This window comes from Jatropha curcas, chromosome 6 (assembly GCF_041381405.1).
Source record: "Jatropha curcas cultivar XTBG-Jc1 chromosome 6, XTBG_Jcur_1.0, whole genome shotgun sequence".
In the NCBI taxonomy this organism is placed as follows: domain Eukaryota; kingdom Viridiplantae; phylum Streptophyta; class Magnoliopsida; order Malpighiales; family Euphorbiaceae; genus Jatropha; species Jatropha curcas.
Window position 1 is genome coordinate 8,669,180 of NC_143156.1, and position 72,089 is coordinate 8,741,268.

At 31.6% G+C, this 72,089-nt stretch overlaps 7 protein-coding genes and 2 long non-coding RNA genes across 9 annotated transcripts; 2 read left to right on the forward strand and 7 right to left on the reverse strand.

Moving 5' to 3' along the window:
* Nucleotides 1–3,304: 3,304 nt before the first annotated feature.
* On the reverse strand, nucleotides 3,305–5,295 carry LOC105646273 (scopoletin glucosyltransferase). The gene has a single exon (XM_012232096.4). The coding sequence runs from the start codon at nucleotides 4,898–4,900 to the stop codon at nucleotides 3,434–3,436; it is 1,467 nt and encodes a 488-aa protein (XP_012087486.1). The 5' UTR covers nucleotides 4,901–5,295; the 3' UTR covers nucleotides 3,305–3,433.
* Nucleotides 5,296–14,313: 9,018 nt separating this feature from the next.
* Nucleotides 14,314–16,088, reverse strand: LOC105646274 (scopoletin glucosyltransferase). Its single transcript, XM_012232098.4, has one exon. It carries the CDS (start codon nucleotides 15,842–15,844, stop codon nucleotides 14,387–14,389), a length of 1,458 nt encoding a protein of 485 aa, XP_012087488.3. The 5' UTR covers nucleotides 15,845–16,088; the 3' UTR covers nucleotides 14,314–14,386.
* A 6,605-nt stretch (nucleotides 16,089–22,693) lies between these two features.
* LOC105646275 (scopoletin glucosyltransferase) lies at nucleotides 22,694–24,446 on the reverse strand. The gene has a single exon (XM_089722207.1). It carries the CDS (start codon nucleotides 24,439–24,441, stop codon nucleotides 22,978–22,980), a length of 1,464 nt encoding a protein of 487 aa, XP_089578333.1. The 5' UTR covers nucleotides 24,442–24,446; the 3' UTR covers nucleotides 22,694–22,977.
* Nucleotides 24,447–34,219: 9,773 nt separating this feature from the next.
* LOC105646276 (scopoletin glucosyltransferase) lies at nucleotides 34,220–36,257 on the reverse strand. Its single transcript, XM_089723394.1, has one exon. It carries the CDS (start codon nucleotides 35,935–35,937, stop codon nucleotides 34,474–34,476), a length of 1,464 nt encoding a protein of 487 aa, XP_089579520.1. The 5' UTR covers nucleotides 35,938–36,257; the 3' UTR covers nucleotides 34,220–34,473.
* Nucleotides 36,258–42,260: 6,003 nt separating this feature from the next.
* On the forward strand, nucleotides 42,261–42,909 carry LOC110010762 (uncharacterized). Its single transcript, XR_002285782.3, has 2 exons — nucleotides 42,261–42,462; nucleotides 42,587–42,909. It is a non-coding gene; the product is annotated as an uncharacterized LOC110010762 (long non-coding RNA).
* Nucleotides 42,910–55,550: 12,641 nt separating this feature from the next.
* Nucleotides 55,551–57,278, reverse strand: LOC105646277 (abscisate beta-glucosyltransferase). The gene has a single exon (XM_012232102.4). It carries the CDS (start codon nucleotides 57,154–57,156, stop codon nucleotides 55,732–55,734), a length of 1,425 nt encoding a protein of 474 aa, XP_012087492.1. The 5' UTR covers nucleotides 57,157–57,278; the 3' UTR covers nucleotides 55,551–55,731.
* Nucleotides 57,279–57,773: 495 nt separating this feature from the next.
* Nucleotides 57,774–61,982, reverse strand: LOC105646278 (CBS domain-containing protein CBSX1, chloroplastic). Its single transcript, XM_012232103.4, has 8 exons — nucleotides 61,572–61,982; nucleotides 61,407–61,494; nucleotides 61,248–61,312; nucleotides 60,637–60,685; nucleotides 59,735–59,787; nucleotides 58,739–58,854; nucleotides 58,343–58,400; nucleotides 57,774–58,254 (listed from the first exon to the last, which is right to left on the reverse strand). Exons 1-8 carry the CDS (start codon nucleotides 61,773–61,775, stop codon nucleotides 58,180–58,182), a joined length of 708 nt encoding a protein of 235 aa, XP_012087493.1. The 5' UTR covers nucleotides 61,776–61,982; the 3' UTR covers nucleotides 57,774–58,179.
* A 3,795-nt stretch (nucleotides 61,983–65,777) lies between these two features.
* Nucleotides 65,778–68,264, reverse strand: OCT1 (organic cation/carnitine transporter1). Its single transcript, XM_012232124.4, has 2 exons — nucleotides 67,615–68,264; nucleotides 65,778–67,190 (listed from the first exon to the last, which is right to left on the reverse strand). The coding sequence occupies exons 1-2, from the start codon at nucleotides 68,084–68,086 to the stop codon at nucleotides 65,995–65,997; spliced, it is 1,668 nt and encodes a 555-aa protein (XP_012087514.2). The 5' UTR covers nucleotides 68,087–68,264; the 3' UTR covers nucleotides 65,778–65,994.
* Nucleotides 68,265–68,371: 107 nt separating this feature from the next.
* Nucleotides 68,372–69,909, forward strand: LOC110010759 (uncharacterized). The gene is made up of 2 exons (XR_002285780.2): nucleotides 68,372–68,668; nucleotides 69,559–69,909. It is a non-coding gene; the product is annotated as an uncharacterized LOC110010759 (long non-coding RNA).
* The last annotated feature ends 2,180 nt before the right edge of the window (nucleotides 69,910–72,089 follow it).

Sequence of the window (72,089 nt, forward strand, 5' to 3'; positions counted from 1 at the left end):
GTTCCGGTTCCGGAACCGTGGCCAAGTCTAAGCATTTATAAGAATTAAGAAGCAGTGATGTAAACACGAGCGCAACGCACTCTCACACGCACATAAATGTTTTCTTTCGCATAAAAAAACAACACCGACCAACTACTAATATTCAATATTCTAAAAAAAAAAAATTACTTTCTCCCTTCTTTTTATATAGAAACAACTAATTTTTCACCACGATTAAGAAAATAATTTAGCCAAAATTTTGTCCTAATTTACCCTAATATTTCATTTGTTCCTCCTCTGATATCAACGCATATGTCTTAAATTCTATTTCAATCTTCAATGAGGTTTTAAATGTTTAGTTTGCAATGAAAATAATACAGACGGTTGTAAAAATGAAATTTATGTTATGACATATGGAGAGATTATTTTTTTTCATTTATTTAGAAAAGTTGTGGGAAAATTGTGTTCATTTAACCTTTCAACTGCTTTTAATTATTGAAACATACTTTAAATATTGTGAAATTTTTTAAATATTCGATGAAATCTATAAAAATTCCTTTCAATGTGGTCAACTTGAAAATTTTGTGGCTTTTTTCTTTTCAAACTTCATTTTAATGGATGCTCATATACCCTATACGAGCAATTTTTTTTTTAACAAAAATTGATGTAAAAATTGAATCTCAAAAATTTATTCACATTAAATGCTCATCTACATTTTTGTATACAACTATCTTGAGAATTTTTCACACTAAAAATTTCACAAAATGACTAAAAAAGAAAAAATATGATAAACTTTTCACATTCACGTAGTTCCTAAAATTATTAAATTAGATAAAATTTTGTATATAAAAAGAATGTTGAAATAAAAAATTTTCCTCTATATATATATATATTTATAAATGAGGGATACTAATTTTCAAACTAAGACAAAGATTGTCAATACAGTTTGACAGTCTAAAAAACAAAAAGACGTATTAAAGGGGCTTGAAATCAAGAAGATGTAGAAGGCGCCACTGATCACGGCAGCTGAGTTGGAGATCTTTTACTACCTTTCACTCTTTAATCAATTTAATTACGTTACTCTCCCTCTTCCGTTTTAATAACAATAAGTAAATATTTTATTTTTTTTATTTTAAGTGTTGATTTAAGATTTAAAATTATATTAAATTTTATCGACATTTATTAGATATAATTTATTTTTATATTCAATCCGTTCTATTTTAATAGTAATAAATATATATTTTACTTTGTTTTATTTTAAGTGCTTATTTAGAATTTTGAGAGTGTATTAATATTTTTTTCCCATCTTTACACTTATTTATTAAGTGTTTTAAGAGATTTTCATTTTAAAAATAACAACTTACATATTTTACCATATATTTTTAGTGACCAATAAATTTCAATTATTTTTTCAACTATTATAAAAAACAAATATTATTATTAAAGTAGAATAGATAGAGTACTAAATTTTTAAAAAATATTTCATTTCAAATTATAAATCGTTTTACAAATTTTAATGCATAATAAATTATTCTTTTTAAGGTTATTTTTTTTATTAAATATAATAAATCTATTTATAAATAACTCTTAATTTTAAAATAAATAATAATTTAATCAGATTATACTTAATTCTTTAATTTAAAAACATTAATTTTTTTTTGATACCCGTCGAAAAACCTCGAACGATCGTAACACGTAGAATATTTGATTGTCACAACATGTGCTTGTGTTTTTAAACCTTATCCATTACATTGCACAACCCCAATGCAATCTAACGTGTCTCTTACTGCGAACACAAAACGTCCAATCCCAATTTCCAATACATGAACTGCCAAATTCTCAGTTCTCAGCTGACGTAACACATGCTACGCTTGACTTTCTTTGCATTTACACGTGACATGTCCGAGTGTAGAATTGCACCCATAACTCGTAATTACTCACAAATTTTTACTTTTTAGTCAAAAAAATGGGAAAAATTTTTCATCAAATGTATGTACTCAGCAAATTTAATAACGTCAAACGAAATAAATAAAGATATAAAAGTTTTTCACTGAAAAAGATATTAAATAGTACTTTTTTTCATTAAACGTTAACAGCAATAAATAAATATTTTATTTTAAGTTTTTATTTACAATTTAATATTATAGTAATTTTTTTAACTTTATCCATATTTTATATATTTATTTTTTATTTATATTTAAAAAAAAATATTATAGCATATACTTTTAAAAAATAATAAATTTTAATTATTTTTTTATTTTTGTAAAAAAGCAAACATTGCTAGAAGGAGGAAATAATAATTTTGGTAATGTTTTCGATAAATTTTGGTAATAATTATTTTAAACTATAGTCAATAATTGATTGAATATATAAAAAATAAATATGTATCGAAGCGGAGGCAAATATTTTCTCGAGAATCACCACTTATTTGACCACCCTCTCGACATGAGTTCTTTCCCTTCCTTTCTCTTTTGCAGGAAAAGTGAGCATTAGGTTTAGCTAAATCCAATCCGAACACTTCTAATTAAAAATGACTGAATTATAAAAATATAATAATTAAATTGAATTATATAAGTAGTTGAACCAAATTGAATTTTATTATTAATAAAAATTAAATTGGATGCGCCGAAAATAGTTGATTTCGAATTTAAATTTTTAATCAAAATTCATACATTTTTTTTTAATATTTGCATGGATGTTTAGGTCCATGTCTATTTTAACAGTGCACAATACGCTTTATTAATTCCGTTTGCTCTCGAAGGCAAAGGGTTTACCTAATCCATATTGATCAACCCCACAAGTACTGTTTGCGGCTGAATTACCTCCATTCGGGTTATATATTTTCTTTATAGAAATCAATTATTTCATTTTTTTTGGCAAAATACCGGATCAAATGAAAAATTAACCTTATTTCAAAAATGTAATTTTCGAATTTTGCTGGACAGCTCAGTCAAACCAAATCGAGAAGCACCTACCGGGTTGGCTTTTTCATTTAGAATCTACGCACCGCTAACTTCTCAAATCCTTCAGCAACAATTCCTGTTCCTTTCCTTCACTGTTGGTCTTTCCTCACTACCCAAATCTGTCTAGTTAGAAAAAAAATTCATTTGAAAGCTTATAGTCAACATTCTAATAGAATTGTAAATTGATTGAGATTTCTATTAATTATGAGCTGTTGACTATAAATTTCAGCTAAGTCATTTTATGTAATTATTGGTTGCAAACAACTGAACCAGACATTAATTCGTTTTCATTGTTGTAATCGATATGTTGTCATCGTACCATTTTTTGTTGTTATTCTTTTTCTAGAGAAGTAAGAAAGATATGCATTACGAAGATAGGATGGAAGATCCAATGAAAACCAAACAGTTTTTGAGAAGATACAAAACTTAAAAAGAGAGAAACTGAAACTGAAGTAAGAAAATGGAAAACTAAAATATGCCCATCAATTATGTTAGGATAATTGATGATAACAGCTCAACTCTTGAATTAAAGTATTGAAATCAGAGCAAGAAGATCCACCTTCTTCAACAGCTTGTCTTGCCATCTCTCCAAGCTTCCTTGCTCTGCTTCTCATCTCCTCTGCTTCTTCACCTTCCATAACTCTACTAATTGCCTTCTCTATAGCTTCACTTTTAACATAATCCCCATGCAACCTAACCCATTCCTTGGCACCAACACCAATCCCAATTTTCAGAACTTCAGTCACTAATTTCTCATTATAGAATTGCTCAGCTGACACAGGCCATGTTACCATTGGCTTCCCTGCACTCACGCCTTCAAGTGTAGAATTCCATCCACAATGAGTCACAAATCCTCCTGTTGCTTCATGTTCAAGAATCAACATTTGTGGCGCCCAACCTCTTATGATAAGTCCTTTCCCTTCCATTCTCTTCTCATATCCTTCTGGCAACCATTCTTGTTCATTTCTTTCACTATTCTGGTTTCTCCTCACTACCCAAATGAAATTTTGTCCACAAGCTTCTAGAGCTATTGCAATTTCCTTAAGTTGAGAGTCAGTGAAACTAGATACACTTCCAAAACATATGTAAATAACAGAATTCGACTTCTTGGAATTTAACCATTTCAAACACTCATGTTCATCAATGGAAGCTTCTTTTCCTCTTTGTGCTTTGTCTTCCATTCCTCTATTGCATAATGATACTGGGCCTATATGCCATGCTTTTCTCCCCAGAACATTTCTGTAGTGATCAGCATAAGCTTGCTCAAGCTCGTAGAAACTGTTTACAACTACTCCAAAGCTCTTCAACTCTGACTCTTTAGATGCTTTAATCATCTTAGTAAAATTATTTTCAGCTTCTTCTCTAAAAAACACGGGGAGTTGTTTTCTTGTTATCTTTATTTCTCCTGGAAGATTTGGAATGACAAACGGCTCTGAATCTGATAAAACTTTTTTGTGTGGCTCATATAGCCTAATAGATTCCCCGGCGCACAAAGAAAAGAAACTAGTGCCATGAAACACTAATCTTGGAATTCCAGATTTGGCAGCAGCATCAGTAGCCCAAGGAAAGAACATATCAGCCACAAGACAATTAGGTTTGAATTCTTGAAGGAGCTTTTCAAGGGGTTCTTCAAGCTTAGCAGTGGCTAACCAAAATCTGTCCATAATGTCTTGACTATTATCATATGAAATAACAGAATCTAAATTTTCACAACCTTCTGGTAGTCCGGCTTCAACTGAAGGGAATTTGAGGATTTGAATATTGATATCGAAACCCAAATCTTTTGTTCGTTGGATTGTTTTGGAGATGAGAGGTTCATTTGCAGGAGTAGTGATTATTGTTGTTTTATGGCCTCGAAAAGCAAATAGCTTTGCCATGTCTACTGTTGGTATCACGTGGCCATGAGCCATGAAGGGGAAGAAAGAAATGTGCAGTTGTTGATGACCCAAATTACCCATATGGATTATTGAAAAGAACAGAGGATTTGGAGCTTTAGAACCAAAAGAAAGAAAAGAATGATGAAACTAAAGAAAAATGCTTTGTTTTCCAATGCATATATGTGATATTTTTTGCGTGTGGAATATTTGATTGTACCTTCTTGATTGAATAGAATATTCCAGCCTGGAGTCTTCAATACCTACACGTACGTGTTTGCATTCGTCATTCTTGATATATACGGTAATGGAAAGAAGTTTCAAGAGGGTTTTAAGCCATGAAACTTATCCTAATCTAAATCTACTACTTCTGTAGTTTGGTAACATGAAAATTTCTGGAACAGTAATATTTTATTTGGAAAACTGATTTCTTGTTGTTTTCTCGTTTGGGTGTTACAGTTTTACAGATCTGTAGATTTTGGCAGAACCAAAAAATGCTGAATGGAGAAATTCTTGGACCAATCACTTTCAGGGCAAGGAAAGGTTCTCCTCAAAAGTAAATCTAATTTAGGGGAATTGAACCCAGCTGGAGTAACTAGGATGAACCACTCAGGCGAGCTTATCAGTACAGCAACGGTATGTCTAAAAATTCGGTTAATATACCCGATCCTTAGTAAATATTTAATAATTTGTTGAACAAAAATTAATTCAATTGAAATGGGCAAACCTCATCCTTAGTAAATATTTAAGAATTTATTCAAAAAAAGTTAATTCAATTAAAATGGGCAAAGGTTTTTTTTTTTGGGTACGACAAGGAGATTTAATTTTTTCGCATCTTAGAAAGTAAAGATTTTTTACTTTTTCAGCAAAGTGCGCTTTCCGAAGATTGAACTTGTGTCCTTACCCTTATAGACATTGAAGTCGTTAACCACTTCAACGATCCCTAACCAACACTATGTTGGTAATGGACAAAGACATTTTACATTAGAAAATTAAAGTTGAATCATTTTTAAGTTATAAATAAAAAATTAAGACACCATAATATGCAATATGTGTTAAGTTTAGGGACTATATATGAAATTAACTCTATTGTAGGATGATAAAACGATTTGGGGAAGGGCATTTACATTTGATGAAACTATGGAAATTAGTTATACCAGGATGTATTCATATGTTGTTGAGATATTAGTGGGTTAGAATCGCTGATTTAAAATTCTTTCATCCTTAATTCAATTACAAATTTTCTTTTATTTATCGACAAATTTAACTTTCTTTCCTATTCCACCATAAACCTTAACTCAATCCTATCTAAATTTCAAGACTGAAAATTAATGAAATTAGAGGCATGAACCCAATTATTTTCTCCATTATTTACACTAAGGTCCTAATCATGTGTTGAAAATAGTTAAACTTCGAAGAGTTTATAGACTTAGCATTACAACAGAAAATTTAGCTGAGCAAATCAAGACCGTTCGACGATGTCAAGAAAAGTTTAGAAAAGGCTAACACAAAGTACAAAGCAGCAGTTGATCGATATAGATAGAAGATTCAAGTTTTTGAGGTTAGACATGAGGTTATGGTGTTTCTTAGCAAGCAAGAATTTCTTAATTTTGATTTTGTGGAAGCTGATTATGGGGCATCCAATCTATTTAGTTTTCTTGTCTTCCAAGTGCTTTTAAGGTGTAAGTTCTTATCGAGTATTTTTCTATCCAAGTGTTTACCTATTAGTTAGAATTTTTTATTTTACATATTTTGCTATTTAGCTAGTTTTTCTTAATTTTAGTCTTCTTCCTTATTTAACATATTTTCCTTAATTTTAGTATTATTGTTATATTCCCTATAAATTAACATGTAATGCTGTTGATCTTTATGCATGCATTCAAGGATAATATAATTTTCTCCTCAAATTTACCTAAGTTCTTGTGTTTGAAACTTATTGTTTTAATTGGTGTATCGACGCTACTCATTTCTAAACAAGTTATGATTAGGACATGTTATAATTGTCTCAGAAGATAATGCTTATTTGGGAGGGAAGGGGAAGCAGCAGAGCAACAGGTAATTTTTTACTGTAAAAAGTAAAATTATTAGGGTTGGTTTATTTATAAATATCAATAAAATCAAGGGAAAAGAGAAGCTGAATTTTAGAGATGTTTGTTTTTTCTTTTATCATCACTAATTATTTCCTTTTTTGGACAATATTAAACGTCCCTAAAGTGGGAATGAAGGTATTAGAGTAAATATGGCTTCTTAGTCAACCGCCTTGAGTTTGAAGAAGGGTATTGGAGTAAATTAGAATTAGGCCAAATACCTAAATACATCTCTTAACTTTAAAATTTTAATCTTGTGGTACTTTGAACTTTGTAAATGACCTATCATGCACTTTAAACTTGCAAATTTTGATAACATTACACATATTTTCATACTAATAGCAATAGTTTTTAGGTTTTTGATTTTTATATGCAAAATATTAATTTAAAGTGTAGTTAGCATAGTTTCTGAAACAATAATTTTTACATTTTTCAACTATATACTAAGTGTTTAATTGCTCTAATTTTATAAGCTGAAGTGTTTAATATATGTAATTTTATAAGTCAAAATATTTAATAGGCCAAAGTAAAAATTAAAAGCGCTACAAAATTAAAATAATAAAATTCGAAAGTAAAATTTATGTATTCAGCCATTAATATTAGCCTATGTAAATCTGGTAGGTTTTCTAATATAACCTTTTTGTGGTAAGTCAACATATAATAATCCCACTTCAGTAAGCAGTAAGAATTAACTTTGTTGTATTATCTATATAAATAGACTCACTTCTACAATTTTTTTTTTTAAATTTTTAGAACTATGAGCTATAATCCCTTTTCGACCATAGAGCGTAAGGATTTTTTGATTTCTAATAAGTTTGCTTCGTGATGATTGAACTTTTGTTCATCTTTATGAGTTAAGATCGCTTACTACCACAACAAACATCTTGTTGATACTCTCTTTTATATTTTAAACATATTTAAATATACATTTTTTTTTCATTCCAACTAGTCGGAAATTTAAACATTCTGTTAATTTACTAAATTCCTTTGTTCTACATTAAAAAAAAAGCCAATAATTTATGAAATGTAAATAATTTATGAAATTGATACATTTGATTATTGCATTTAGAGTAAGCATGGCCACGGTTCCGGAACCGGCGGTTCCGGTTCCCGAAAAGCTGGAATCGGAACCGAACAGAAATGGTCCGGTTCCAGTTCCGGTTTGGAACCGTCCGACTCCGGTTCCAGTTCCGGTTCTGATCCGATTACAAAACCGACGGTTCCGATTGGTTTTCCGGCGAATCGCATAATTTTAAATTTTAAATTTTAAATACCGGTTTAAAAAAAAAATTATGTGAACATAAAAAATTAAAAAATACAGTTAAAAAATTTTAAAATATGAAGACCGGTTAAAAAAAAAATATTTGAACATAAAAAATTAAAAAATACACCTAAAAAATTTTAAATTTTGAAGACCGGTTTAAAAAAAAATTATTTGAACATAAAAAATTAAAAAATACACCTAAAAAATTAAAAAATACTTCAATTAAATTTATTTTTTTAAAGACTTGAATTGTTGAGTGTTAAACATAATGATTTTTTAAAAAAAAAATTTTTTTTTTAAGTTTGAACATAATTAAAAAAAAAAAATGGGCTTGAACTTAATTTTTTTTTTTGTTTTAAAAAAAAATTAAGTTGTTTACTTATCCTCTTGGGGTTTAGAGGAATCAAAGCCCACGTAGTTCTTACTTACCTTATATCAATTCCACCCTTTTTACCTTAATCACTATTTGCACCACCGGTTGATGTTCCCGTTGAGGACCCATCGTATAAATCAAATAAATCTTCATTTTCTTTTGGATTTTCTTGGGCTCTTAGTTCGGCTTTGGTCCAACACGCACGCTTGTGCTTCTAATGAATCAGGTGTCATACGAGATCGTGTTTCATCAAGTATGTTACCTCCTTGACTAAAAGCTTGTTCAACCGCAACAGTGGAGACTGAAGCTGCTAAAATTTATTTTGCAAGTAAAGAAAGAATTGGAAAAGTATTTGCGTGACGACTCCACCAATCTAAAATTGGAAAATCTGCATCTGCATAATCATCACCAAACTCAAAAGAAGTTGTTAGATAATTATCAAATTCAGAAATAGAATTGGATTCCCTTGTTCTTTTTTGTCTTTGCAATAAAACTTATTGAGCAACACCAACACTAACACCACTTACCCTTTGTGTTGAAAATTGTGGAATATTAGATTGAGAAGAAGTAGAAATAGAAGTAGATGAACTAGAAACTTGAACAAATTCATTATATAATTGCATAATATTTTGTTTAACTTCATGCATTACTACATTTATATTAACATTATCTTCTACATCAAGATTTAATACATCATAATAAATAGTCAAATAATCACATAAAACATCCATTCTACATCTAGGATCAAATACAATAGCAACAAGATAAAGAGGTGGTATATTTTTAAAATAAGATAACCATTTTTTTTTCATTGAAAAAATACAATCTTCTAATAAATCATCATTTTGAAATTCTTGGAGTGCAGTAACAATATTAATACACATAGGTAAAAATAAATTAGATATGGGATAATAAACCCCACTAAATTTATAGGTAGCATCATTAAAAATTTTTAAAATATCTAAAATTTTTGCACAAATCTCCCAATTTTGTGGATATAAATTAATATCCTCAATATTATTAGTAACAAAAAAGCATAATAATTCTTTATAAGAAAAAAACTCGTTTAGTAATTCATATGTTGAATTCCAACGAGTTGGGACATCCCTTGGAAAACATTTTGGTCTTTTATTATTTTCTTTACAAAATTTAGCCCAACTTTTCATCACTTGGAGATGTGTCCATAAATATGAAATAGCTTTTTTAATTGGAGAAATAAAAGAATCAAGAATTTTTAAACCATCTTGTACACATAAATTTAAAACATGGCATGCACATCTTATATGAAAAAATTTACCACCAATATTTAGTTCACAAATTTTTTTAAGTTCAATAATTGATCTAGTATTTGCAGAAGCATTATCAAATGAAATTAAAAAAATTTTTTTTGTCAACTTATATTCATCTAAAATTGAAACAATTACTCTATAAATATTATTTGCAGTATGTTTATCATCAAAAACACGAAAACCAATAATTCTTTTTTGAATTTTCCAATCATCATCAATTCAATGACATGTAATACCCATATAAGAATGCATTTGCCAATAATCACTCCAAACATCATAACAAATTGAAACACGAATTTTCAATTGAGAAAATAAAAGCTTTAATTCTTTTTTTCCTTTATTATATAAAGAAATAATAGTTCGTTTTACAGTATTTCTTGGTACTCTTCTAGCACAAAGATTTAAAGCTTTTTGACAATAATTATTAAAACCTACTTTTTCAGCAAAACTAAAAGATAAATGTTCCATAGAAATCATTTTTGCTAATTCTTCTTTTTGTATTTTTTCAGAACATTTAAATAAAGAAAGGTTAAAAGCGTACCCGAAAATTTGTTGTTGAGACCGATCAACTCCTATTTTTGTTGGATGTTTTGTCTCCAAATGCTTCCAAAATGATCCATAGCCGCCCGCTTGTTTAAATTTATAAGATTTTCCACAATAATTGCAAATTATATCGTACATTTTCTCACCTTTGAATTTTTTTTGTGAAATGAATGGAGAATATGTCGGAACTTTGTCTTGCTCTTGTAACAATTTTTGCTCGTTGCTCGTTGCTCTTGCTCTTCATCTTCTTGAAATTGCTCATTAAATTCGGATTCTTGAGTTGGAATATCCAAATTTTCATTTGAAAAACCCTCAAAATTAAATTGGTCGGGAATCATATCATAGATGTCGTTTGTAGGGATAGATGATTCTCCAATTTTTCCCTTGCCCTTACCCGAATTTGAGTTTCCTCCACTTGCCATTATATGATAATAAAATATAATTTGGAAAATTGAATAAAAAAAATTAGAGAGAATAATTACTTAATAAGAGAGATTGTGGAGTAGAGAAGAATAAATGAATAATATAGAGTAGAGTGTAGTATATTGTAGAGAGAGTAAGTAGAGAGTGTAGTATATTGTAGACAGAGTAAGTAGAGAGAGTTGAGATTTTTTTGTAATGAATTTGTAAATAAAATGAGGTATTTATAATAAATCCAAAAATTCATTTTTCCAAAAATACCCTTAAAATTAGTCGTTATGTAACCGTTTATGGCTGTTGGGAGGGGTAATTAAGACATTTCACAACAAATTAAAAAAAAACTGCAAAAATCTAACAGTTACAACGGCTAGAACCGTCGGTTTGAACCGGTTTGAACCGGCGGTTCTAACCGGACGGAGAACCGGCGGTTCCAGTCCGGTTCCGACCGGTTCTCTGGAACCGCCGGTTTCGGTTCCTTATTTGCTGGAACCGGAACCGAACCGGATTTTTCCGGTTTCGGTTCCGGTTCATCCCGGTTCCGGTTCTCACTGGTTCCGGTTACAGTTTCGGGCAGGTTCGAACCGATGGTTCCGGTTCCCGGAACCGTAATATGGCCAAGTCTAATTTAGAGTGCGTTCAGCAACAACGTTTAGAGTAGCTTTTAATGTTTTGAACTACTACTTCTGTTCCATAATACTTGTCACATTTGAAATTTCACGTCTCTTAAGAAAATCATTAAATTTGTTTAAATTACAATAAATTATTGACTAAATTGATTATATTGCCCTTAATTTAATACTAATTCTATAAGAAATCCATTAAATTAAAGTAATAATTATTGGTATGTATAAAGGGAAACATGGAAAAAATATTTATTATTTATTGAAATCACAAATGTGATAAGTATTTTTGAACAAACTATTTTCTCAAATGTAACAAGTATTACAGAGCGGAGGTAGTAGTCAAAATACTATTTCTCTATATTATTGTGTTTGGCAACCTGATAAATAACGTAACTTTTAGGGATGAAGGAGGGTTTTCTAAAATGTTATCCCACCTAACAATTAGTGTTTTACTCCTATTTACTAAAATTTTTTTATAGCCCTATCCTTAATTAATTAAAATCTTTCAGGTATCACACTAGGTCTTTTTATTATGTTTTATACTTGGCTTGTTTATAATTAATAGTAAAAGAAAAAAAAAATTTATATATTTGCATTTGAACTCAAGTAAATATCAAAAATTAAAATATTGATCCCTAAATTATTAAAAAATTTTCAATTTTATTTATAAAATACTGAACTTTTTAATTTTACTCCCTTAAATTTTGAAAATTTAGGTTTAGTGAAATCATTTTTAATTCTATGGCTATAAGTAAAAATTCTAAGTGAAAATTCTAATATCTTTTTTGTCTGTTGGCTCAAGGTTTACACCCTTCTATTTTGATGAGTAACGAAATAATAAATTGAATTTATTATCATGTGTATGTGTACTAAGTCTATATGTAGGAATTTTAATTAAAATAAATTTGTTCATTGAAGACTCAAATTAATCATATATTGAAGATTGAAGATGAAGACTTTTGAAGATTGAAGACATATTGGTTAGTGTCTTAGTTATTTTTAGGATTAATTATTCAATGTTAAAATAGAAAGAAAGAATATACCTAATTAAGCTTATATTTAATTTATCTTTCTTTTAGTTTTTCAAAAATGGTATTTAAAAGATTTGCTTTAATTAAAATGTTGTTTGAAAAAGGAAAAATATTTCACAAACTCTTCTTTTCAAAATTTAAATATTTGTGTTTGTGATCTAAAAATATTTTAGTGGGAAATAAAAATTTCAAATCTTGCATTGAGCCTCTCAAAGACTAGACCCATTGCCTATTTAAGTTAATCCCACACCCATCTTCCCTCTTTTCTAAATCTGCCACCAAACAACCCTTATTCTTTCTCTCTTCTTCGTAACGTTAACTTGCTTTCATCTCCAACGGGAAGAAAAATGCAATTTGAGTATAAAACATGATTTGGTAGAAATCTTCAAGGTATGAGAGTTAAAATTTGTTCTTAATTTTTATTATTTAAATCCTCTCATCTCTCTTCCTCTTGCTTTCATGATTGTTTGCTAAAGAAAAGAGAAAATTGATTTTTATGAGAGAAATTATTTGCTCTTAATTTTCAAAATACAAATTCTCTCATCTCTGTTCTTTATCTTGCTTCATTGCATTATATCTAAGAGAAGATAATAGAACCAATTCTATGGAGGGAGATTTTCTAAACAAAACTGATTTCATATTTAAAAATCTTTCTCCTAAGCCGAACTTAGCATATCCCTCTATCTATTGTAGTTTTTGTAATCTAGAATGGATATAAGTTTTTTAATCTCAAAATCTGTGAATGACAACTTTATGTAAAGCTTGTTTGTAAGGGTTTTCAAGCATCCATCTTGTATTAGAATAAGTCTTACAAATTTGCTAGTTCTTTGAAAAAACTAGTTAAGTTTTCTAGTTCTTTAGAAAAACTAGAGTTTAAGTTTTCTAGTTTTTTACTAAAACTAGACGTTAAGTTTACTTGTTCTTTGCAAAAATAAGTTAAGTTTCCTAATTCTTTATAAAAACTAGTAGGGTTAAGTTTACAAGTTCTTTGCAAAAACTTGTGGCTTATGGTTAGCTCTAAGTGATAAGATTATTTCCGTTGTAATAGGCTTTACTTTTGCCATTGAAAAGAGTAGGTTAGTGGAGAATCTCAAGATGGATTCTTGAGTAATGAATGTAGGTGAGTTGAGTGCCAAACCACTATAAATTTTTTGTATTAGATTTCTCCTCTTTTCTTTCTCTTTGTGGCTTTGCTTGAAATTACTTACTCACACAAATATATTATGATGATATCCTTGAATATTGGTTGATCAATTGCTCTATGTGCTAAATTGTGTATACTTTGTGATTGAAATCTACTTTGTACCAAAACTGAATTTGAGTTGCAGAAATGCTTTATTTTCGATGAGCTAGAATCAGAAAAATTTCCAGATTTGATATTTTAATGAACATGTTAAATTGTTTACATATTTAAGTAATTTATATACTCTTATAATGTGGATATTCATTGAATATGTTAAATTGTTTACATATTTACGTAATTTATATGCTCTTATAATGTGGCTATTTATTGGACATTCATTTGAAAAAGGTCTTTAAAAGCCTAAATTTTTAAAAATCATAATTCGCCGCCTCTTGTCTATAGCTTATCGGGACTTATATTGTCATTTTAAATTTAAATGCCAATAAAAATACTATTTTTACTCAACATAAACATTTGATAGCTTAATAACCAATAACTATTAAATCAGCTAATAGCTATTATAACAGACCCTTAAATCCATAAATTTTGTTTTTCAATAAAAAAAATAATTTTTAATTTCTAAAAACAAGAAAAATTTTAAATTCCATAGCTTTTGTAATATCCATTGGTTTTTCATTTCATCAATCCCAACAACCACAAACTGAAATTGAAATAAGAAAAATCGAAAAAGAAAATATGCTTTATGATTTTATTAGCATATTATTCTAAATGTGTTCTCTTCTTTTCTCTAATTTCTTCACTCACGATAACAGCTCAGCTCTTGAACTAAAGCATTGAAATCAGAGTAAGAAGATCCACCTTCTTCAATAGCTTGTCTTGCCATCTCTCCGCACTGTCTTGCTCTGCTCCTCATTTCCTCAGCTTCTTCGCCTGCCATAACTCTATTAATTGCCTTCTCTATAGCTTCTCTTTTAATATAATCCCCACGCAATCTAACAATTTCCTTAGCACCGACACCAATCCCAATTTTCAGAACCTCAGTCACTAACTTCTCATTAAAGAATTGCTCAGCAAATACAGGCCATGTGACCATTGGTTTCCCTGAAGTTACACCTTCAAGTGTAGAATTCCATCCACAATGAGTCACAAATGCTCCTATTGCTTCATGTTCAAGAATCAACACTTGTGGCGCCCACCCTCTTATGATAAGTCCTTTCCCTTCCATTTTCTTCTCAAATCCTTCAGCCAGCCATTCTTCTTCATTTCCTTCACTATTCTTGTTTCTTGTCACTACCCAAATGAATTTTTGTCCAGCAGCTTCTAGAGCTATTGCGATTTCCTTAAGTTGAGAGTCACTGAAATTAGATGAACTTCCAAAACATATATAAATAACTGAATTCGGTTTCTTGGAGTTTAGCCATTTCAAACACTCATGTTCATCAATGGAAGCTTCTTTTCCTCTTTGTGCTTTATCTTCCATTCCTCTATTGCATATCGAGACTGGGCCTATATGCCATGCCTTTCTGCCCAAAACATTCCTGTAATGATCAGCGTAAGCTTGCTCGAGCTCGTAGAAACTGTTTACAACCACTCCAAAGCTCTTTAACTCTGACTCCATCGATTCTTTAATCATCTTAGTAAAAGCATTTTCAACTTCTTCTCTAAAAGAACTGGGGAGTTGTTTTCTTGTTATCTTTATTTCTCCTGGAAGACTTGGAATGACAAAGGGCTCTGAATCTGATAAAAATTTTCTGTGTGGCTGATACAGCCTAATAGATTCTCCGGCGCACAAAGAAAAGAAACTAGTGCCATGAAACACTAATCTTGGAATTGCAAATTTGGAAGCAGCATCAGTAGCCCAAGGAAAGAACATATCAGCAACAAGACAATTAGGGCGGCATTCTTGAAGGAGCTTTTCAAGAGGTTCTTGAAGCTTAGCTGTAGCTAACAAAAATTTGTCCATCATATTATCATTGTCATATGAATTAATAGAATCCATGTTTTCACAACCTTCTGGTAGTCCGGCTTCAACTGAAGGGAATTCGAGGATTCGAATATTGGTATCAAAACCCAAATCTTTTGTTCGTTGGATTGTTTTGGAGATGAGAGGTGCATTTGAAGGAGTAGTGACAACTGTTGTTTTATGGCCTCGAAAAGCAAATAGCTTTGCCATATCTACTGCTGGTATCATGTGGCCATGAGACATGAAGGGGAAGAAAAAAAAGTGCAGTTGTTGATGACCCAAACTACTCATATGGATTATTGAAAAGAACAGAAGATTTGGAGCTTTAGGGGGGAAGAAAATAAAAAGAAGAAGAATGATGAAGTAAAGAACTACTTTGTTTTTTCAATGCTTGTACGACCAAATGTTTGTGCTATTTGTATGTGAGATTTTAGATTTATTACCGTTGTTGCAGAAGAAAACTTCAGTCGTATCTTCTTGGCTCTAAATGGAATGGAATCTTCCTGTCTGGATTAATACTTAGACGTCATTGCATTTGCTCATTAATACCATGAATCTAATCCTAACAAACTACCTATTTAATTTGTTAGTGTGACAGTTTCAGGTTAATTGGAAAGAGACGATATTTATTTGGAAACCAAAATCTGAAATTGAAATATTTTTGTACAGACACAGTATCTGCAAATTTTGGAAGAAGTACATGAACCCAGAAGTACATTTTTGAAAAAATGAATGTGGTTGGATATTTAATATAAGACATGATATTTTCTTTTAAAAGAAAAGCAGTGTGAATTTTTTTTTTTTAATAAATACATATGATAATGAGATATTTGAAAATTTTATATTTTATTTTTTAATTTATTTTTTCAATATTTGATTCTATTTTTATTATAATTTAAAATATTTTATTTGGGGGAGAAATAAAAAAAGAAAAAAAAATATATTTTTATAACAAAATTTCAAATAGAATATACATAATTAAATCTTTTAAAATTTTTACTTTTAAAATTTATTTTTAAATAAAATGAACATATATATGTAGGATGACAAATAATTAAAATATTTAATTTTAAAAATATATGTAATATTTTATTCTTATATATATTGAAATATAATTATTAGGTGATATTGTAATTATAATGAATTTTAGATAAATAATAATATAAATTAAGTTGAAATGTGTGTGTATATACACACTGCTTTTATATTAATTAATCGTTATATTCATATTAATCTTATATGAAATTTTATTTTAACATGATAAAAATTTAAATAATATGACATAAAAATTATAATCAATATTTAATATTAAAAAATAAAAACGAGTAAAACTGACATAAAAAATTGAACAAGTATGAATAACGAGTATGGTCAACATGCATCGCACGTTATAAAAAGATTAATATATATAAAAGTACGAATGGTGAACATTCGGTTCCCAAAACGCCCTTACAGACTTTTAATTTTATTGGTTGATTGAAAGACAATTTAGTCTTATTTATTACATTAATATTATAAATTTAATCCCATTTTAATTAGAAATTTGACTTTAATCGTATTCTAATGTGATATCAATTTATTATTTTATTATATTAATATTATAAATTTAATCTTATTCTAATTAGAAATTTATCCTATCATACCTAGGGGTGTCAAAATGGGTTTAACACACAACACGATTCGCCTAATACATGAAATAAACAACTTAGGGTGATTTTAAATGGTTCGTGTCATAAATATGTCATCTATTTATGACACAAATATAAACGTGTCATGTCACGGGTTAGGCGAGTGGCCCATTTATTTAAGAGTAAAAATGTAATTTTTAGTGTCAAATATAAATACTCCAACTAAAACCTATTTAAAATTTATTGTTGCATTAATTTTTTTATTTTAGTCGTGAATGAAGAATCTATGCATTTTATGTATGAAAATTATTTTTAAATATGAGTTGAGTTAAACATGTTAAAATTTAAAATATTATAAGTGGATTAAGTGAGTCATATACAGGTCAACACGACCCACTTAACATGTTTATGATATTAGGCAGGTTACACGGGTTGTACATGGTCAACACAACTCATTTAATCTGTTTATAATATTAAGCGGGTTACATGTGTCGTGTTCGTGTCACCTGTTCAATCTTTGCATCGTGTTCGTGTCGACAAATTTGATACGATAATTAAATGGCTCACGTTTGTATTCATGTCGGTGTTAGGCAAATTTGTGTCGAACTCGATATGACAATTCATTTTGACAGCCTATAAAACTATATATATGTTAGGATTTAATTGCTTTTCAATATCAAAAATTTATTGCCTTTATTTTTTGCTTTTGACTATTAAAAATTATTACATTAAGCTTTTGCTAATTTGAAGTTATTGAGTTTGCAATCATGTCTTCTTCTTGTGGTAAGTATAATATTAACTTTTTCCATTTACAAAATTAATAGAATAGTTTTTATTATTTATATTTATAAATATATATAATTGTAAATTTCAATAATATATATAATGATGTGAATATGAATATGAGTAGGAAAATTTTTCAATCATGTAGCATTGTGATTATATCCTTAGATTTTCATTAATATATAAAAAATAAATATAAAATAACATTATATTAATAATAATAGGAATATATATATATATATATATATATATATATATATATATAATATTTTATATATTATTATTAAATATTATAAAGTATATATTGGATCATCATCATATTATTCCTATTTAGAAATATTCAATTTAAAATTTTAATTTTAATATATATTTATTTTTATATATTGAATTCATAGTATAATTTTTATTTAGTAATTTCCATTGTATTAGAAATTTGTGGATCCCGTTTATGTATGGCACAACCCAAAAGGGGGTGAATTGAGTTTTCTAAAAAATTAAACTTTTGAAAACAAAAATCAGAATTCTGTTACAGCGGAAATAGAAAGCGTTTGTAAGAGTTAGCTATCAAAATTAGAACTTTCTCACAAAACTTAATGCAAGATTAGAAATACTCTGTGAAAGACAATTATTGAATTTAGAACTGCTCCACAAAACTTTAAGCAATATTAGAAAACTGATTAAAATTCAAGTTGTGATTTACATTAAATATAGAAGAATAGATTAGAACTTGTTATAATCACAATGCAGAAATCTAGAGTTTTAAAGTTCAATAAAGATAAAGCTTATCCGAGTTTAGAACCATAAAATTATGAACAACTTTGCATTTCTAAAAAACTAACAGAAGTGTAAGTAAAATGGAATCAAGCTAAACTTCAAAAAATAGAAAAGATAAACACAACGATTTATAGTGATTCGGCACTAACTCGCTACATCCACTCTCCAAGACTCATCTTGAGATCCTCCACTATGTTATCTCTTTTCAATACCTAGATCTAGCCTTTGTCCCACTAGATTTTCCAAAGGTTCTAATCAACCTCAACCCTTTCTGTTTTTGCAAAGAACAGAAACTTAAATCAAGATATTAGATTCTCACTCAAGGAGAAGGTCGCTTGATAACCTATTTCACAATAACTTTTCACCTAAACTATTACATACAAGTTTTTCAAATAAAAACCTGTCTACAACAGATTACAGAATCTATATAGACAGAGAGAAATGCAAATATAGGCACAGGAAAAATAGAAATCAAGATTAGAAAATTGATTTAAAGAATATAACTATTTTTCAAAAGATATTGTTATAAAATTTTTCTTTTTTCTTAAAAATATTTGGTTAAGCAAAGAGATGAAAAGAAATAAGGGGGTTGTTATAGGTTCTTCAGCCTTTTAAGATAACAAGTTGATTAGACTAAAATAGTTACTTCATCTCGAAGTAATTAATAGGTCCTTTGTGTGTTGCATTTATCCTTAATTACTGTAATTAGCTTTCTTAATCCCCATCTCTCTCTTTAGCAAGTTGTATGTTGTGGATGTATTACACGTGTCTTTTTGCACAGGGTTATTTTGATTTCTCAATTAGAGGATCCAACGGTTCATTTTATAGTGGGCACTAGTTTCAATTTGCTTGTCCTATCACAATGTGTTTTCTCTTTTCAATACATTGGTCTCCTCATTAACCATTTGTTGAGCTTAGGTTCAAAGATCATCCCACGGACAGGATCCTCTAGGTAGGATGATTAAATGAATAGAGGCACAGTGAGTCTGTGACTTCTTGTTGTGGGTATCAGACATATCTATGCAAATTTTTGCCTTCAGTCTGACTCTGATTTTATGGTATATGACTGCTTTGCAGCTTTCTTTTATACACAGAAGAGTCTGCGGCTGGTAGGGTAGGGTCCATTTTATTCACTGTTGTTCATGTAATTCTCAGACCAAAGTTTTCACCTTTTGCCCATACTTTTAAAGTTAATTACTCTTAGAAAAAGACTTCGGGTTAATTTGAAAATCTTTTTACTTCTCAAACCAAAAGGATATGCACCTTTGGATTTTGGTCCCGGAAGCTCCAACACGGAATGATCCGAAAATAATTTTAATACTTTCTATATAAGTCTTAGACAAAATATTATTATCTCAAAATTCCGTGCCAAGCAACAGACAGAGAGATATTGGACCAAAATTGTCAAATGTTTCTGAAGTTGCACTGATTTTGTGCATAAATTTATATGGCGTATGCGATTAAGAGAGAGTTTTGAGAGATAAAAATGTTGATCCAATTTACTCTTACTCTTGAGAATCGAACTACCCACATTTTCATACAAAGAAAACGTTTTACATAGAGCGATAAAGATCTCGTTTTAGAAACTGTAATCTTTAGATTTTAAAGAAAAATTTTGACTTTCCAAATTCTAAGAGACGAAGATGCTGTTGCCAAAAATATTTTGGTTCAAAATCTTTTCTTTTAATGTAAGCGAATAAAGCAAGATTTTTGGATTTTCTTTAAAACAATTTTCGAAAATAAAAAGATATAAAAAATATTTTGTTACCAAAAATAATTAAGATAAAATTTTTTTCTTTTAGGAAAATAAACCAAAAAGATCAGGATTTGATTTTTATTATTTAAGGTAATTTTTCAAAAATTATTTTTGAAAGAGAGAAGAAATATTTGTGTGCTTATAAAAGAATATTCTCTCTATCCTACAAATTATCCTAAGATTACTAACTACCAAAAAATTCTTCAATAATCTTCATGGTCTTCAAAATCTTGGATGTGTAGGGACTTGCCTTCTTTAGCAATTTCTATATATATAAAAAAATTCAGCATAAATTAATATTAGCACATACAAGAAAATATTAAATTTATTTGTCTTGCATAATCATCATAATCTCAAGATAAAATTGATCCTTGAGCCAAAATTCAAATATATATTTTAATAATTATTCACTAGGATATTCTTATTATACTAATTAAAGAGTTTCTATTTGTATTGAAATTAGGAATTTTAATTTATAATAATAGTGATATATATAAAAGTAGAAATATGAAAGAGAAATGTTGGGATAACCAAGTTACTCTTATTAAATTTAGAGATCACAAAATATTTTAAAGATTTTAATTTTATTATTTGAAAAATTAAAGAATAAATGTAAAAAAATAAAAAATTTGGTGAAAATAATTAAAGAATGTATAGTTACCTATATAAGAAATAAACCCTAGAGGAAAAAATAAGAGAAAAATTAAAAACCCTCATTGCTACTTCTAGAATGATTCTATTTCTTTGACTAATATACATAGTTAGTTTAATGAACTTAGACTAATTTTTTAAAACTCTTTTGAGCCTAAAGAAAAAAAATTTCTTCTAATGTAAAAATATATTATATTTTTAGGCGACAACGAGGATTATGTGAAATGCATGTAAACATATTATTTTTATTAAATATTGTCAATGAATTCCTTTCTCTCTTTTTCTTGACTATTATATATATATATATATTGATTTACTACAATTTGTTAATAGAGTTAAATTAATAAAAACTCTTTGCTTTATCATATTCCTTTGTTTTTAGAGATATTAATTAATTATTTTACTCTTAATCTCTTAACTAAATTTTTATGTTTTTTTAAAAGAAATTAATTTTTATCTATTAATTTTGACTTAGAAATTCATTATATAATTAAACTTTGTATTCTAATGTATTATTTTATATGTTTTAAAATACTAAATGTAACGATTAAGTACAACAAGTATAAATAATATGCAACACACATTAAAAAATACTAGTAAATATAAATATATAAGTTTGTCATTATTTGTTTTCTATTAAAATATCATCCAAATAAATTAAATGGTGAATAATATTCAAGATAAAAATTGGTTTTCTAACTTCAAATTTCAAATTTCTTATTTTATCTATATTTATTAATCTTAGGACCATATTTACATATCACAAATATAAATGGTAAAATCATAAATTTATAATAATGACATTTTTCTAAACAAATAAAAATAATTCTATTTTCTTTAATCTTTTTTGTTTTGCTTGCAATCCAAATATACAGTAAAAAATAAATAAGGAAGATAAACGATAGAGTATTCCACTGTTATTTTATCATGGAGAAGTTGGACATATTAATTTTATTAGAACAATATTTATATTACATATGCATACATGGTAAAATTGTAACTTTGCAATAATATCATTTTCTTTCCTCCATGATTTGAGTCTTTCCAACAAATGAAAATAATCCTTCCTTCTATTTTTCTTCCATTCAACTTGGAAGCAATGTTCAGTTTGTCCAAAAATTATCTTTTTATACAATTTATCCTTAAACTTGTAGTAGAAGAAAAAAATGCCCTTTTTTCTAAAAAAAATTGCAATATTTTATGTTTGGTTTAAAAGTAATTAAACAAAATATTTGATTTAAAAATTATAGAATTAGAAAAATATTTGATTAGGTTAAAAAAATGCTTATTATTTTTAATTAGATTTGATTTTCATCAAATATTTTATTTTTTGGGTAAAAAATTGAGATTTTGTTCTTTTAGTGGAAATTTCAGGGTAAATTATATAGAAAGTTACTTCAACTGAATAGTTTTAAATATATATATTTTTAATAATTGCACGAGGTATCTGGCCTATGTTCCTTTTAATGATCTACAAACCTAATTAATTCTCGCTCACTTCGGAAGTAAAGGGGTTGATCCGGGAGAATTTACATTGTAGAGGATCGAACTCATTACTTAAGCCATGGTAATCAACCCCGAAAACACTCTTTGCCGCTGAGCTACCCCATTCGGGTTAAGTTGTTATAAATAATTAGATACAGAATAATTAGCAGTTGTACATCAAAGCGCTAAAAACAAACATTTCTTCAATAAAAGCAACTAATCTAGCCATACAGTGAGCTAAAACAAACATTTATTAGCGTTCCTAGGAACACATATAACTGAAAGAGAAAAACTGAATTGAAATAATCGCATACTCTTAATTTTGTTCCCTTGTTCTCTTTAATTCTTCATGGACCATAATACCTCAACTCTTGAACTAAAGCATTGAAATCAGAGTAAGAAGATCCACCATCTTCAACAGCTTGTCTCGCCATCTCTCCAAGCTTCCTTGCTCTGCTTCTCATTTCCTCTGCTTCTTCACCTTCCATAACTCTACTAATTGCCTTCTCTATAGCTTCACTTTTAACATAATCCCCATGCAACCAATCCCATTCCTTGGCACCAACACCAATCCCAATTTTCAGAACCTCAGTCACTAATTTCTCATTATAGAATTGCTCAGCTCCCACAGGCCATGTTACCATTGGCTTCCCTGCACTCACACCCTCAAGAGTTGAATTCCATCCACAGTGAGTCACAAATCCTCCTACTGCATCATGTTCAAGAATCAACACTTGTGGTGCCCACCCTCTTATGATAAGTCCTTTCCCTTCCATTTTCTTCTCAAAACCTTCAGGCAACCATTCTTCTTCATGTCCTTCACTATTTTTGTTTCTCCGAACTACCCAAATGAACTTCTGTCCAGCAGTTTCCAGAGCTATTGCAATTTCTTTGAGTTGAGAGTCGGTGAAATTAGTTATACTTCCAAAACGTATGTAAATAACAGAATTCGGTTTCTTGGAATTTAGCCATTTCAAACACTCCTGTTCATCAATTGAAGCTTCTTTTCCTCTTTGTGCTTTATCTTCCATTCCTCTATTGCATATCGAGACTGGGCCTATATGCCATGCCTTTCTGCCCAAAACATTCGAGTAGTGATCAGCATAAGCTTGCTCGAGCTCGTAGAAACTGTTTACAACTACTCCAAAGCTCTTCAACTCTGACTCATTAGATTCTTTAACAATCTTAGTAAAATCATTTTGAACTTCTTCTCTAAAAATAATGGGGAATTGTTTTCTTGTTATCTTTATTTCTCCTGGAAGATCTGGAATGACAAAGGACGCCGAATCTGTCGAAACTTTCTTGTGTGGCTGATAGAGCCTAATAGATTCCCCGGCGCATAAAGAAAAGAAACTAGTTCCCTGAAACACTAATCTCGGAATTCCAAATTTTGCAGCAGCATCAGTAGCCCAAGGAAAGAACATATCAGCAACAAGACAATTAGGATTGCATTCTTGAAGGAGCTTTTCGAGAGGTTCTTGAAGCTTACCTATGGCTAAACAAAATTTATTCATCATTTCCGTACCATTCTCAACCAATGAAAGCACAAAATCTATGTTCTCACATCCTTCTGGTAATCCAACTTCCACTGAAGGGAATTTGAGGATTTGAATATTGATGACAAAACCCAAATCTTTTGTTCGTTGGATTGTTTTGGAGATGAGAGGTTCATTTGAAGGAGTAGTGATTATTGTTGTTTTGTGGCCTCGAAAAGCAAATAGCTTTGCCATATCTACTGTTGGTATCGTGTGGCCATGAGCCATGAAGGGGAAGAAAAAAATGTGTAGTTGATTCTGATCCATGCTACCCATATGGATATTCTAATAAGAGCACGAGATTTGAATCTTTTACAGGAAAAATAGAATGATGAAAGTTGAAGAACTGCTTTATTTTTCAATGCTTATAAGAAAATATATTGTAGGGAAAATACTTGGATTCAATCTTCTTGAGTTTGATAGTTTAATTCACCGGATGAGGAGAAGTTTGTAATGGATTATATTTCAACGATGAAGACTCTTCCCAGGAAACTACCTTTTTCTTTCCGATCCATAATAATTTTGTTCAGATCTCGGTAGGCACTTGAAGGAAAAGTATTATCAACTGAGATTTTTTTCATCCATAAAGATAAAATGTTCGGACATTTTACTGAAGAAATTTAAATCTTATTCAGATCAACCTATTGATAAAACTATATCTTATATAAAGAGTGTGACTTTAGGTAAAATTGGAGTTATTCCACTTAAAACATTAAAGATTCTAGATCTGAGCCAAAAAATAATATCTTTGCAAAAACAGAGAAAAGCTTTTTATATCAACTCTCTTTAAAGCACCTAGTTTATAGAATGTTTGGTGCACTAGATCGCTCTTTATTTAACTATCTTTGATGCTTAATTTTGAATTTATTCTTTTTTTTTTAAATGAATTCCTTCCTCATTGTTCTAAATTTAACCCATTATATCTATGTGAGATTCAAACAATTAATACGGTAATGGATAGTTTAATTTAATTTTTTTTCTTTAAATTTTTTTTTTTTGGCTCATTGACATTTCTTTTTAAATTTTTCCCCTTTTTTCAGTCATTATGTGTTAGCTAAATGAAAAATATGTTACCTTCGTTTTTGCAATTAATGATGTTGAAGGTAACAACGAGGACCACAAAATATTCATGTGAAAAGCAAGATAACATATTGAATGAAAGCAAAATTGAATTATGTGTTAGCTAAATTTAACCCATTGATTAGGTTCGATTCAAATCAAAATTCTCTAGTGCAAATCAATAAATTTTCAATTAGAAAAAAAAAAAAGAATTATATGTACAATAAAATCGAATTATAACAATTGATCCAATTTTTTGATCTTGATTTATTTTTGAATTAAGTTAATTTAGTTTTTAGAATTTTTTAAAAACTGAATTAAAATGAAAATTCGATTTTTTTTCCTATTACAATAGAAATAAATCGAATTCATCAATGATTTAATCAATTTTACTGATTATTGTCGACCATCAAAATGTGCCTCACTGCCCAGTGCGGAGCACAATCCATCAAACGCTCACTTTTTTAGATAGGGGTGAAAGTGAAAGGGGTGCACTTATTTCGAATTGGAAGAGAGGAAATTATAACTTGGGTACTGTATATGTTAGATTTTAATTAAAAAATATCAGTTAGACTTTCTTCTTCTTGTTTCAATGGCTTTTCTGGTTGTTGTTTCAACAGTACGCATGAACTTTTCGTTCTTCTTTTTCTCTCTGTATTTGATTTTGTTTTCTGATATTCACTTTAACTCGATATGGATTAAATCGGTGAAAACTCTTATCAAGAAGATTCGAACGGATAACTTCTCACACTTCATATTAATTAGAAAACAAATTAGACTTGGCTTAACCAACTCAAACTTGGAGTTAAGATTAAATAAACAATAATAGAGTTCAATCCAAATTTATGTACAATATTCTTAAAAATTAGCTTTTTATATAATTTTTCAACCGCATTACATGAATAAACATGCTGATTTTTTTTTAAAAAATCAAATAATAATTTCTTTATTTTTAATTGATGAAAATTATTTAAAAAGTTTAAAAATTAGTAAAGAAAAAGAATTATTTAAAAGGACAAAATAATATAAAACAAAATTGAATTATACCATCTCTTTGATTTAAAAATAGAATAAAGGTGAATTTCACTCTTGAATTCATTGAGTGGGATCAAAGAAGTCAGATTTAACCTTTTAGACTAATTTAACCCCCTGAATTTATTCAAAGTGATTAAAAAGATCACAATTTAATATAATATTAGAATCCTTGTATACACATATATTAGAACTATAATTGGAATATTGCTATATAATTTATTAAAATAATTAAGTAAATGTGAAATAGAGGAAAATGATACGTAACGTATACCTTGATTGATGATTTTAATTTAATGTATTAATTTGAACATTTTAAATTTACCTTTATTACTGGATTATTACATATGAAATCTATGGATTTTTCATGTTGAATAGATTAAAGTTATACTACATATTTTATAAATTTATTGTATCAAAAGATATGGTGCTTTTATAAATTTTAAATTTCTATCTAGAAGTGTTGGAAAAGTTTGATCTGGTTTTTTTTTGTAAAATTGAATCCAAAAATTTGTGAATATCAAAATAAAATCATGAGTTTAATTGGCCTAAAAGATCAAACTTAACATTTTTAATCATGTTAAATAAGTTCACGGGGTAAATTAGTCTAAGAAGTCAAATTTGATATTTTTGATCCGCTATACAAATTTGTGGCCAAATTAACCTTTATTCTGTTTAAAAATAATTAAATAAAATATTTAATTTAAAAATTCTAGAATTAAAAAATATTAGATTATATTAAATATTCGACGTATTTTTTGTTTAGCTATTTTCAATTATATTTAATTTAAACCAAATATTCATTATTTTTTTCCCAAAAATTCAGTCTGTAATTCCTTTGGTGTACACTGGAACGTCCATTGTATGAAAAATTGATTGTGAGTCAGATTACGTACCACTTCCAAATTTATGACAACTTGGGCCTTCTTCCAAATTTTTTATATTATTAAACTACCCCTCACTTTGTAATTTATCATTCAAGAAGCAATTGACTTTCTATTAATAAATTTTATTTACAATTTCCTCCCTCTCATTGTTTCCTCCCAACCAAACAACTGAGTGAAAAATATATAAACACCCACACCCAACTTACACCTCTTTTGACCCCCTATTATTTCCAATTTCCAAACAAGTTGGAAATAACTATTTTATGAAATAAGAACTTCAAAAGACTAGTTCAAACCTCCACTCATTTAAAACCGATTCCCAAACCACTTTTTATTAAATCGAAATCATTCGTTCAATGGACCCGCCATTCCTAATCACACACAGACATGTCAATTGCAAAGAGACAACTCTGTTTTATAGTCAACAGAAGACCACTAATTCCAAAATTGATTTGGACTTCGACCCCTTTTGCTTTGCCTATATGGAATTGGAGACTCCATTTGCACAATTTATACTTTTGATTGCTAGTTTCTGTCATTTGATAGATGACCAATTGTTTTAAATAAATTGATGTAGAATACATTATATTTATAAATAAATTTTATTGAAAAATTATTTGCCAATAAATTTTTATATTTGGATCCACTGTATAATTTATTTCTAATTATTTTGTTTTGTTAGTCTAGTTTGAATTCATTAATTTTAGTAGTTTTTACACTCTTTTTATATTTATAATTTATTTAAAAATTCTATTAGTTTTAATAGAATTTTATTTAAGTATAACTAATTACATATAGAGGTTCATTTTGGTGCTTTTTCTTTTTTATTTTTTTAGACGAAATTAGAATTGATAATTTCATTAAAAGGAAACGGTGTATAAAAATAGAATACAGATCAACATGTTTGCATATTTTTATATAAAAAATCTAATAATAAATCACTTATAAAAAGTATAAAAAGCACAATATTAATTTCAAGTATCTTATTGAGTTGACAAGGATAATACATATGTTATATGCGATTGCTTGCTTTAGTTGGTGGTAATTTATGCTTATTGTTCGACTCCATAATCTTTCTATAAGTCCAATTTGATCACTTTCAAATTTTCTCCTTTTTAATTTTGATAGTTAGAAAAATAATAAGGAAAAAAACTAAACAAGTAATTATAAATCATGCAAGAAAAATGTTGCAAAAATTTAATTGATACTCCAACATTCCTATTCTTTATAAAGAAATAAAAATGTAGCGAATAATTGAATAGGATAATAATACAAAGTAGTGCTAAATGGCTCAAGTTGAGCCTGATTCAATTAGAATCTCTATAGATAGAATATCCACAATGCCCTTAACAATGTTTAAAGATCTTTCGAGAACTTCTCTGTGGGTGGAGAATTAAATTGGTGAAATAGGCAGCCAGGAAGAGGAGAAAAAGATAGTGACTAATAGACCGCCATTAATGGCGGCGCCGTTACTTCAGGGACTTGGAAACGATGATCTTGTTGTCATTGTTATTGTCGGAACAGTAACAATACTTCTTCTTCTCTCTTTCCCATTTCACACTACTTCTTCTCTTCCTCCTCTTTTCTTCTTTGTTTCGCTACCATGGGTTCCCTATCCATCAGCACAACCCAGTTCACTACCGCCACCACCCTCGTTTTGCCAGTCACCATTATAAAGATACTCTCACCAAATCAATCCTCTTTTTTGAGGGTTAGAGGTCAGGCAAGCTTCCTTCAAACCAGAGGATGACTTGGAGTTGAAACTCTAGTCTTTCAAATGGCTCAGCCATGCATGTATATACATTAACTTGAAATCTCTCTTTTTTATGTTTCTTTTCCTTTTTCTTTTTGGGTATAGTTGATTTGGGTTTGGAAATGAAAATGCAAGTGGATTTGGTAGGAAGGTACTATAATGTAGGGACAATGTGAAGTTTGGTTTCCCAATGACTTTCACTACTATAATGTTTTCATGTAGTGTGATTGAATTTGGTGGGCTTATGAAAGGAGGGTTGCAGAACGCTAAAGAAGTCATTCATTGGGTTACTGATTACCTTCTCAAAGCTACTGCACATCCATACACTATTTACACTCAGGTTTGCATTCTTAAATTTTGGATTTTTAGAGAATGGAGTTTTATGCTCTGTTTTTGTTTCGTGAATAGGCTAAAGAAGTATCTTTCTTTTATCTTTTTAATGTTATGGATTTTTGTTGCAGGTTGGTCTGGAAAACTTAGAGAGACATTGTAGAGGAAAATATTCTCATCTCATCATTTCATACGTACAGGTACATAGGTACTTATTAACTCCCTAACTACTTTGACTTTATCTCTAACTCTAACAAAGTGATAAAGATAAATATGTTACAATGATAATTATCATCTAAAACAAACTAATTCTAATATCATCACATGGTAAAATCGTTCTGGCTAACACTTCCCCTCAATTTTAGTATGGATATCGAACATGCACAATTTTCTACATGCAGAATGATGACTTCTTCCATTAATTGCTTTGGTTAACACGTCTTCAAGTTGGTCTTCTGACTTAATGAATACAAATTGGACCAATCTTTGATCAATCTTCTCTCTAATAAAGTATCTATCAATTTCTATGTGCTTGTTCTATCATGCTAAACTGGATTTTTTGCAATTTAGATTGTAGCTCGATTATCACACATTAAGTCCATCGGTTTAGTTGAATCGAACCCCAAATCTTTCATGATTTCTTTTGTCCAAATCAGTTCACACAGTCCTTGGCATACTGACTTGAATTCTGCTTCTGCACTTGATCTTGCAATAACTTTTTGTTTCTTACTTTTTTCAAGATACTAAGTTTCTACCAATCATAGTAAGATGCCTTGAGGTAGAACGCCTAGTATCTCTATCTCCTACCCAATCTGCATCAGTAAAACATGAAATATCCAAGTTTCCATTATCTTTAAATAAAATCCCCTTTGTTGGAGATCCTTTCAAATACCTCAAAATTTGAAACACAGCCTCCATATACTTTTCAAGTGGTTCATGCATATATTGGCTGACCTTACTAACTGCAAAAGTAATATCAAGCCTAGTGTGTGTTAAGTAAATCAATCTCCCTACTAGCCTTTGATCTCGCCCCACATCATCATATCTCTCATTTGATCCACCTTCAAAATGGCTATTTACTTCCACTGGTGTTTCGGCTGGCTTACAGTCTAGCATACCTATTTCAATTAATATATCTAACACATGTTTCCGTTGACATAGAAAATTCCCTTTTTCGATCTAGCCACTTTAATTCCTAGAAAATATTTCAAATTTCCTAAGTCTTTCATATCAAAAGTTTTCCCTAGGAATTGTTGTAGCTTTCTAATTTCTTCAACATCACCTCCTGTTACTATCATGTCATCAACATAAATAAGTAATACAATAATCTTTCCATCTCTCCATTTTAAAAACATAGTATGATCATGATTACTTTGTTTATAACCAACAGACTTCATTTCACCGCTAAATTTTTCAAACCATGCCCTAGGAGATTGTTTCATGCCATAAAGAGATTTCTTAAGCCTAAAAACTTTGCCTTCTTGGTTAAGTTTTTCATTTACACCAAGTCGATAAGCCATATAAACTTCCTCCTCTAATTCTCCATTCTCCATTCAGGAAAGCATTCTTAACATCAAACTGTTTCAAAATCCAATCCTTATGAACAGCAACAGAGATTAGAATTCTTACAGTGTTGAGTTTTGCTACAAACTCTTAGTAGCAAAACTTTATGAGTGAAACCTTTAGTAACTAGCCTTACCTTAAAGTGATCAATACTTCCATTAGGCTTTAACTTCATTGTATATACCCATTTGATCATGTGATGTCGTTTTGTGGTCAGAAAAATTGTGACCGACTTGCGACCAATACAATTGGTCGCAAGAGTGTTGGTCACAAATCAGTCGCAAATCGATCACAAATCGATCGTAGAACGAAAACTAAATTTGGCGCTGAACTGCAACGCGCAATTTTGCGACAGGCTTTTAAACGGTCGCAAATCCGTCGCAGAATCTGTCGCAATGGGGTCGTAAAATGAAAACCAAACTAGTGGAAATTACTAGCTCTAGAATTAGCGACGGATATTATATCGGTCGCAAATCCGTTGCAAAATGTGTCGTCGTTTGGTTGCAAATCCGTCGGTGGATATTCAACCTCCCAATCATCGCAATTGGTCGCAATATCATCGCAATATTGCAACTGATATGCGTCGAACGCAAAAATCGATCGCAAAAGCACGTTTTTTTTTTTTGTAGTGATTCATATTGACAACCTATAAAACTATATATATATATATATAATTTTAATTGCTTTTCACTATAAAAAATTTATTGTCTTTGTTTGTTGCTTTTGACTATAAAAAATTATTATATCAAGTTTTTGCTAATTTGAAATTATTGAGTTTGTAACTATGTCTTCTTCTTGCGCTAAATATACTATTAACTTCTTCATTTACAATTAATAGAATAAATTTTATTATTTATATATATATATATATATAAGCATGTGAATATGAATATATGTAGGAAAATTTTTTCAATCACGTATCATTGTTATTATATCCTTAGGTTTTCATTAATATATAAAAAATTAATATAAAATAATATTACATAAAAAAAATAGGAATATATATATATTACATATTATATATTATTATTAAATATTATAAAGTATATATTGGATCATCATATTATCCTATTTAGAAATATTCAATTTGAATTTTTAATTTTAATATATATTTATTTTTTTTATATTGAATTCATAATATAATTTTTATTTAGTAATTTCATTGTATTAGAAATTCATAATATTAGTGAATAAAAATTGCATTCGAAATTCAAATATATATTTTAATAATTATTCACTTGGATATTCTTATTATATTAATTAAAGAGTTTCTATTTGTATTTAAAATAGGAATTTTAATGTATAATAATAGTGATATATATAAAAGTAGGAATATGAAAGGGAAACACTGGGATAACCAAGTAACTCTTATTAAATTTAGAGATGACAAAATAGTTTTAAAGATTTTAATGTAATTATTTGAAAAAAATTAAAAAATAAATGATAAAAAATAAAAATTTGGTGAAAATAATTAAAGAATGTATTGTTACCTATATAAGAAATAAACCCTAGAGAAAAAATAAGAGAAAAATTAAAAACTCTCGTTGCTACCTCTACAATGAGTTTATTTATTTAGATTAATATAAATAGTTAGTTTAATAAACTCAAACTAATTTTTTTAGACTTTTTTGAGCCTAAGAAAATAATATTTCTTTTAATATAAACATATATTATATTTTTTGGCGACAATGAGGATTATGTGAAATGTATGTAAACATATAATTTTTATTAATTACTGTAAATGAATTCCTTTTTCTCTTTTTGTTGACTATTATATATATTGATTTATTACAATTTATTAATAGAGATAAAAACTTTTCGCTTTATCATACTCGTTTGTTTTTAGAGATATTAAGCAATTATTTTACTTTTAATCTCTTAACCAATTTTTATGTTTTTTTAGAAGAAATTAATTTTTATCTATTAATTTTGACTTAGAAATGCATTATATAATTAAACATTGTGTTCTAATGCATTTATTTTATATGTTCTAAAATATTAAATGTAATGAGTAAGTACACCAACTATGATAAATACTAAATGGAGAAGTTGGAATTATTAATTTTATTAGAATAATATTTATATTACATATGCATAAATGGTAAAATTGTAACTTTGCAATAATATCATTTTCTTTCCTCCATGATTTCAGTCTTTCCAACAAATAAAAATAATCCTTCCTTTATTTTCCTTCCATTCCAAACACAAGGTGGAAAATAAGGAGGGAAAATGAATAGTACAATCCTCCATTGTTTTCCTTCCTTTCCTTCCCAAATATAACATAAGTGAAAAATTTTAGAGTTTTGAACTTATTAAAAATACAACGCTGGATTTATGCATTCTTTTATACTAGTATTTATGAACGTGCATTACACGTATTATATAATTTGATTTATAATATTTTATTATTTTATCAAGAATGGTGTTCATTATTATTCTAATTCCTAGTAAAAAATCAATTGAACGCAATAATTAACAAAATATAAATAAAATTGCAAAAAGTTAATAGTTAAATGAAATATTTACTAAAGTTTGATGATATACAATATATATATAATTTCTAATTAAGATATGATAAAAATATCTACAATAAAATTGTAATTCCTAGTATGACAACTTGTATAATAGGATTATAATTCCTAACATGACAAAACTTTACGAATAAGACATTAATTTAAAATTTTAATTTCTATAATAGAATTATAATTCTAACATATGATAAGACTTCCATTATCGGATATTAATTTAAAAATTTAATTTCTACAACAGAATTATAATTTTTAATTAAAATATAACGAAACTTCCATAATAGGGCATTAGTTTAAAACTGAAGGAATAAAATTCATTTTATTCATTGAACTTGGAAGTAATGTACAATTTGTCCAAAATTATCTTTTTGTACAATTTACCCTTAAACTTGCTGTAGAAGAAAAAAATTGCCTTTTTTATAAAAATTATTTAAAAAGTTCAAAATTAGGAAAACAAATTATTTAAAAAATATATACAATTGCTATCAAAAAGTACAGTATTTAATTTTTTCGAGTAATAAAATATTATATGTTTGGTTTAAAAGTAATTAAACAAAATATTTGATTTAAAAAATTATAGAATTAGAAAAATATTTATTAGGTTGAAAAATGCTTATTATTTTTAATTATATTTGATTTTCATCAAATATTTTATTTTTTAGGTAAAAAATTGGGATTTTGTGGAAGTTCCAGTTCCAGGATAAATTATACAGAAAGTTACTTCAACTAAATAGTTTTAAATAAATTTTTTTTAATACTCGCAGGGTGTATTCAGGCCCGTATTCGTTTTAACGATCCACAAATCCGACTAATCTTCACTCAATTCGGAGGCAAAAGAGTTGGCTCAGGGGAGTTTACATTGCGGAGGATAGAACCCATTACTTAAGCAATGACAATCAACCTCGCAAATGCTCTTTGAAACTGAGCTACCCTATTCGGGTTAAATACTTTTAAATAATTAAATACAGAATAATTAACAGTTGTAAATCAAAGCGCTAAAACAAACATTTCTTCAATAAAAGCAACTAATCTAGCCATACAGTGAGCTAAAACAAACATTTATTGGCGTTCCTACGCACATATGTAACTGAAAGAGAAGAACTGAATTGAAATAGTCGCATAATCTTAATTTTGTTCCCTTGTTCTCTTTAATTCTTCATGGACCATAATACCTCAACTCTTGAACTAAAGCATTGAAATCAGAGTAAGAAGATCCACCTTCTTCAACAACTTGTCTCGCCATCTCTCCAAGCCTCCTTGCTCTGCTTCTCATTTCCTCTGCTTCTTCACCTTCCATAACTCTACTAATTGCCTTCTCTATAGCTTCACTTTTAACATAATCCCCATGGAACCCAACCCATTCCTTAGCGCCAACACCAATCCCAATTCTCAGAACCTCAGTCATTAATTTCTCATTATAGAATTGCTCAGCTCCCACAGGCCATGTTACCATTGCCTTCCCTGCACTCACACCCTCAAGTGTTGAATTCCATCCACAATGAGTCACAAATCCTCCAACTGCTTCATGTTCAAGAATCAACACTTGTGGTGCCCACCCTCTTATGATAAGTCCTTTCCCTTCCATTTTCTTCTCAAAACCTTCAGGCAACCATTCTTCTTCATTTTCTTCACTATTCTTGTTTCTCCGAACTACCCAAATGAACTTTTGTCCAGCAGCTTCCAGAGCTATTGCAATTTCCTTAAGTTGAGAGTCGGTGAAATTAGTTACACTTCCAAAACATAAGTAAATAACAGAATTCGGTTTCTTGGAATTTAGCCATTTCAAACACTCATGTTCATCAATCGAAGCTTCTTTTCCTCTTTGTGTTTTATCTTCCATTCCTCTATTGCATATCGAGACTGGGCCTATATGCCATGCCTTTCTGCCCAAAACATTCCTGTAGTGATCAGCATAAGCTTGCTCGAGCTCGTAGAAACTGTTTACAACTACTCCAAAGCTCTTCAACTCTGACTCTTTAGATTCTTTAACAATCTTAGTAAAATCATTTTGAACTTCTTCTCTAACGAAACTGGGGAGTTGTTTTCTTGTTATCTTTATTTCTCCTGGAAGACCTGGAATGACAAAGGACTCCGAATCTGTGGAAACTTTCTTGTGTGGCTGATATAGCCTAATAGATTCTCCGGCGCACAAAGAAAAGAAACTAGTGCCATGAAACACTAATCTCGGAATTCCAAATTTTGCAGCAGCATCAGTAGTCCAAGGAAAGAACATATCAGCAACAAGACAATTAGGATTGCATTCTTGAAGGAGCTTTTCAAGAGGTTCTTGAAGCTTACCTGTGGCTAACCAAAATTTAATTATCATTTCCATACCATTCTCAACCAATGAAAGAACAAAATCTATGTTATCACATCCTTCTGGTAATCCAACTTCCACTGAAGGAAATTTGAGGATTTGAATATTGATATCAAAACCCATATCTTTTGTTCGTTGGATTGTTTTGGAGATGAGAGGTTCATTTGAAGGAGTAGTGATTATTGTTGCTTTATGGCCTCGAAAAGCAAATAGCTTTGCCATATCTACTGTTGGTATCATGTGGCCATGAGCCATGAAGGGGAAGAAAAAAATGTGTAGTTGATTCTGATCCATACTACCCATATGGATATTCTAATAAGAGCACGAGATTTGAATCTTTTACAGGAAAAATAGAATGATGAAAGTTGAAGAACTGCTTTATTTTTCAATGCTTATAAGAAAATATGTTGTAGGGAAAATACTTGGATTCAATCTTCTTGAGTTTGATAGTTTAATTAACCGGATGAGGAGAAGTTTATAATGGATAATATTTCAACGATGAAGACTCTTCCCAGGAAACTACCTTTTTCTTTCCTATCCATACTTATTAGAATAATTTTGTTCAGATCTCGGTAGGCCCTTGAAGGAAAAGTATTCTCAGCGGAGATTTTCTCCATCCATAAAAATAAAATGTTCGACATTTTACTGAAGAAATTTGAATCTTATTCAGATCAACCCATTGATAAAACTATATCTTATATAAAGAGCGTGACTTTAGGTAAAAGTGGAGTTATTCTACTTAAAACATTAAAGATTCTGGATCTGAACCAAAAAATAATATCTTTGCAAAAGCAGAGAAAAACTGCATACATCAACTCTCTTTAAAGCCCTTAGTTTATAGAATGTTTGGTGCACTAGATCACTCTTTATTTAACTATCTTTGATGCTTAATTTTGAATTTATTCTTATTTCTTAAATGAATTCCTTCCTCATTGTTCTAAATTTAACCCATTATATCTATGTGTGAGATTCAAACAATTAATACGGTAATGGATAGTTTAATTTAATTTTTTTTCTTTAAATTTTTCCCCTTATTTCAGTCATTATGTGTTAGCTAAATGAAAAATATGGTACCTTCGTTTTTGGAATTAATGATATTGAAGGTAATAACGAGGACCACAAAATATTCATGTGAAGAGCAAGATAAGATATTGAATGAAAGCAAAATTGAAGACAATCTCCTCCTCATTACATAGTCTCTTACGTCATAACAAATCATAAAGTAATGCTCACCATTGATTAGGTTCGATTCAAATCAAAATTCTCTAGTGCAAATCAATAAATTTTCAATTAGAAAAAAAAAAAGAATTATATGTACAATAAAATCGAATTATAACAATTGATCCAATTTTTTGATTTTGATTTATTTTTGAATTAAATTAATTTAGTTTTTAGAATTTTTTAAAAACTGAATTAAAATGAAAATTCGATTTTTTTTCCTATTATAATAGAAATAAATTGAATTCATCAAAATGTGTCTCACTGCCCAGTGCGGAGCACAATCCATCAAACGCTCACTTTTTTAGATAGGGGTGAAAGTGAAAGGGGTGCACTTATTTCGAATTGGAAGAGAGGAAATTATAACTTGGGTACTGTATATGTTAGATTTTAATTTAAAAATATCAGTTAGACTTTCTTCTTCTTGTTTCAATGGCTTTTCTGGTTGTTATTTCAACAGTAGGCATGAACTTTTCGTTCTTCTTCTTCTCTCTGTATTTGATTTTGTTTTCTGATATCGACTTTGACACGCTATGCATTAAATCGGTGAAAACTCTTATCGAGAAGATTTGAACCGATAACTTCTCATACTTCATATTAATTAGAAAACAAATTAGACTTGGCTTAACTAACTCAAAATTGGAGTTAAAATTAAATAAACAATAATAGAGTTAAATCCAAATTTCAGTGCAATATACAATATTATTAAAAATTAGCTTTTTATATAATTTTTCAACCGCATCACATGAATAAACATGCTGATTTTTTAAAAAAAATTAAATAATAATTTCTTTATTTTTAATTGATGAAAATTATTTAAAAAGTTTAAAAATTAGGAAAGAAAAAGAATTATTTAAAAGGACAAAATAATATAAAACAAAATAGAATTATACCATCTCTTTGATTTAAAAATAGAATAAAGGTGAATTTGTACCCTTCCCGGTCCACCCGTGAACCCGAATAAACCGAGCCAAGACGCTACAATCTGGTTAAACTTATGTCCTGTCATGCTGATATCATCCTGTATGCTAAATATTATGTCATGTTGTTGCTTTATACATCATTTATATATAGATATTTATTTAATATATACAAGACATTAAACTATTTTTCAAAATGAAATTAACCCAACTATGTGCCCTGTACATGCCACAGAACCAAAATATCAAAATGAGTAGTTACTTTGAAGACTGGGTCTTCAAAAGATGAACTACATCAGTTGTAAAGATGACTCTCTATGGTCCAGACTCAAAACCTGCGAGTTAAAACAGGTAACTCGCTGAGCAAATAAAGCTTAGTAGATATCTCAACTTAATAAGAATTAAATAAAAAAGCATGTAAGCACACATATCATTATACTTTCATGGTCTTACCTGCTGTTCGTTATGCTGTATGAATTATGCAATTTTTATTAAACATCGTATAATTTATAAATAACACAATTTCATAACTGTATGGTTCCATAAGGTTACAGTGAAACCGAAGTGATAAGAAGGACTGTATGAAACTAGATGAATACTGTATGGCTGGGTTGCTATGACCCGTATATAAATCATATCCATTCAACGGCCTGTAGCCGGAGTACCAAACTGTATGGGACGCAGATCTGCTATCCTATGTCGCGACATAGCTTTATCTATGTGGTTTTTACCTAACCTCAATGGAGCATATTATCGGTATGATTCATAAAATGCATAAACCATATTGTTTACCTGTATGCTGTCTCATGCTATACGTCGCTAACCTGTTTCATGCTTTAAAAGGATTTCATAGACAAATACAAGTAATATCGAATTAGTAATAATGCAAACAATTGATAACTTGTAAAGGAACTTGCATGAAATTAATCTAACTGTTGCACCCGCGACACAACGCTTACTAATCTTTATGTAACTTAATTTAGACCATTTAGATTAAGGAAATTTTTGATTTTAATTTAAGTACTAATCTTAGGCTGAATGAATCTGCATATGCATTCCAACATCATTTCTAATGTAGTCTTAAAATCTGCCAGGGCAGCCTGTACATGTTTCACAAATTCTAGCATAACTCTTTCTTGTTAAGTCCAATTTAGGTCATTCTAAAGTCTATGGTTAGCTAACACATTAGGGTACAAATATGTCTTCTATCACCTCTCTGAAATATATTGGTAAAGTAGTCAAATAGTGAATGAAAGTAGCAACTTCCAGTCTGCCCAGCTGTTGGTTTCTAGCCTGCACAGTTTGTACCATTTTGGTCATATCTCTCAATTTATAAGGCCAATTTAGGTGATTCTAAATTATATGGTTCGCTAATCCATTAGGGTACAAATATGTCTTCCATGACCTCTTTGAAATATGTTGATAAAGTAGTCAAATATTAAATGAAAGTAGCAACTTCCAGTCTGCCCAGCTGTTGGTTTCCAGCCTACACAGTTTGTACCCTTTTGGTCATATCTCTCAATTTATAAGGCCAATTTAGGTGATTATAAATTCTATGGTTAGCTAACACATTGGGGTACAAATATTTCTTCCATGACCTCTCTGAAATATGTTGTTAAAGTAGTCAAATATTGAGCTAAAATAGCACCTTTCAGTCCGCCCAGGTTTTGATTTCTAGCCTGCACAGTTTGTACTATTTTGGGCATATCTTTCAATTTATAAGTCCAATTTAGGTGATTCCACAGCTCATAGACAGATAAAACATAAAGGAACAAATAATTCTTCTATACCACTTCCTAATTCCATCAGTAAACAGGTTCAAATTCAGGTTGAAGTTACTGGTCAGTTTTCCAACAAACCTGTTTCAGCATGAAATCAATATCCAATTCATTTATTCAATGCATCCCATGCTTAATGAACATTCTCAGACCTATTACTCAACATTCAGCAACATATCTTATCACTATCATCACACTACACATAGTCTCATGCAAGAAAATTTGTTAAACTAAAAGAGATATCAAACCTTCAACCAAAAATCTTTAAACCTTCTTCCAAAAATCTTTAAACCTTCTTCTTAGCTTCCTTTTTCTTCTTACTTTGAGCTCACCTCTCTTATGCATAATAACATCTTATTAATCATCCAAAATCTCACTAAATTATGAAATTCAAGAAATTCAACTTACTTGGATAGAGTTATAGGTTGAATTTAATGCTTGAAAGGCTGAATATTAAGGTAGAAAATGGAGGAAGATTTAGGAGAAGATGGGGAAGGTAAAGTGAAGGAAGAAGACAAAGGAGAAGATGGAGATGGTAAAGTGAATGGAATTTTCGGGTAACCTCTAAATATATCTTCTAGTTTGTTAAAAAAATTACCAAATAGTACCTAAATTTTCAATATTTTACCATTTAATTCCTAAACTTTATACTTTATTTCAATTAGGTCATAATCTTTATACTTTTATTTCAATTGAGTCTACATCTTTATGTTTCATTCAATTAAGTCCAATTCTTTTATTTATTTAATTTTTATGGCTCGAACCGGGTTCTGGTTCGTTTCGACTCGACTCGACTCGCTAAATGCAACAACTCGATTCAGTAGGATGTCACAGAATTTCACCCTTGAATTTATTGAGTGGGATCAAAAAAGTCAGATTTAACCTTTTAGACTAATTTAACCCCTAAATTTATTCAAAGTGATTAAAAAGATCCCAATTTAATATTTTAAGTCAATTTAACCCTAGATTCTTCGGTGCACTTATAATGTTAGAATCCTTGTATACACATCTATTAAAACTATAATTGGAATCTTGCTATATAATTTACTAAAATAATTAGTAAATATGAAATAGAGGAAAATGATACTAAACGTATATCGTATCTCTTTTTACCTTGATTGATGATTTTAATTTAATGTATTAATTTGAACATTTTAAATTTACCTTTATTACTAGATTATTATATATGAAATCCATGGATTTTTCATGTTGAACATATTAAAGTTATACTACATATTTTATAAATTTACTGTATCAAAATAAATGGTACTTTTATAAATTTTAAATTTCTATCTAGAAGTGTTGGAAAAATTTGATCTGGATTTTTTTTAAATTGAATCCAAAAATTTGTGAACATCAAAACAAGATCATGAGCTTAATTTGCCTAAAAGATCAAATTTTAACCTTTTCAATCATTTTAAACAAGTTGACGGGCTAAATTGGCGTAAAAAGTCAAATTTGATGTTTTTGATCCATTAAATAAATATAGGGGACAAATTGACTTTTATTCTATTTAAAAATAATTAAACAAAATATTTAATTTAAAAATTCTAGAATTAAAAAATATTAGATTATATTAAATATTCGATGTATTTTTTGTTTAGCTATTTTCACTTATATTTAATTTAAACCAAATATTCATTATTTTTTCCCAAAAATTGAGTCAGTAATTCATTTGGTGTACACTGGAACGTCCATTGTATGAAAATTGATCGTTAGTGAAATTACGTACCACTTCCAAATTTATGACAACTTGAGCCTTCTTCCAAATGTTTTATATTATTAAACTACCCCTCACTTTGTATTTTATCATTCAACAAGCAATTGACTTTCTATTAATAAAATTGTTATTTACAATTTCCTCCCTACCAAACAACTGAGTGAAAAATATATAAACACCCACGCCCAATTTACACCTCTTTTGACCCCCTATTATTTCCAATTTCCAAACAAGATGTAAATAACTATTTTACGAAACAAGAACTCAAAAGACTAGTTCAAACCTCGATTCATTTCAATTCGAACCCTAAATCACTTTTTATTAAATCGAAATCATTCGTTCAATAGACCCGCTATTCCTAATCACACACAGACACATCAATTGCAGAGGGACAACTCTGTTTTATAGTCAACAGAAGACCATCAACTCCAAAATTGACTTGGACCTCGACCCCTTTTGCTTTGGCCTATATGGAATTGGAGACTCCATTTGCACAACTTATTCTTTTGATTAGTAGTTTCTGTCATTTGATGGATGACCAGTTGATCATTACATTGTTTTAAATAACATGATGTAGAATATATTTTATTTGTAAATAAATTTTATTGAAAAATTATTTGCTAATAAATTTTTATATTTGGATCGACTATATAATTTATTTCTAATTATTTTGTTTTGTTAGTCTAGTTTGAATTCATTAATTTTAGTAGTTTACACTCTTTTTATATTTATAATTTATTTAAAAATTCTAGTTTTAATAGAATTTTATTTAAGTACAACTAATTAGGTATAGAGGTTTGTTTTGGTGTTTTTTCTTTTTTATTTTTTTTGAAGAAATTAGAATTGAAAATTTCATTAAGAGAAAACCGTGTATAAAAATATAATACAGATCAACATATTTATATATTTTTATATAAAAAATCTAATAATAAATAACTTATAAAAAGTATAAAAAACACAATATTGATTTAAGTAACTTATCAAGTTGACAGGGATAATGGATAAATCTAATAACAAATAACTTATGAAGTTTGGTTTCAGAATGACTTTCACTACTACAATGCTTTCATGTAGTGTGATTGAATTTGGTGGACTTATGAAAGGAGGGTTGCAGAACGCAAAAGAAGTCATTCGTTGGGCTACTGATCACCTTCTCTAAGCTACTGCACATCCAGACACTATTTACGTTGAGGTTTGCATTCTTAACTTTTGGATTTTTAGAGAATGGAGTTTTATGCTCTGTTTTTCTGTTTCTTGAATAGGCTAAAGAAGCATCTTTCTTTTTATCTTTTTGATGTTATGGATTTTTGTTGCAGGTTGGAGATGCTAACAAGGACTACGCGTGTTGGGAAAGACCCAAAAATACGGATACCCCAGGAAGTTTTTTCAAAATAAATAGGAATTCTCTTGTTCTGATGTTGTTTAGCAGCATAATAATGAAAGATACATAGAGATATAGATTGAATTTTAAGGATCACTCAGTAATTGGAAGAAAAGATTGGGAGCTGTGATAGAAGAAAAGCTTGGGTTTTTTGATTTAGGTGTTTCTCTTCTTTGTAATTCACACTTTGAGAGAAAGAGGAAGACCATAGGAAAAATGTAGACATTTCTTATGTTAAGATTCTGGTTGTGTATGACACATGGTGTGCAAAATATTTTTATTGAATAATAATAATAACAAAATAGCTAGCTCAAAGAAAAATTAATAATAATAATAAAATAGCTAGCTCAAAGAAAAATTAATAATAATAAAATAGCTTTTCTTAAAAGAAAAAAAATATTTGACTAACTTCAAAAATAATTGGAATGATTGCCACATTAAATTAAATATTTAAAATAAATCTATTTGAAATATAGTTGATTTAATATGACAATCATGGAAATTATTTTTAGATTTTTATTCAGTTATTTTTTTTTTATTTTTGAGAAACATTATTTTATTATTATTAATTTTTCTTTATTAATCAGCTAGAGGGCTATTTTATCTTAATTAAATAACATTTCAATTATTCACTTATCTTTGTTTCTTTTCAAAAATTTGAAAATGATAAAGTTAAGATTTATTAATTAAATTTTCACATGTTCTTGCATAATTTTTATTTTTTTTATTTCCTTTTTATTATTCTACATATCAAAATTAATAATTTTATTATTCTACAAGGTTGGCGGGTTTAAACCAACCAAAAAGTACTCTTCTATCACATGGGTATAATGTTCTATGTTCATTCTCCTATTTTGAATGGGTTCGAGGATTTGCAGGTTGTTGACCTTATTGATCACGATAGAAGAACATGGAATGAAAACTTGATTCGTGGCCTTCTTTCCTTAGATGCAGCTGATATACTGTGTAAGTCGCTTAGGTCTCGGAATATAGAGGACTTGGTTATTTGGCATTGGACAAAAAACGTAAAGTACACTGTTAAGCCAGCATATAGGATAGCTTTTCCATTGTATTCTCAAGCCCAAGCCCCACCTGAAGTCTAATTTGGGGAGCTATTTGGAACTCCATATCCTGCCCAGGATTAAAGTCTTTCTATGGCAAATGGGTCGGGATTTGGTACCCACCAAGTGTAGGCTGGTTCTGAAGGGGGGTGGAGTTGGATCAATCATGCATTTTCTGTGGTCAAGTAGAAGATGGTATCCATCTGTTCTTTCAGTGTCCTACTGCTATGGCTGTGTGGAACCGGATGGGGGTGCAGCGTCCTAGTGAAGGGTTTCCTGACTTCATTCAATGTTGGAGTTTGTTCTGCGGAATTGGGGTAAGGACAGGCGTGCGGAGTTTTGCACCATTACTTGGTAAGGGTGTGTTGCGAGATTGGTGTGAAGCACAAATGTGTGAACCTGCTGGTTTGACAACTTCCGCACTTAATGTAGACCCTATCGTTGTCGTAGGTACCTTCGACATGTGGGACACACACAGTTAAAAAAAAAAAAAAAGAAGGAAAACGTGTTCTTTGAAGAAAAAAAAAAAAGGAAAAAGATAACAAAAGTTGGCAAAGCAATTCTAAGGTTGGCAAAGAAACTTAACAAAAGCATTATGTTTTTAGGCGGTGAATGTGCAGCTCATTCGCTAACATCTCCTATAAATAGAGGTAGCGAAGCCTCAAGCAAAACACAGCAAAAAGGAAGAAAAAAAAAATGTAGAGAGATATCTAGTTTTAGAAAGGGTTTCCTAAAATTAAGGAAAGAAAAATAGTGAGAAAATTGTTTTGGAGTGTTTTTGGAAAACACTTTGAGTGCCACTATTTTTGTATTACTCTCTTTGTGTACGTACTATTTTTAACAGTGGAAGAATTATTTAGAGTTTGTCCCGTAGACGTAGCCCTAAACAGTTGAGGGTGAATCATGTACGTTTCTGTGTCATATTTTGATTATTCCACTGCGTGGATTTTCTCTTAATTCTTTGTGAGGGCCAAACAAGTAGTATTAGAGTTGATGCCCAATAACAACTGGTATCAAAGCTGAAGTAAGTGGTACCTAAGACCCAACAACTGGTATCAGAGCCTTTGGTTGGTAAATTTTGTCATTTTTCTACAAAGTAAAATTTTGTCAGATTCAGAATTCGACATGGCTAACGATGGGGAAATGATCAAATTGACGGATTCGAATTATTCAATGTGAAAATCCAGAATGAAGGACTACCTCAATTGCAAAGATCTGTACAATCCAATTGAAGGTGACAGTACAAAGCTAGAAGAAATAAAAGAAAGGCAGTGGGATAAGTTAAAAAGGCAAACATTAGGTACAGTACGCCAATGGATAGATGCAAGGCTGTACAACCACGTGAGAAATGAAAAAGATCCCCAAGTTCTCTGGAAGAAATTAGAGAATATGTACGAGGCTACAAATGCTCAAGGCAAAGTGTTCATGATTCGAAAAGTCATGAACTTGAAGCTATCAAAGGGGCGATCAGTTACACAACACCTGAATGATTTTAAAGGACTCGTAATTGAGTTAGCAGTTAGCGGTATGTCCTTAGATGACGAGATGCAAGCATGCCTACTGTTGGGATGTCTACCGGATAGTTGGGATACTCTTGTGGTATCATTGAGGTATCATTGAGTAACTCAGCTCCAAATGGTGTGGTAACAATGTATATGGTAAAGAATAGACTACTCAATGAAGAATTATGAAGGAGAGACGTTGCCAGTACCAGTTCACAAGCCCTTGTCACAGAGAATAGGGGCCGGAGCAAGAGTCGAGGTAGAAGGCATGAAAAGTCAAGTGGTAGATCTAAGTCCAGAGAAATGAGAAAGTGTTATCATTGTGGCAAGGAGGGTCATCTCAAAAGGAATTGTCGTTTACTCAAACAGGATAATGCAAACCGAAAACAGGAGAATGACAGAAATACATCTGCTACAGTCTCAGCGAAAGATGGTGAGGTGACTTTAGTCACTCATAATGCAGATTGCTGTCATGTTGGAGATGCAGATACCGAGTGGATAGTAGACTTTGGTGCTTCATACCACTGTGTTCCAAAAAGGGAATATTTTTCCACTTATAAAGCAGGAGATTTTGGCACGATTAAAATGGGAAATAATAATGTCTAGGAAATGGTGGGAATCGGTGATGTCTGCACAAAGATAAGTGTTGGGTGCACATTAATACTTAAAAATGCGAGACATATTCCCAATCTTCGGTTGAACCTGTTGTCTGTCAGTGTACTGGACAAGGAAGGCTATCACCATCATACAGGTGACAGTAACTGGAAACTCACCAAAGTCTTTGGTGCTGGCAAGAGGAAAATTATGTTGCTCGCTGTATAAGACGCACACAACAATATGTGCGGGTCAACTAAATACAATTGCAGATGATGCTTCACCAAATTTGTGGCATAGGCAGCTGGCGCACGTTAGTGAGAAAGGGTTGAATATGTTGGCTAAGAAGTCTCTCATCCCATTAGCCAAAGGTAAAATAAACCCTTGTGATCATTGTTTATTTTGGGAAGCAACATTGTGTCTCATTTCAGAAAAGCTCTAGACAAAGAGACAGCAAGTTGGAGTTGGTACATTCTGACGTATGTGGTCCCATGGAGGTAGAATCACTTGGAGCAAGTACATATTTTCTAACCTTCATTGATGATTTCTCACGAAAAACATGGATATATTTGTTGTGCACAGAGGATCAAGTATTCAAGCACTTTCAGCAATTCCATGCGATGGTGGAAAGGGAGACTAGAGTGTCATTAAAGTGTTTGTGCACGAATAATGGTGGTGAATACATCTCTAAGGAGTTTAGAGATTATTTTAGTTAGCATGGTATCAGGTATGAAAAGACAGTTCCTGGTACGCCTTAACACAACGGTGTTGCTAAACGGATGAATTGCACAATTGTTGAAAGAGTCAAATCCATGCTTAAAATGGCCAGCTTACCTAAGTCATTTTGGGGAGAAGCTGTCAATACTGCTGTCTACCTAATCAACCGACTACCTTCAGCACCTTTGGATTTGGATATCCAGAAGAAGGTATGGACAGGTAGAAATATTTCATACTCTCATCTGAGGGTATTTGGCTGTAAGGCATTTATGCATGTTCTGAAGGAGCAGAGATCAAAGCTTGATGACAAGTCAGTTCCTTGCACTTTTGTCGGTTATAGAGATGAAGAGTTTGGCTATAGGTTGTGGACCCAGTGAAAAAGAAAGTTGTCTGGAGCCAAGACGTAGTATTCCATGAGAATAAGATCGTGGCAGATACAACTTGTGAAGAGTCCACAAGTGATGGTGTTGTTGATATTACACTAAGAAGCATTCCTATAGATGATGTCATGAGAGGAGGAATGCTAGAATCAGAACAGGAAGAAGAAGAATAGCCAGTCATAGGGGATCAAGAGACGATTGTAGATGATAAAATGATCCAGAGGGTATTGAGCAGGGGGAGGCAGAGAACCCCGTTCCACCAGAAGGAGTTGAACCTCAGTTAAGAAGGTCAACCAGAGAACGCCAACCATCTACAAGGTACCCTAGTTCTGATTACATTTTGATTTATAATGAGGGGGAGCTAGAGAGCTTCCAAGATGTGCAATCTTGCAAAGATAAAGATTGCTGGACAAAGGCCATGCAAGAGCAGATGAATTCTTTGAAAAGGAATGATACATATGAGCTGGTGAAACTTCTAAAAGGGAAGAGAACACTCAAGAACAAATGGGTGTACAAACTGACGAAAGATGATGGCAACCTAGTGAGATATAAAGCTCGATTGGTCGTCAAAGGCTTTACTCAAAAGAACGGTACTGACTTTGATGAGACTTTTTCACCAGTTGTGAAAATGAGTTCTATTCGAGTTGTGCTAGGTCTAGTAGCCAGTTTGAATCTCGAGTTAGAGCAGCTTGATGTAAAGACCGCATTCTTGCATGGGGATCTAGAGGAAGAAATCTATATGGAACAACTAAAAGGTTTCAAGGTCAAGGGAAAAGAGGACGTGCGCTTGAAGAAGAGCTTGTACAGATTGAAACAAGCACTGCGACAATGGTATAAAAAGTTTGATTCTTTCATGGTGAATCAAGGATACAAAAGGATATTTGCCAATCCTTGTGTATATGCCCAAAGATTCCCTGATGGTAAATTTATCATCCATCTTTTATATGTTGATGATATGCTAATCGATGGACCAGATCCACATATGATTAGCCGATTAAAGAGTGATTTGTCAAAAGCATTTGATATGAAGGATTTGGGATTGGCAAGGCGAATTCTTAGAATGGAGATTATCTGAGACAGAAAGTCCTGTAGGTTATGGTTATCATAAGAAAAATATATTGAACGAGTTCTAGAGAGGTTCAATATGAAGAATGCTAAACCAGTTAGCACTCCACTTGCCGCTCACTTCAAGTTGAGTAAGAAATCCTACCCATCAACAGAGAAAGAAAAAGGAGATATGTCAAAAGTTTCATATTCCTAAGCGGTCAGAAGTTTGATGTACGCAATGGTGTGTACGAGACTAGATATTGCTCATGCAGTTGGCGTTGTGAGCCGATTTATGTCAAATCCCTAGAAGACACATTGGGAAGCAGTAAAGTGGGTCTTCAGATACCTGAGAGGAACTTCAAAGCTATGTTTAACTTTTGGAGGTGAAAAGCATGCACTTGTTGGTTACACATATGCAGATATGGCCGGTGATCTTAATGAAAGAAAATCTATATCAGGATACCTATTTACATTCTAAGGGGAAGCTATTTCATGGCAGTCGAGATTACAAAAATGTGTTTCGTTATCAACGACTGAAGCAGAGTACGTTGCAGCGATGGAAACAGGAAAGGAAATGCTTTGGTTAAAGCGATTCTTGCAAGAATTGGGTGTCACTAGGAAGAATATATAGTTTATTGTGATTGTCAAAGTGCGTTAGATTAAGCAAAAATACTATGTATCATGCATGGACGAAGCACATTGATGTAAGATATCATTGGCTTAGATCTGCCATTGAAGAGAAGCAGTTTCAGTTGCGAAAGATCCACACAGACAGAAATGCTGCGGATATATTGACAAAGGTCGTCCCGAAGGAAAAGTTCGAGCTGTGTGTCAAAGCAGCAGGAATGGAGAGTCCCACCATGTAGTCGAGAGGGGGAGAATTGTTGTGGGTCCCTCTGACATATGGGACAAACACAAAGTTTGAAAAAGAAGGAAAACATGTTCTTTGAAGGAAAAAAAAAGGGAAAAGTCAATAAAAGTTAGCAAAGCAATTCTAAGGTTGGCAAAAAAAAACTCAATAAAAGCAGCACGTTTTTAGGCGGTGAATGCGCAGCTCATTTGCTAACCTCTCCTATAAATAGAGATAGCGAAGGCTCAAGCAAAACACAGCAGAAAGGAAGAAAAAAAAATGTAGAGAGATATCTAGTTTTAGGAAGGGTTTTCTATAATTAGGGGAAAGAAAAATAGTGAGAAAATTATTTTGGGGTGTTTTTCAAAAACATTTTGAATGCCACTATTTTTGTATTGCTCTCTTTGTGTACCTACTATTTTTAGTGGTCGAAGAATTATTCGGAGTTTGTCCCGTGCACGTAGCCCTAAGCAGTTGAGGGTGAATCATGTAAATTTCTGTGTGTCATATTTTGATTATTCCGCTGCGTCAATTTTCTCTTCATTCTTTGTAAGGGCCCAACAAGTGGTATTAGAGCTGATGCCCAACAACAACTGGTATCAAAGCTGAGGTAAGTGGTACCTGAGGCCCAATAATCGTGTGGTTACCACCTGTTGATGGTTTTGTTAAATGCAATTTGGACGTTACAGTGAAGGGGATATGAATCAATCTAGTTTTGGTGCTATTTTTAAAAGTTCTACAGGGGTCTTTCAATTGGGTATCTCTGGATTTTGGCGTAGTGCTTATGAGGCGTGAATGGCTGAGGTTATGGCAATGAGGGAAGTGCTATCATGGATCAAGATCAGACGCTTCTTTAATGTGATTGTGGAGACCAACTCTCGTGAAGTTTCATGTGCAATGTTGCAGGCGGAGGAAGATTGCTCTGACTTTGGAATGGTAGTTGCTGATTGCAAGTCCATTCTTTCAACCCTCACAAATGTTTCTGTGAGTTAGACATGAAGACAAGCAAACAAAGTGGCTCATGCTCTAGCTAAGGTTGCTTTCTCTTATGCTCGTTTTTAGTTAGTATGATGTCACGGGCCTAAAGTCTCGCGCAGCACTGCGCCCGTGCGGTGCCCCAGGAGCCCTCACGCTTGGCTCCGAGGCAAGCTTTGCCATACCGTACCACACTGGTTTCGCTCTGCCATGGGCTCATCAGGGGAGCGGCCCAGCTCCCGACCAGTTGTGCCCCGCGGCACATACCCCACCTGCATGCAGGCTTTGCATGAGGTAAGTACCACTAGGGTGGAACAATGCTTAATCTGCTAAGCCACCCCAACCCACGCAGGTTGAAACGCAGCTAGGTATGCTCTTCAATGTTGGCCTAACACAGTCACGGAATTTGTCCGTGACATCCTCCCCCACTCAAAATCAGGCACATCCTCGTGCCGAGGGAGTTCGACTCGCCCTTGGACCGTCCTTGCTTTACGCCCCACTTCGACCCACTTCTCTGGCTCTGTCTAGCCAAGCTCGCTCCGATACACATACTCGGTGCCTGAGGTCTACGCCATTGCTTCGACACCGTCGATGCCTAGGACTGCGCCATTGCTTCTACATCAGATGCTGGAACAATGCCTAGGACTGTGCCATTGCTTCGACATCGCCCAAAGATGTGGTGCCTAGGACTCCGCCATTGCTTCGACACCATGAGGAGACAAGACACAGGGTGGTACTTTTGACTCTTCCCTGGAGTGCGTGTTTAGTCGAGTGGACACCCAAACGCGCAGCAAGTCTGCTCTGATACCACTCTGTCACGGGCCTAGAGTCTCGCGCAGCACTGCGCCCGTGCGGCGCCCCAGGAGCCCTCCCGCTTGGCTCCGAGGCAAGCCTTGCCATACCGTACCACACTGGTTTCGCCCTGCCATGGGCTCATCAGGGGAGCAGCCCAACTCCCGATCAGTTTTGCCCCGCGCCACATACCCCGCCTGCACGCAGGCTTTGCATGAAGTAAGTACCACTAGGGTGGAACAACGCCTTAATCCGCTAAGCCGCCCCAACCCACGCAGGTTGAAACGCAGCTAGGTACGCTCTTCAATGCTGGCCTAAAACGGTCACGGAATTTGTCCGTGACATCCTCCCCCACTCAAAATTAGGCACGTCCTCGTGCCAAGGGAGGTCGACTTGCCCTTGGACCGTCCTTGCTTTACGCCCCACTTCAACCCACTTCTGTGGCTCTGTCTAGCGAAGCTTACTCCGATACACATACTAGGTGCCTGAGGTCTACGCCATTGCTTCGACACCGTCGATGCCTAGGACTGTGCTATTGCTTCGACATAGGATGCTGGAACGATGCCTAGGACTGTGCCATTGCTTCGACATCGCCCGAAGATGTGGTGCCTAGGACTCTACCATTGCTTTGACACCACGAGGAGACAAGACACAGAGCGATACTTTTGACTCTTCCCTAGAGTGCGTGTTTAGTCGAGTGGACACCCAAACGTGCAGCAAGTCTGCTCTGATACCACTCTATCACGGGCCTAGAGTCTCGAGCAGCACTGCGCCCGTACGGCGCCCCGGGAGCCCTCCCTCTTGGCTCCGAGGCAAGCCTTGCCATACCGTACCACACTGGTTTCGCCCTGCCATGGGCTCATCAGGGGAGCGACCCAGCTCCCGACCAGTTGTGCCCCGCGGCACATACCACGCCTGCACGCAGGCTTTGCATGGGGTAAGTACCACTAGGGTGGAACAACGCCTTAATTCGCTAAGCCGCCCCAACCCACGCAGGTTGAAACACAGCTAGGTACGCTCTTCAATTCTGGCCTAACACGGTCACAGAATTTGTCCGTGACAATGAGCTTCCTTTCGATATTGAAGCTCTAGTTTTGAACAATGTAAGCTTATTCTCACAATAATAATATGGTTTCTCTTAAAAAAAAAAAAAAATCCACATGTCATCTAATATTTTTTTTCCTCAATTAAAAAAGATTAGCTTTTTACTAAAAGTAAAGTTGAATAGGCTTAAAATCCATAATAAAACATCAGGGGGCACGGTGGAAAGACTCGAGATAATAATTTATGCATTTTCCTTTATTATTTGTAAAAGATTTCAATCATCATATAATATATGTGAGGGTACTTTATTCTTTTTAAAGGAATATTCTAGATGTTTTAGAGGCAAATCATCACTAATGCTCCATCCGTTCTATTTTAATAATAATAAATATATATATTTTACCATATTCTATTTTAAGTACTCGTTTAAGATTGAGACTATTAATTACTCCGTCTCATTTTATTTGATTGTTATTCTTTTTTTAGATATTCCAAAATATTTATAAGGTTTCTAAATTTAGATATATAAATAATTATTTTTCCTATAATAACTTTAATAATTGTTCATTGAATGAATGATTTTTATTAGTGTCTTAAAGAGTTAAGAGTAAAAAATGATAAAATAATTTTTATTAACTAAATTCTTAATATACATGATTTGTCAAAACATGCAAATAAAATGGAACGAAAAGAGTATTTTTTTTTTCAATTTTATCCATATTTATTAGATGAATTTATTTTTATATTTACATTAAAGAAGGACAATTTCAATAGTTTTTGTCACGACCCGTTTCCGTAGGCCGGACCGGCACTAGAGCCTAGGTAAACTTAAGGCCCCCGAGGCCCGTAGTAAGCCTAAATTATTCAATCTGTCTACATGATTCTCCTAATTTCAACAAAACAGTAAGCCCATATGACTTAAGATATAAGTTTTATAAAATTTTTAAACATCTGGCCCAATATCAAATAATACATAATATTTAACCAGGGCCTATTCACAATAACTCATAATCACAATAAGGGCTTACTAGTTTACCTACAGTTAATTACACAATAATTAATTTATAGCGTAGTGCTAACAATAAGGCCCAATTTAAATACACAACCCTATAACTGCGGAGTCCAAAAATCTGATAACAGAATAATTTATACATTAAAAATTAAATATCAAGAATGTAAAGTTTACATTTGTAACTCTGCGGAGAAGATTGCAGAGCTTCAGTCGAATCAGCTGCTTCCTAGTACCTGGGAGGTTTGTTGGGGGGTGAGTTTTGCAACTCAGTGAATAATAATAAATAATATACACCACATACAGTCAAGCAAAATGCACCCTAATATACTGAATGAACACACAACAGTCAATCATATGACATTACATCAGCACCCACAAACAATATCACCTTCAAATAATCACATCACGTGGAAATTAGTCAGTGGAGTCACCGAAACCCCCGATGATCCGTCCTCCCACATGGTTCATCCTCTCACATGTGCACCAGGAAGCCGATCCCCTATACTGGCTGACCGGTCTAATCCTCACTTGACCAGCCCTCTCATTGTTTTTCCATTCTCTCTATTCTTTTCCTTACCAACAGGAGGTAACCCGGTCGTCTCCATCAAATCTAGATTATTAGGCGCTCACAACAGGAGGCCACCCTGCGGGCTGCGATCAAATCTAGATTATCAGGTGCGCCCAATAAAGAAACCAACCTGTGGTTTTCCATATCACACAGATCATAGCAGTAGGTGCACACGGGGGCGCCGATCTCCCATTTACCCGGCGAAATTTCATATCATATTCAGGATCCATATCACATATACCATTCTCACAAACCCATGGTGACCCACTTCATCCCAATTCCACACAAACAAATCACAGTGTAGTCACAGCACAAATAATCAGACATTTCATTCATCATAATACACCAATTCCATCCAAATGCGCAATATATAAATATAATTATAGTGATCGTAACATAATATATATGATAAAATACTTTTAATATATTGTAAATATGTAAATAAAAAAAAATATAATGTTTATAAATAAATGATATGCAAATGCAGTGTTTATATACATTATTTATTATTACTCACAGTGATGGAGAACGAAGCTCTAGCTTTGATTCTGTCCGAGAGGAGCACTAGATGGACCCGGGCGATCTATAAAATGTAAGAATAATACAAAAAGAAATAACTCTATCAGACAAAATATTCCTTTACCCTTCTAATATTTTTATTTTATATTCTAAATTTTTCTACGTAATTTAATCTCAATATTTAATTTCTTTTCTATAATAAATTTTTATTTCTCTATCTAACTTTATTTCATTTATTTTCTTCTAAAATCTATTTTATTTTCTACCGAAATTTATTTTGTTTTCTACCGAAATTTATTTTATTTTTCTACCGAAATTTCGGCAGCATCTCCCCTAAAAATTGGACTATCTACCTGTTAAAATATCAACAATTTCACAAATATTCAATCCATACGGCCCATCCGTCGGGCAATTAATCAAACAACATTTTCCCATCCTCCTTCAATCTCACCGAAATTTCGGCAGCATCTCCCCTAAAAATTGGACTATCTACCTGTTAAAATATCAACAATTTCACAAATATTCAATCCATACGGCCCATCCGTCGGGCAATTAATCAAACAACATTTTCCCATCCTCCTTCAATCTCAACATCACCATACAATCCAAATTATACATTACAATAACATTATATTTAAACTACCTTAATTAAATCAATACTAAAATTATAAAACTGTTAACTACTCACAATTATCAAATTAAATTAACCAAATTACTTAACTACAAATAATAAAATTAATTTAATTAACTAATATTACTGACATTAACTAAATCGACTAAAATTATTAAAATTAAACTAACTAAACTAAATCAATTAACTAAATAAATTAACTAAATAAATTCAAGAACGCTAACTTAACTAAATAAATTACCTACAAACAATTAATTTCATTCACTAAAACTAAATTATACCTAATATATATATATTGTTGCCGGAATTTCGATTAACCGAAAATGGAGGCTGGTAGCCGGAGGTCGACTGACAGTGGCGGAGAGAGGCGGAGATGGCGCGATCCGGTGGTCTAGCAGAGGGCGGAGGCGCGGCTGGCGGTGCGGCTGCGATGGAAGAAGTGGCGCGACTGGCCTGGCAGAGGGCCGACTGTGGCGCGCGGAGGAGCTGCGGGACGTGCTGGCGAGCGTTGGAGGCCGTGCGACTGCAACTGGCGCGCGGTGGTGCTCGACCGACATTGCTGGAGCTGCTGGAGTTGCTGGCAGTGACGCAGACCCAGTTGCAGGGAAGAAAGAAAGAAAGAAAGAAAGAAAGGAGAAGAAGAAGAAGAAGAAGAAGAAGAAGAGAAGAGGGAGGAGGTGGCGGCTCAGGTGGTTTGCCGGCGACTGAAAAAAAAAACGCAGAGACGGGGGAAGGAGAATGGAGCCAGCGCTGGAAATATGAAGAAAAAGGGAAAATTCTAGAAGGGTTTGGGTGGTTTGGTTCGATTCAATTTTTTGGTTCGGTTCAAATCATGGTTTTTCATTGATTTTTGAATTTTTAACTGGTTTTTCGGTTCGGTTTCTCACGGTGTTCGCATTAAAATATTGAAATAAATTTCCAGGCTATCGGTTTATTAAATTTAATTGGATAATTTTTAAAAATAAAAATTCGGATTGTTTCATATGTTTTCAAAAATCAATAAATTTTAATTATTTTCTTAATATTTGTAAAAAGAGCAAACTGATCAATTAAAAAAGAGTTGTTTATAAAAATTACGACCGTTTTTTTTTTTCAATATATAATTAGAAATACTATCTTCTGGACAAAATACTGTACATGTGATTAGTTTGATACACGATGGACTCATACACCAACGAAGCTCACATGTGTTCGTGTCTGCTGCAAATTTTCACTAAACCCATTAGGAATATATTGATATGTTGCTACACATACAAGTTTCTAGTACTATTCTTGGAGTATTTCTAAGACGATAGGATCAGTTTAGAGTTCGTCCAAGAATTGGTACCGTTCTAAAGCAATTATGAAACTAGGTTGAAATCAGAAATCAGAAAAGAGAAAGAGAAACCTCAATTTCTCTTGCAAGATTTAAGTTCTTCAATCAAAGAATCAACATCCTTATAAGATGATCCACCTTCTTCAACAGCTCTATTAGCTTTCATTCCAAGCTCTTTCGCTCTTCTTCTCATCTCTGCTGCCTCTTCACTTACATCCATTAGCCTTTTCACCGCTGTCTCCACCTTTTCTCTCCCTACTGCTGCCGATGGTTTTGTGTTCCATGACACCCACTCCATGCTTCCTACTTTTACACCAATTTTCAACACATCAACTATCAGTTTCTCATTCGAAAATTGCTCTGCTGTAATTGGAAATGTTACCATTGGCACTCCAGCACTCACACCTTCCAAAACTGAATTCCATCCACAATGAGTCGTAAATCCTCCTACAGCCTTATGCTCTAGTATCAACAATTGTGGTGCCCAACCTTTTATGATTAGGCCCTTTTGGGATTCTCTAATTCTATCTTCAAATCCACTAGGAAGCCAATTTTCTGGGTTTTCTCCTTCTTCCCCTGTGGATTTGAAGATTTTTCCAACCACCCAAATGAATGGGTGGTTGGAAGCTTCAAGACCATAGGCAATCTCAAGGAGTTGTTCAGGGGTTAACCGAGCTAAGCTCCCAAAACTAATGTAAATGACCGAGTTGGGTTCTTTACTATCAAGCCAGCTCAAGATGCTTAGCTCATCAATGGTGGTTTTTTTGCCTCTCTCAGCTTTATCTTCCACATTTCTGTTACACAACGAAACTGGTCCTACAAGCCACGCCTTCATCCCCAATTCATTTCTGAAATATTCAACATAAGCTGGCTCCAATTCATAGAAACTATTAACTAAAACTCCAAAAGTATGCTCCATAAATTTTGGCTTATGCCCACTTTGCTGCTGTCTATGAAAGAATGGTAATTGAGATCTAGTCAATTCAATCCTATCAGGAAGACCTGGAACAATAAAAGGCTCCAGATCAGAATTTACCTTCTCATGAGGCTTATAACGTTCCAAATTTTCATTGACGCAACGAGAAAAGCACGCATTTCCAGTGAAGGTAACTCTTGGAATACTAAGATTGTCAATAGTATGACCACACCACCGATGAAACATGTCATAAACAACACAGTCCGGTCTGTATTTCAGTAAAAGATTTCGGAGAGGTTCTTGCAGCATAGAAGTATCAGTAAAAGGAGCTGCAGACATATCAGTATCTGCTATGTCAACATTGTCAGGTAAAACGAGGGTCCGGATAGAAATTGGGCGACCGGAGTTCTGTTCACGGTCAATGGATTTTTGAAAAGAAAGAGCGTTCTTTGGAGTTGTGATGATAGTGGCTCTAGCACCATGAGAGGCAAAGACTCTGGCCATGTCTATCATGGGGATTTGATGGCCTCCACCAACAAATGGGAAGAAGAATATTTCAACTGGAGGAGAGTTTGAGTCCATCAATGGATGCAAAAGAAAGGAATTTAGATCAAGAAATGGGTATTGGTAAAGAGAAAGAAAAGCTTGAGAATTCTCGCACAAGAGTACTTGAAGTTCCGAATCCAAAGTAGATGATGTAAATGAGAAACTAAATAAATAAAAAACTTCAAATATAAAAAACCAAAAAAGATGCGTAAGCAAGTATGTCAGCTATCACCAGTAGCTGTCTTATCTTTTTCCCACAGGCATTAGATTATTGAACTTTCATATTTGGCGACGGTCGGTGGGCTTTTGTCATATGCTGAAGAATAATGAGCAATGGCATGTGCCAAGTGCCAACAGCTGAATGTGCGTGGCAAAAAAACAAAAAAGAGTGCTTACTTTCATATTCTTTTTAATTTTTTTTATTGATTAAAATATAAAGTATAAGGAATTTCTTCTTTTTAGGATTTATTATATCTTTTCTACATTAATATCATCCTGATAAAAAGTTATGCTTCTGGATCGTTTTCTATATAATATCATTTATTATATAACAGTAACAAACCATCCCTCAATAGCCATACTGCGATTCAACTATAAGAGTGACTGTATGCGATACTAAGCACAGTTTAATAAGTTCCAAACAATGAAGCAGCTAAATGGAAATTATTCAAATCCTTAAAAATGGATATATTTTGGTCAATTCACATATCTGTATACCTTTTTATAGCTATAATTGATAATCATACTAAGAAAGCTGCTATGATACATACAGAAACCTGGCATCATACTCCTGTCTGCTGCCAAGTCAAATTGGATCCTATATCTATATAATCTCTGACAAAATTTACCAACCTATGTATAATTAAATTCAAACCAGAACTCACGAGGAGATAATGGTACAAAATGATGCACACTAGAGAGTCAGAGGCTCTTAGTGCAGAAGATTTGATTGATCGCTTTGCCTCCAAAGTAACTTGAATATCTAATTGGAGAACCCCCATATCGAAATAAAGGATCGCAACATGAACATGAGAGCTAAAAATTTATCAAGATCGAAATTCATCTTGATCTTTCACTGGCATTTTTTATTTGCAAGGCAGCTGTAACAACCGTTTCCCGTGTAATTATTCCAACCTTTGGCATTGAAAGACAAAGATCAATTATATACTACTACAAGGAAATTGCGAGTGCGATGAAATAGAGAAAATTCTGTGGCTCTTACCAATTTGCCATCACCATCTACCACTGGAAGTTGATGATATTTTGTGTCGAGCAGCAACCTATGATTAGAAAGGTTTGGTTAAGGCATTATTTCCATATGCAAGGAACAATGAAGTAATTTAGGATGCATTATATGCACAAATCAGAATGCTCTCAAATATTAAATTTACAGAAGTTTCAGATAAATCTTGAAGGATGTTTTATCTCTGAAAATGTAGAAACAATAGCTTGAAGAAAAGGCGCAAATTCTAAATTATCATAAACAGAAAAATACTATTGAAAGCATAAAATAGAATCTTTGATACTGTGAATTTAAACTGAGATTTCCTTGAAACACAGACAGATAAACTAATGTTGGAAACTTAATGATCATAAAAACAATAGTAGTGCATAATACCTAGCAGCATCCTCTAGATGGGTGGTTTCATTAACAACAAGCGGAGAAGGTGTCATCAAATCACCTACAACTTTCCCATTGTTCTTAGTAAGTAGTTTCTGCATCTCATTGAAAGCCTGCAATATTTTATCCATAATTAGAGGTGTTACTATGAAACAATTTTACATAAAAATTCATAGAAGAGGACATCCATTGCAAGGATTAAAAAGGGAATAGAGAAAGGGGGGAAAAGGGAAAAAAACAGAGAAAGCACACATCACTACCCTAGACTCACAGAATAGTTACATCCAATTCGAGTACAATTCTATAGTCCATCACTCAGCAAAATTCTCTCAACAGTCACCACCACACTGGAAGAACCAAAAGAGGTTGATGTCTCGCTAGCACTACAGTTAAGTTACGCAAGGCCTTTTTTGGTAAAGAAAAAAAAAAAAGGAGCCTTTATTTCCATACCAAGACCATAATATATAAGTTTGAAGTTCAGTTGGAGAAACGAAGGAAGCTCATTTTCAGAAGGGTATTGAAGCTATCAGCTCCTAGGTGACAATTTTTCAGTAGCAAACATGGAATAGAATGCAGAGAAAATTACTGAATGGAAAGGACCAACTGTAATGTTGGATACATGTTAATAGCTATTCTTACCATCTTAATCAAAGAAGCAGCCTTAGTTTTAGTAATCCTAGGTGCTAACTAAAGACTACCTCCTGATTCCTTTCCCTAAAATGCATACGATATGTATATCATGTATACATATATACCAGTGTATGTGGTTTGTACAAATTAGGTGCAGAGTAAATCTGTAACTTCATTGCATATAAATGGTGTAAACTGTAAATTTTTCACACACCAAACGTTCCATCTATCTGAATATTTTTAATATGTGACCAATGAGCAAATACAAAAATATATGAACATGCACGTGTGCACACATAGGTATCTTGCTTCAAAATGAAAAATCCAACATCCAGAATATTGAAAAGGATAGTCGATTCGTACTTTCCATGAACTATCAGCATCAGGAAACAAGCTAGAGCTGCTCTGATTGTCACCTAATCCATTAAAGATAGAAATTAGTTGATGTTTGACCTCCAAATTTTCAGAACTACAACAGTAAATTAATATAACAAAATTGGGTGCACTTGTTTATTGATAGCAAAGTATCAAAATAAGAATGAATATTTAACAAATGAAAGCTAGAAGCATCATTATTCCAACAAATCAATTCATCTCAGCTATCCATTATGACATCAATCTCAAAGTCCCTAAGGGTACATTTGATTCATAATTGGAATGGGTTGCAATTTTTGAAATAAGATTCTACTCTCTTATGGTATATACAAAATCTAAGTTTTAGGATATTTTATATCTAAATAACTTGGATTAAGATATAAATGGCACCCATTTTAAGTATAATTTTTAAGATTACCACTTGGTTTTTTTATTTACATAAAAAATTAGAATAGTATTATTAGATCTAAACATCCTTTTTTATTCTTATCTGATCTACAAAGCAAACCATACATGTCATAAAATCTAGCCAATTTTCTTCAATTCTATTCATAAGCCCCTCAAAACTTCAAAAATTTGAACATTTTATTAATCATTCGTACAATTTTCAAATTGAATTCCTTAGCAAACTAAAAACTGAACATGCATATCAACTTGTTGTATAGTCCATCATTCTCTATCCAATTTATGAATTACCTACCAAAGCTCAAAAAAATAGAGTATTAGTAAGGAATGCCCAAAGGAAAATCATATTGTCAATTTTTCCTTTTTCGACAAGGTCAAACATTGAGAGTTTAATTTGAGGATGAAAATTCATAAAACATCCCCTAAAACAAACTAGACAAAGAAAAACGTCAAAAATGAGAACTGGAAGAGGAAGAATAAAGTACCTGATATGGTGTTGAGTGCTAACAAATCATAATCTGAAACAACACCAACCTGCAACAAGTATCAACCTTAAAATTAACCACTGAAGCAATTCCTCTCCAAATAAATTTTTAGCTGATTAAGAAAATTGCAAATAGAGGTATCAACGGTGATTTATCGATAGAAGTTTTAAAATGCATTATTCATGATTAAAGATTGCTAAATAAAATACGAAAAACAACAGATGTATCTTATTTCAAAGATGAATATGACAAAAAGCTGAACAGGGGATTTGTTGTTCTAAAACCATTTTAAAGCTGAGTAGGTCATCAATTTAATAACAATAACTTATGGAAGCATCCGTATGGAGGGGGGAAAAGAGAAAGGGATTGTTATACAATGAAGCATGAAAGACAAGCTTCCAAAATGCTTGAAAGATTGGGATATTAACTAAGCTTCATTTTCCAAATTTAAAATATTCCATGAAGTAATACCAAAATTTCAAAAACCATCCAAAAGAATTTTTAGAAAATCAGGAAAATAAAAAATCGACCGAAATAGCTGATTAGTCCAGATAATTACTAATTAAAACAGAATAATAGAAATAGAATTCTTGGGATATGAATGAAATTACCAATATCCAATCATCATCAACCACTGGAATACCAGATATTTTCTTCTCCACAATAGCTTCTAATGCTACATTTCAAATACAATGAGCCAATCAATGAAGAAAAACTTAAAAAGAGTAAACAATTCCTATAATATATACTAATCCAAGAAAAAGAAATACCTTCATCAATAGTTGTGGTCGTTTTTGCTACATACAAATCCTCCTTTCTAGTCATAAAATTACCAACCGTGCAAATCCCATTTCTCGGCTACAGAAAAAACAAACAAATTCAAATTACGGAAACAATGGAAATAAGTAATGTCCAGAGTCAGTTTTGTTAGTTACTTGGCCGTTATTGGTTACAGTTGAGGACGCTAAAGCGACGATGCGGTGAGATGCAGCAAATTGTCGGTAGGAGAAGAAGAGACGACGTCGTTTAGAAATGGAAGTTGCAGAAAAGAGAGGAAGAGGCGGTGAAAAGCGGTGATAATTAAGGAGGCAGTGAGGCAGAGAATGCATTGTAGAAGCGGTTAAAGACATGGACGCCATGAAGCTGAAGCAAATTTTTTAATATGTTTCAAAAGGTTATTTATTAAAGAAATATCAAAAAAAACAAAAGAAAAGAAGGTTTAGAAGACGAGGGAAGGCAGAGGGAAAGAAATTCAATGGAAAAAGATTTCTGCTGCGGTTATTCCGTGAAAGGAATAAATGTGGAAGACAGAGAAAATTGAAAATTTGGTAATTTGGGAAAACGCCGATTGGCTGTTTACTGTATTAGGACTTTTACGCACTAATTATAGGTGGTTGAATGGACCCACACACCCACTAAAGCCCAGTTCGCCATCAACTTTTCTTTTCACGAGTAGCTTTTAGAGCTTCTTGGGCAGGAAAAAACTTGAATGCCGGACCAAATAAGCAAATTAAATTTTTTTTAAAAGTTTTCAACTTTAATTTTTTTTAAGCGTATAATCAGTAATATTCTCATTTTAATCAACTCTTTAATTTTATTAATTTGATCTATAAATAAAATTACAGATTCGATCTAAATAAATTTTTCGCTGTTGAACAATCTGTTTCTTTTAATTTTTAATCTGAGTCAAAATGTTATGCAATTATATTATTAAATAATATAATATTAAAAATCTACAAAAATACCATGAACTCAGTCGCTTGTTATAAAATCAATCTAATCTAATTTTCTCGGAGCACTCACATTTATAAACTTAAATATGTACACCCTCTACTTTTAAATTGGAGCTCGAGTTTCATATAAACATATAGGACGGACGATATATCCTTGAGTTAACTTAGCTCAAGGCTTGCAAAACATTTCCATTGGGTAAATGGAACTTAACCAATCACTGTCTCTCCACCTACCTTTGTCGATCTCCATTCTAGAATGGAGAAATCAGCACCGCAACATTCTTTTTGTCGTTCTCTCAAAAACTAAAGAAACCTCAAAACAATAGTGATCGGGACTCCTATCAAATAGCAACGATATTAAAATCTCATACACGCATTGTTGTAATTTTTTCTATACACTCAACGTTTAGGGTTTACATTTTTTTTTACATTCTTGTCTATTTCTTTTCCCTTGATTGTTAATGCCTAAAATTTAGGTATTCTACCTAATTCTCTTTTGAGTATGTTACTATTCAAAGAAATATGTCATTTTAATTATTTTATTTTATTGCCCATTATGGGGACCCTTTCAATCCAATTTTTTTCATTCACAACGTTAAAGTTTGAACCTTAGACGTTGCTTAACATATATAGTGTCTCATCCCACGGGACCAAGTGATGGTTGGTAATCAAACATGTATTTTTATTAAATACTTTTACTTTAAACTGCTCTATAAACAGCTAATAGCTAACGGTTAATATCTAATTATAGCTATTAAAACAACTAACAATTAGTATTGTCGAACATGCCCTTAGTATTTTGACACTATCTATTATTTATAGTGTTTGATAGCGTAACTTTTATTCTAGTATTTAATGCTTAACAGAATAGACCTTATTACTCTTTCCAATTTATTAAATTTGATAATCTTTTTTTTTAATTTTCTTTTCATTTAAATGACACTTTTAGAATATTAATTATTTTTTAAATGGAAAGTCTAATGGACTGAAATAACATTTTCGGCTATACGCAGGGTAGGTAAGAATACCAATTACACCACATCTGATTGACTGAATATTAATTATTTTATTCTAACTTTATTCTTATCAAGATATTTGCACTAAACTTTGTTTTCATTAAATGAATATTAATTAAAAGGTAATTTAATCATTTATCTTTATATTTTTTTAAATTGCATCATTTTCTAAATTACTATGAAAAGTCAAAATTTGACAATTTCTATGTAGTAAATAATTGGTGGTTTCTCTTTTTATTTTCATTAAATTTAAACTGGATTTCCTTTTAAAAAAATGAATGAATTTTAATTTTTTAACCATTTTATTATTTTCTGTAATTTTTAATTTTAATGAATATATTTAAGTTGTTTTATTATTTTCAAAATAAACTATTTAATTTATTATTACAATTGTATAATCAGTTAAATTTCTACACAAAATTGCTAGGATTGTGGCTAGTATGAGCATTACTTTTATTGCTACGTATGCCATTAGATCACTTTGTCGATTTTAAAATTTCAAAATTTGTAATATGAAAGATGTCAGTCTACTGTTCATCCTTAAAAAAAAAAGTCTACAGATTATAAAGGATGGTGTAAATTTTTTTTACAAAATATATTTTAATTCAGTATATCTAATATCAAAAAATTATTATTCTATAATTTAAATTGATTATTTACATAAATAATAAAATTAGTAAATTAAAACCTAATAGACCATTGATTTAACTTAATAGTTTAATGGTTGGATGTGTAGTTGTAAGTTGATGTTGTAGAGTGAAAAATTTAAACTTTTGATATTATAAACCTATGAAAATTTTCAATCTATCAAAAAAAAAAAAAACCTTGATAATGATTTCCTTGAGCAATTTTGTAATGAAAATATCAATAGATGTTTTGTTATTTAATATTATACCGTCCACTCCCTAAAAGTCTAAACAGTAAACTACTAAATATTATAAATAATAGAAATAATATTTTGCCAGACTCGGGTCCTAATCATTCAAATTGCAAAAGGAAACTTTTCACATTGAGAATTTGAAAAACGAGAAGGTTTCTCTCTGGTATCCATGTTCAATTTTGAGTACTCAAACCCTTGATAAATCAATGAACATTTTCAAATTTTCTCACTTCCCTATCAAAAGAACCGTATTGGCTTTGTCTGCACTAAATAAAACGTGTTAATTTAATTTTTGTGTATATAAAGATATTTTGGATCACAGACTGACATTCAATGGAGGGCATCTCCCTCTTGGAAGCATCCTAAGAAAGTGAAATCCATTTGAATCAAGTAATTCAGTAATTCAACCAAATATTTAAATTTAAATTCATGAATATATTTTATAGTATAGGTAATATATTAAAATAATTTATCAAATAAAATTCAACTCAATCAAATCAAATATGAATGTTAAATTGAATAAAAAATTTACATATTATCGATTCGTCTCGGTTCGATTAAACATCCTATTCTGTGGTCAATCCAATAGCTTTCTGATGTGGTGATTCAACATTTGTTGACAGGGACTGTCCATAATCTCAATTCCTATGTGCTTTTGGCTCTAGATTACCCTATACGACATCGTGGAGTCTACATCCATTTTACTTTCAGATATAGCAACTCTATTCTATTTCAAAGTAGAGATTTTTCAAAGATAATTTATCATTTCAAGTTGGGATAGTATATACAAAGGGACCAAACAACACTGAGCAATAAACATTTTTTTTTTTTTTTTTTTTGTTGAAAACGAAGGTTTTTTAGGAAAAAAAAATAAAATAAAAACAAATTTTTAAAAAATCTCTTCATTAATTGGTCTAGTTCATGGTTGCTCTTAAAAATATAATTCACATATAATGTGAGCCATAAAAAAAAAGTATATGAGCTCGCTCAATACACCGTACCAATCCAGAATTAGTTTTTTTTTTTTCAAATAATGGTTTCCCTAACTTTTTATAACGAAAAATAAAAATAAAACAGTAACGATCTTCTTTTATCAGCTTAGTGGACAAATGGTTTCATAAGGGGGAGTTCGCAATTCTTATCCCAAAAAAAAAAAAAAAAAAAAAAACCTTGGATGCATAAAATTACAGGATGAAATTGTCTAGAACAGGTTCATATGGCCCTGCCCTTAGACCAAATCGATATAAATTAGAATTTTTTTGTTAAAAAACACGAATATTTCTTGTAACCATACACCAGAAAAGAATAAAGTATGAATAATTTTTAAAAAATTATTATTTTATTGATTTCGTATTTAAATAGAGTGATAGATGCAATGTGGGCGAGTATAATCCTAAAAAGTACATGGTAAAGTGCAGGATTGGGTGGAGTTCACTATTTATTTGGCACATGATTTCACTGGTTGTTCACCAAGCAGTGGAAGATTAAGGGGTTCAATTCTACCCTATCATATAAACAGTGGAATATATAGAGAATAATTGCATTTGTGGTTGTTACAGACTTGGATAGATAACGAATTTTTTACAAATGACATTTTCTGTTTCTTTAACCACAGAATTACAGTATTCAGCAAACAATTACATAACATAGAATTTAAAAAAAAAAAAAAAACTAAGACATTTGTACAAGTTGAAGGACTAGTCCTCTTCTTCTTTTGATATTAGAATCATTATTTTACTTCACAATTCTGTTTCTCATCTTCTTCTTGTTGCTTTAATGTCTCATAAAGAGGAGCATTTCTTGTCTCAGGTAGCCATAAACTCAGAGTACCACTAAAGATAGAAAGCAGTCCAAAGACAAGAAATGAAAGAGATGGACTCCAACGACCAACCACCACCAGCAGAGGCGCTATAGAAGCGCCTAGCATCAGCGATTGCCTCAACATCGAAACAGCGAAGTTTCTAACATTAGTAGGGAAAAGCTCAACGCAGTAAATATACATAACATCAAATGCTGTTGAAGCTGCCATGAAACCGATGCCTTCAATAGTAAGTTGAGTCCAACTCCCACCGGATTTATCAGCCTTTGCTCTTCGCGAGAAAAGTATGCAGAGTATGCATGAAATTCCAGCTATATATGCAGACTGAGAAAACAGCAAACGCCTGTTTGTGAAGCTTAAAAGCACACTTCCTATGAAAACTGCAGGAATCTCCATTAATGCATTGAGAGCAACGGTGAAGTAGAGATTGAAGTCGAGGTTTTCGACATTTAGTTGAATACCATAGTAAACAAATCCAACTCCAAAACCAGCTATCATAACCATAATCATTCTTTTAGCGGCCCATTTATTATTCCATAGGCTTTCATTTGTATCTACTTTTGCTTCGCTTTCACTTGCAACTCCAGCCCCGTTTTCAACTACCTTAGATATTGATGGATTTGCAAGTGTTAAATTTGAAGGCAGCTTCTTGCCATTAAGTTTTGCATATCTTTTTAATATATAAATAGCTTCTTTACTTCTACCCCTGACGAGAAGCCAACGAGGTGACTCAGAAATAAAAGGAATAAACAAGATGGAGTAGACAAGAGGAAAAAGAGAAATGATTCTGTATAAATTCCTCCATGAAGTTCTTGTAGGATAGGCTATAAAAGGGAGAGAAAGAAAGCCTGCAGTGAACAAAAAGAAGCCATATTGGCCGACTTGACCACGCCATTTTCGACCAACAGCTTCAGTTGATAGAACAAGACAGCATATACCTATACCGGACCGGGCGAAACCGTTTGCAAAACGAAGGAATGAATATATCCAAACGTTTGGTGAAAGAGAAGTGAGGAAAGCAGTTATAGAGGTTAGAATGCAGGAAAGGAGCACTGCTCTTTTTCTACCCAGGTATTTATCTGCTAGGAACCCATAAACTGCAGAGCCTGCATAATTCATTTCAATAAGAGTTTTAGGCAGGAACAAGTATAGCCAGTGACGCGACAGAGCGAGTAATTAAAGTTAAGGGAGCAAAAAAAAATTCAAAAGTTAAAAGGGGAAAAATTGAAAAAAATTACTATTTTAGAAGGTATTGATCTATAGTCTTCGTAAATTTATCAAATAAATTCGAATTAACTGTCGAGCAGATCACAAATAGTTTGACTCATTTACACCCTTAAATAAGCATTTGTGACTAATTGTAGCAAATTATTATATTTATATATATATATATATATATATATATATATATATATATATATATATATATGTTGCAAGCTATTTATTTAATTCATATATATTTTGGTGATTGATTGATCTTTAGGAAAAAAAAAGAATGAACTTTTAAATAAGGATAAATATTATTAGTACCTAATAGAGAACCAAGAAAGAAGAGGGAAGCAGGTACACCAGCAAGGAACCTGCGATCACATATAAGACTCCATTCAGCAATAGTAGAGCTTGTATTCCCACCAACCCATTCCCATGTTCCGGGTGCTAACCCACAAACCGATCCAGACCCGTATCCATTTTCGGAGCTACACAAACTGGAAAAGGATGCTGTATTATTTGCATGGATAGGCAATTTACATTTCCAGGCAGGTGGTTGTGCGTCGCTGAAAATAGTAACCAATGTGTTCTGCGAGTCAAAAATCCAAGCCAAAGAGACCAAAAACACATGCAGTAATTGAGAAAAACCTAAGGATCCAACATGCTCTTCTATCACTTCATCTACTGTTAGCTCTATCTTATGATTTGTTATTGGGACTATTACTACTCCTCTTTCTGCCATTTCCATGTCACCATATATAAGTTTTTCTGCTGCTTCTTCTTTTTTTTCCATTTTTAAGGAATCTCTCTTTCTATTTCTCTCTTATGGTGTTCTTTCTATTTCTGTTTATATTATATACATATATATATATATATATATATATAGTCATAGATGTAGAGATTAAATATTGTTTAATTTTTTTTCTTTAAATAATTAAAGTGGGTTGCTGAGGCTATGATGTGTCGGTGTAATGCGAGCTTAGTAGACTACTCTTTCCATTTCTTTAAAGAAACCAAAGAAATGACTTAAACATATGATTGATACAATAAACAATATCATATAAGAAAGAAGAAGGCGTGTGTGCGTTTTGTGTGTGCAAGCAAGAGGCGACAAAAAGAAAGTGTGCCCTGCGTGATATGAGCTTCACAAAAACAAAATCAGAAGAGAGACAAAGGTGCCGAGAGAAAGAAAAGGAAAAACCAAGTAAAAATTGAAAGCCTTGATCTGACGGTTGATCTTTACCAAGTAAAAATTGAAAGCCTTGATCTGACGGTTGATCTTTACCGAGCTTGACGAAATTTTGATACGCTGATGTATACTCACCAAGTTCTCGAAAATGAACGGTTCTGATTTTTGATTTGGCTCTCCTTACCAGTAAGATGTACCCACTTTATTTTTTGTATTTGTTATTGAAATCCACCTTTTGGGTGAAGATTAAATTTTTATAAGCTAAGGGTATGCCTTGATGATATTTGTGTAGCCTTAAGTTGATCCAGGGAAGTGTTAGTCGTTAAGGCAAAAATCTAATTTATGCAGTTCATATTTTTTAGTGTGTCCTATTGTTTTGTAAATACATGGGCTTGTGTTTCTTTACGTGAGTTTGTGTTCTCTACAAATATGGAATTTATTGATTTTATATTGTATTTAAAGAGTTATTAGTTGAATAAAATATTATTCCAGTTCAACCAATTTGATATTCCCGCCGTTTCTTTGAGAAAAATACTTGCACAGAAAATTATATTTATCATTGTATTTGTTTATGTTTTTTAATCAAGAAGAACCTTATGTGTCCCATTAATTTTATTAGTGGAAGATTTTTGAGTGGACTATACTTGTTATTTTCATTTTTTCTTAGAGGGTTTTCCACATGAAAATGGTGTTGTTTGTGCTTTAATGATTTTTATTATTTTGCTTGGCTTTATTATCGTTACTGCCTTAATATATTGGTATTGCCCATTTAATTTGCACAAAGAGAGAAAAGTAGTGATCCATATTATTATTATTATTATTATTATTTCGCTGTAGTTGTGCTTGTGCCCGTTTTTTCCAACAAGTGGTACAATCGCACTTCCAAAAGTATTTTACCTTTCTCACTCTTGAAAATTTCGGTCATGTCAAACTGCTAAATGGTACACTTGTTAAATGTTGGCTAAGAACTTTGGTTGGAAGATATGAGATACACTCATGATGCATGCTTTAATCTAATATCTACTCATTTGTTTGATGATTTGGGTTATGAAGATTCCTTTGCTAATAATATGTAGAGGCTTTCAAGAGGCGACTTGATATTTGGTAAAGGAAAGAAGCACAATACTCTTTGTCACACCAAGCCAAGATTTGCACTGAGATTGTGAATGCAGCTGAAGATTTCTCCATAGATTTGTGGCACAACAACTTGGTAATTTAAATGAGACTCTCCCAAAAAGGAGATTCTACCCTTGGCAACTATGTCTCTAAAACATATTGTCTGTCCGATAAATAATATAGAGTTTCATTTCGTAGATCCCCTTCTCTATTTAGGAAGTCCGGAATTCTAAATTTATGACACACTAATGTATATGTTCTATGACTGATAAATCTATTGGTGGTTGCATATATTATGTTACTTTTATTGATGATTATTCTAAAAATGTATGAGATTTTCCTATGGAATCAAAAGACAAGGTGCTAGATATGTTCAAATACTCACACCAGTGCTGAAAGAGAAACAGGAAGAAAATTATAATATGTCAAGCTAACAATGGTGGTGAATACAAAGAACTATTTGAAAAAATATTGCAAGGAGCACGGTATCAGGATACAATATCCACAGAAATGACTTTAATGACCAAAGTGTGTTGCTAAAAGTGATGCTGCACTAAATTCCTGGAGCAGAAAACTGGTGATCAAACTATTGAATAGATTAGTGTTGTTTGCTGTAGAACACATCAGCAAAGATTCATTGATGGTATCAGACATGGATGACATGATTAATAATAAAATAACCAAAATATTTTTAATAAAAGCTAATTAGTTTTTTAATAACTAAAATATTTTAATACAAGCTTCGTCCACTAAAACATTTGAAGCCCCTCTTTCTTTCTGCACCAAACATATTCTCATATTGCTATTCGACGCCACGCCACTGTCCAGAAATGTGATTTAACGTCCACATATTATGTTACTTGATTCCTATGTAAGCACTAAGCAAGTACAGCCCCATCCTCTAACTTTCTTGCATCATTTATGTGCTATATATTTGCAATTATATTTTATTACAAAAAGAACTTTGCATATCAAGAAACCAATTAGCATCCAATGCTGGGAAAGAAAATTTTATCTCAAGTTAGGGTTCTCCATCCATCTAACCTGCAGGAGTGAAATCGACTTTTTTTTTTTTTTTATGGCATAATCAGGAGGCGTAATCCTCCTTGGACTGTAGAAGCAAAATGCCCTTTTTTAAATTTGTATTTTTATACTTACGGGTATTGAGGTCGCTTTCTACTCCAATTAATATCTTATTAGTAAATCGATCTAATTTTTAATAAATCGAAATCGATCTAAGAAATTCAGTTTTTAATTAGATTGGAATAAGGAGAACAAATCAACTCTATTTTTAACTAAACCAATGGAAAATAATTGGAAATAGCTAAAACTAATCAGAACCATTTCCAGTGAAATATTAAATAAATAAATAAGTGTCCAAACTAATCCAACTATATCAGAAATAATAATTTATTTAAAATAAATATGTATATTGTTCAAACCAAAAAATTAGACGGAACCTGTATTTTTTACACGTCTAGGTTCAATTTCTATCTAAATAGTTTTCTTTAGGAAGAAAAAAATTTTGTGATTTCAATTATTTTAATTCGATTAAGTTATTTCTCAATAAAATCAAAATATTTTGATTTCAATTTATATCTAAATTTTTGAATTTTTCCCCAAATTGTTAGTACATAACACCCGTCTCAAGTACAAAAAGAACACTATCTCAAATATTTTATTGAAGTGAATTTGATATATCATTATCATAATTAACAATTTTAGCTTTTTCCTTTTATAATCCTTTCCATTCTATTCTATTCTAGCTTCAAACCTAAATTCATATCAAACATATCAAATTGTAACAATTAGAGTGTACCTTTAGCAACAATAGATATCAGTTGTAAAATTAGCAACAATAGAAATAACATTTAGGGTCTGTTCGGCAAACTTAACTATTTTAGTAACTGTTATATGTTTTATTAACATTTAGTTGTGTTAGATGTTTTAGTAGTTTTTCATAAAAAGCAAAAAACCTAAATCTTATATGAATTAACTTTTCATAAAACGCTTCCTCTATAACTTACTTCAAATGCTATATTACTGAACATCACTGCTCAAAACGTTAAAAGCTACTTAAAAAAAATACAACTTTAACCTAAAAAAAAAAGACAATACTGTTTTTTTTTTTTTTTTTAAATTCAGTGAGGAGAATTCGAAACTAAGAAGTTTAATAATATTTGTGAGTGCACAAACCTAATAATATTTGAACTTGACGTGAACTTCCATTAATCATATATTTAATAAGAATTAATCCTATATTTAATACCAATTAGTCATTGCATGATTAGCTTTTATATTGGTGCATTCTGCGTCATGCAATATTAACAGGAAGACGTATTCCCCATTCACTACACAGGCAAATATAAATTGCAATTTGTGGCTGTAAAGAAATAAGGGAAAAATTACTTTTCCGTCCCTCTATTTTCATCAAATTAATGACTTCATCCATGCATTAGTTGTTTTTTTTTTCCACCAAAATTACTTAAAA

Coding starts and splice junctions, on each gene's coding strand:
- LOC105646273 (XM_012232096.4), bottom strand. CDS start 4,900: ATGGGTAATTTGGGTCATCAACAACTGCACATTTCTTTCTTCCCCTTC.
- LOC105646274 (XM_012232098.4), bottom strand. CDS start 15,844: ATGAGTAGTTTGGGTCATCAACAACTGCACTTTTTTTTCTTCCCCTTC.
- LOC105646275 (XM_089722207.1), bottom strand. CDS start 24,441: ATGGGTAGCATGGATCAGAATCAACTACACATTTTTTTCTTCCCCTTC.
- LOC105646276 (XM_089723394.1), bottom strand. CDS start 35,937: ATGGGTAGTATGGATCAGAATCAACTACACATTTTTTTCTTCCCCTTC.
- LOC105646277 (XM_012232102.4), bottom strand. CDS start 57,156: ATGGACTCAAACTCTCCTCCAGTTGAAATATTCTTCTTCCCATTTGTT.
- LOC105646278 (XM_012232103.4), bottom strand. CDS start 61,775: ATGGCGTCCATGTCTTTAACCGCTTCTACAATGCATTCTCTGCCTCAC. Junction 59,788..60,636: donor AGCACTCAACACCATATCAG/GTACTTTATTCT, acceptor TTAATGGATTAG/GTGACAATCAGAGCAGCTCT. Junction 58,855..59,734: donor ATGCTGATAGTTCATGGAAA/GTACGAATCGAC, acceptor AAAATATTGCAG/GCTTTCAATGAGATGCAGAA.
- OCT1 (XM_012232124.4), bottom strand. CDS start 68,086: ATGGAAAAAAAAGAAGAAGCAGCAGAAAAACTTATATATGGTGACATG. Junction 67,191..67,614: donor CTTTCTTGGTTCTCTATTAG/GTACTAATAATA, acceptor TGAATTATGCAG/GCTCTGCAGTTTATGGGTTC.